Below are 72,089 nucleotides of genomic sequence, written 5' to 3' on the forward strand. Positions count from 1 at the left end.
ATTATGTGCATATACAGAAATGTTACAGTGAATATTTTTTACTTTTTATGCTAAATATTTACTAACAAAATCTTTATAAAGAAAAAAGAGACAAAGAAAATGAGTAGTTAGAAAAAAAATGGAAGATAGTTAACAAAGAAAATTTAAAATATGTAAAAACTAACTTCTAAAACCAGAAACATAAAATACAAGAAATAAAAGGAAAAATGAAAACCAATACCCCCAAAGCACAACCAGCAAAGTGAGAGGAAAAACTCACTCTGTCAAGTACAAGAAGTCACCAGCATCCGAGTCCAAAACTTCACCGATATCCAGGTCCAAAACTTTTACCAACATCCAAGTCCCACAGATCACCACCTAACAGCTCTCTGTACTAGAAGGACAAAACCCAGCCCTAGGCAGTGTGTTATATGCACAGGTGTCAGTCATTCCTCACAGTGGCTCCTTGTGAGGTCAGAGCAAGCCATGGACCAATGAGGGATGGGCACACTCCTGTCAAAGGCCTGTGTTAGCTACTCTGCAGTCACTGCTACCAAGTGCCCCACAGAAAGTAACATAAGGAAGGGTCCTTTCGGCTCACACTTTGTGAGAACAGGGAAAGCATGGTGGCAAGAGTAGCTGGTGTTAGCATGTGGCTGCTTACACTGTACTGGTGGTCACCCCACCTCCAACACAGGCTTACAAACTGCTTCCTGGAGCTAGACCCCTGCCCTAAAGCTAGGCTCCAACTTCCCAAGACAATCACCTGCTGGAGAGCACAAGTTCAAACACAAAAATGTCTACATGGGACATTTCACAAGCAAACCCTAGGAAGGACTGGCTCCACTTTAACAGTAGTAACAACAGAAATGGTAACAACAAAAACATAGGCCCCTAAAGCTCTGCTTTTATTGGGTATAGACTCTGATATCTATCAGTAAGAAAGTGAATCCAGAGGATGTTCCAGTGACCTTTGCAAGTAAGATCAAAAATGCTATGGTAACAGCTGGCTGTTGTAGACCTCAACATATCTACATTCAAAGTAGATAGGTTAAGATTCAGATATTTGGAGTGCATGAGGTGTGTTTTTGGATATATGAGGGCTGCTTTCTTGTTCTAACATGGAAGTTTGTTATATGTTCTCACATGATCCTGGGAAGGACTGTACTCTCTTTCAGGCTCTGTTCTATAGGCGACACATTCTGTCATGATGGTGAACCTTCCGGGTTGGTACCTCCAAAGGCCCCAACTCTCAATATTATCATTGCTTTAGAAATGAAGATCCAACATGGATTTGGAGGGACACATGTTCCAATATGATACCCCACAAACTAGAGCTGGTCACCATTAGACGTGACCTACCTGAGGTGAGTCATTACATTTCTCCTGACAGACGTCAAGCAGGATCTCAAAAACAAGGTAGAAATTCCTTATGTAAGGTCTGAGGACCTGCCCGTTATTAAAGTTGTCATGTTCAGATGAAGGAGCCCGAGGAGTAGGGTAAAATATTTGCCTGGCCAGATTGATATGAAAGTTTTAATGAATAATAGGCACTTTAGGCAGACACACAGCAGGTGAATTCTGAGAGAGTCCCTTGCATTACAGTGAATGGGGTCCATTTTTTATAGCCATTAAGAAATATTATCTGGCCTTGTCTCTTGGGCCATTTGTGTGGCCTCTTATTTGAATAGTTAAGAGAACAGATCACTATGTTTTATAACAGCATTGGCTTCCTTTTCTGAAACTGACCATTTTTGGTGAGGCACCAGGGGCTGTTGAGTTAGGTTCTAACTGCCTGTTAAGGTATCACAAACAGTATCAGATCCTGCCATTTATGTCAACGTGAGTAAAATGATGAGCAAAGGAAGCCACAAGAGGGGGAAAATATTACATAGAGGGACCTAAAGCAAGGCTGCTCACTCTCTCCATTCCTATTCAATACAGTACTTCAAGTTCTAGCTAGAGCAATAAGACAACAAAAGGAGATCGAGGGGATACAAATTGGAAAGAAGAAGTCAAACTCTCGCTGTTTGCAGATGATATGATAGTCTACATAAGTGACCCCAAATATTCCACCAGGCAGCTCCTACAGCTGATAAACACTTTTCAGTAACGTGGCAGGATATAAGATTAACTAAAAAAAAATCAATAGCCCTCCTATATACAAATGATAGATGGTCTGAGAAAGAAATCAGAGAAACATCACCCTTTACAATAGCCACAAATAGCATAAAATATCTTGGGGTAACTCTAACCAAACAAGTGAAAGACCTGTATGAAAAGAACTTTAAATCTTTGAAAAAAGAAATTGAAGAAGAGATCAAAAAATGGACAGCTCTCCCATGTTCATGGATATGTGGGATCAACATAGTAAAAAATGGCAATCTTACCAAAAGCAATCTACAGATTTAGTGCAATCCCCATCAAAATCCCAATGCAATTCTTCACAGACCTTGAAAAACCAATACTCAACTTTATGTGGAAAAACAAAAATCCCAGGATAGCCAAAACAATCTTATACCATAAAGGAACTTTTGGAGGCATCACCACTTTAAGCTCTACTATAGATCTATAATAATAAAAACAGCTTGGTATTGGCATAAAAACCAACACATTGATCAATGGAATCCAATTGGAGACATTGACATTAACCCACACACCTACAAACACCTGATTTTTGATAAAGAAGCCAAAGTTATACAATGGAAAAAAGAAAGCATCTTCAACAAATGGTGCTGGCATAACTGGATATCTACTTGTAGAAGAATGCAAATAGATCCATATCTATCACCATGTACAAAACTCAAGTCCAAATGGATCAAAGACCTCAACATAAATCTAGTTACACTTGAGTCTCATGGAAGAGAAAGTGGGAAATAGCCTTGAATGCATTGGCATAGGAGACCCCTTCCTAAATATAACACCAGTATAGCACAGACAACGAGAGCAATGATTAATAAATGGGACCTCTTGAAACTGAGAAGCTTCTGTAAGGTGAAGGACACTGTCAATAAGTCAAAAAGGCAGCCTACAGAATGGGAAAAGATCTTTATCAACCCCATGTCAAATAGGGGGCTGATTTCTAAAATAGATAAAGAACTCAAGAAACTAGACAGCAAAATGTCAAATAATCCAATTAAAAAATGGGCTACAGAGCTAAAGAGAATTCTCAACAGAAGAATCTCAAAAGGCCAAAAGACATTTAAGGAAATGTTCACCATCCTTAGCTATCAGGGAAATACAAATCAAAATGACTCTGAGATACCATCTTATGCCTGTCAGAATGGCTAAGATAAAAAGTACAGAGGACAGCCTATGTTGGAGAAGATGTGGAGAAAGGGGAACACTCCTCCACTGCTGGTGGGAATGCAATCTTGTACAGCCACTCTGGAAATCAGTATGACGGTATCTCAGAAAATTGGGAACCCACCTATCTCAAGACCCAACAATACCACTCCTGGGCACATACCCAAAAGTTGCTCAACCATGCCACAAGGACATTTGCTCAACTATGTTCATAGCAGCATTATTTGTAATAGCCAGAACCTGGAAACAACCTAGATGTCCTCCAACAGGATAATGGATAAAGAAAATGTGGTACACTCACTCAATGGAGTATTATGCAGTGGTAAAAAGCAATGTCATCATGAAATCTGTAGGCAAATAGATAGAACTAGAAAAGATTATCCTGAATGAGGTAACCCAGACCTAGAAAGATAAACACAATAAGTACTCACTCATAAGTGAATGTTAGAAGCAAAGGAAATGATTACGGGGCTACAATCCACAAACCCAGAGAAGCTAGGTAAAGAGGAGGACACTAAGAGGGACACATGTGAATCACCCCAGGAAGGGGTAAGGGTTAAGATCTCCTGGGCAAACTGAGAGGAGGGAAATAGAGGGGAAGGGATTAGAGGGCATGGGAGGTGGGAACATGGGGGAAAGACAGGGAGGGAGAGCAATGAAAGAGATATCTAGACAGAGTTTACCATTAAGGGGATAGGGAGGCATCTGCAGCTAGGGAAAACCCCAGGAACTCACCAGATTGTCCCCAGGTAAGACTCATAGCAGTGGTGGAGAGGGTTCTTGAACTACCCTTCCCCTCCACTCAGATTGGTGTCTACCCTAATTGTCATCATAGAACCTACATCCAATGACTGCTGGGAACAGATGCAGAGACCCACAGCCAAGCACTTGGCCAAGATCCTGGAGTTCAGTTGAAGAGAAGGTGGAAGGATCATAAGATCAGAATCATGATGGGAAAAAAAAACATAGAAATAGCTGAACCAAGCTAATGGGAGCTCATGGACTCTGGACTGGCAGCTGGGGAGCCTGCATGGGACCGAACTAGGCCCTCTGATTGTGGGTGAAAGTTGCATGGCTTGATGTGGATGTGTTTGTTTGTCCCCTGGCAATGGGATCAAGACTTACCCCAGGTACACAAACTGGCTTTTTAGAACTCATTTCCTGTAGTATACTGCTTTACTTAGCCTTGATGCAGGAGGGAGGGGCTAGGTCTAGCCTCAACATGATATAACAGCTTGTGTTGACTACCCAAGGGAGGCCTTATTCTCTATGAGGAGGGTATGGGGGTGGGATGGAGGTAGGTGGGGGGAGGGGGAGAATAGAAAGGAAGGGAATGGGTTGGTATGTAAAAGGAAAGGAAACCTTTTTTTTTAGATAAAAAAATTATAAAAATAAAAAATAAAAAAAAAATCTCCAAACAACCAAAGCTGTTGCCAAGACTACAGGTTGCTCTCCACAAACTTATGGCAAGACCACATTGCTGAAGATACCACCTACACAACTCACTGACCATGGAGGAGTCGACATACATAGAACCTCAACCCCTATGTGCAGGAGTCTTGGTACAGAAAGATACTCTCCACGATACTAAGGAGAAATGAAACAACCAACACAACCACAAAACCTTTGACTTACTAATGTCCTACCTCCAAGACATGCTAGGGCAATGGTGGGGCACAGCTTGTCAAGTAACCAACCAATATCTGATTTGACTTAAGGCCTCCTCCACTAGATGGAAACTGTACCCAACACTGCTTAGATGACCAAGAACCTAAGACAAGATTGCTCAAGAACCTAGGGTAAATCCAAATACTCCTTCTCTAAATAATAAAAATGTAACAATAGATTGATTCCTAATGACATTCTGCTATACTTACATATCAGCGCCTTGCTCAGTCATCATTTAGAGAAGCTTCCTTCTGTAGCTGATGAGAACAAATACAGAGACCCACACCCAAACATTAAGTAGAGAAAGGAGATCCTGAAACTCTCATCCCTAAAAGGGAAGCTTTCATCAGATCCCTCTCCTCAGATCTCAGGGAACTCCTCTGAAGAAGAGGCAGAAAAAGTGTAAAATGCATTGGGTACAGAGGGCATCCTAAAAACAAAATATTTAAAGTAAATATGAACTCATGGAGACTGAGACAGCATCCACAGTGCCCGCACAGATCTGTACCAGATGGGGTCCTAGAGTTGAAAGGAGAAATGGACACAAGTCCCCCATCCCTAACCCAGAGGGTATCTCCAATCGATAAACTCTTTCAAATGAAAATTTAGTTTTCTCCAAGGGAGTTTCACTGGAGAAACAAAGTACTCTTAAGGGTAGTCTGCATCCCCAGAAGTAGATGGCCAACAGAAAACAAACTCAATGGCATCTTTGGAAGTTCCTTGTGTCATTATGTCATGTCATGGATTTTCTTTGTTCTTTTTTTGTAATTATCTTATTATTTTTTATTTTTAATGAATTTATGTATTTTTTCTCTGTTTTTATGCTACAGGCCTTTTGTGTATATATTATGACTTCCTGCTTATTGTTTTTATGGGGTAAATAAAGCACTAAATTGTGCAAGACCACAGTCCAATCACAAACATTCCTCCACCAAAAAGGCATCAGAAACTTCATATAATAGGGTTAATTTACATGAAAGTTTAAAGCTCTTAATACTCAATTGTACTGTGTAAAAGCTAAGTTCTGTCCATAGGCAATTATCTAGAAAGTAATACATTATTTCTGTGAAATATCACTGTATCTTGATAGGAGAACACCCATATTTTAATATTATAGAACAGAGTTTAAGGTCTGTGAAATTTACTTATATAAATTCTCTTTAAGAAAGAAAGCACAACAAAACAGATATTGACTTCTCTTACAGGTTGTACAAATTTCATGGATGTTATTGGCTCACTGGGTCATGGGATCGACCTAATTATTTCAGGAGATTCTTAATAAAGTAATAAAACCAAATACTAAATAAAAAATTACTAGTATCTTTCTTTTTATAGCTTTTTCTTGTGTTGTTTGTTTATTTTGTGTTTATTTGAGATATTTTACTGACAATTTTTTTTAACTTTACTCAAAATGAATTCAATACTTTGAAACAAACATGATGTTTTTACACCATAACACTCTGTTCACCAGTGCTCATGTGTTATTTTCTGAGGTGAAACATTCATGTCTTTTATCTTCACTTTCTCTTCATCCCTTAGAAGAAGGATAATAAATGTAAGTATTAATGACAGGCATTGAGATGCATGAGAAATGCAATTAATGTTCAGTTTGAGTTACTGTAAAACTACTAAGTTGTCAATTACTGTCCCTCTCTTCAAAGTAAGACAATTTAAGGCATTTCTGTTTAAGAAATAAAATACAAGGCTGGGTCATATATCAGTAGCACAGCATTTGTCTTGTATGTACAAAGTCCTTGCTTTGATCTACATCAGAAAAAGAAAAAAAATAAAATTAGCAAAAATACATTTTTGGAGTTAGCATTTTCTAAAGAGCCATTGAAAGCAAGGCAGACATGTCTAGGAAAGCAATAGTATTAATGATCTCTGATTGAAGAAGCAAGAAGGCCAGGGAAGAGAAAGACAGCCCCAACAGAAACAATAACAGCAAAAAATGAGCACTTCATGAAAATGGGAAGTGCTCTTATATATAAGGAACCTTGAGATACAATTTAAATACTGCTTACATGTTTCTAAAATTAATTTTCTTAATAAATCATATTACTTCACTACCTAACAAGGATCTCTTTATTTATAGCAACTTAAAATAGAAACATTGTGTTCTTGTAGAATTTGATTAAATTTATTCACTTTGTATGAGTGTAAATTTTCCAAAAATTTACTGAAAAATTATCTAAAGTACAATTTAGCAGAAAAGGTTCTCTAATTTGAAGAGTTTTAAGAAATGTCTTTTGAGCCAGGCTTGACTTGCTGCCATGATGCAGTAGACACTCTGCAGAAGGATTATCCTCCTGGGCATCATTATGACCAATACAAAGGACTCTCTGCTGGGACTAAAGATACAAAAAACCCTGCTCTACATGTACTTTGAGTGAGGAGTGCTTTGTTGTGGCAACTTTTCTCCCACTTGCTGTTACTGTTTCTTTTTTCCTTCTTTTTTTTTAATTATGCCTCACTCTTTCTCCACTTTCTTTGGCTTAAACATCATATTTGATTCTATTTTCCATCTTCTTTTAGAATATGTATCATATTTTAAAATAGTTATCTGTGGCACTTTTCTGTTGTTTGAATATTGTCAGTTATATAAATGAACATCAATGAAAATATGTCATTTTACTTACTATATCCAAAACACTCTTTTCTTAAAAAATACAAATCCATTTTTACATATTTAATTTTATTTCTTTCAAAATACCTTATTTTACTATTTTTTGCAAGGCACTCACTGAGAAAAATTCTTCAATTTTGTTTATCTGGCTGTCTTATGGTTTCTATTGCTGCAATGAAACACCATGACCAAATGCAAATTATAAAGGAAAGGGTTTCTTTGTCTTACACCTCCATATTGTAGTCCATAATTGAAGAAAGTCAGGGCAGGAACTCAAACAGAGCAGGGACCTAGAGGCAGGATCGGATATAGACTCTGTGGAGGGGTGCTGCTTACTGGCTTGCTCATTATTGCTATACTCAACTGGCTTTCTTATAGAACCTAGCACCAACAGCCTAGGGATAGCACCTCCCAAGATGGACTGGGCCCTCTCCCATCAATCACTAATTAAGAAAGTATCCTCTATTATTAGGAGACCTCATGAGGCTTGTCTTCATATATTTATGAAGTTTTTATTTCACTGGGTTTCTATATCATTACCTCAGAGTAAAAGGTTGGGAAAAGATTTTCCAATCAAATGGACTTAAGAATTAAGCTGGTGTAGCTATCCTAATATCCAATGAAATAGGATTTCAACTAAAATTAATCAAGAGATGGAGAAAGACATTTCATATTCATCAAAGGAAAAATCCATCAAGATGAATTCTCAATTCTGAATATCTGTGCCCCAAATACAAGGACACCCACAATTGTAAAAGAAACATTACTAAAGCTTAAATCAGGTGTTAAACCCCACACATTAACAGTGGGAGACTTCAACACCCCACCCTCACCAATGGACAGGTCATCCAGACAGAAACTACACAGAAAAATAAGGGAACTAACAGATGTTGTGACTCAAATGGACTTAACAGACATCTACAGAACATTTCGCCCAAACACAAAAGAATGTATCTTCTGAGAACTTCATGGGATCTTGTCTAAAACTGACCACATACTCAGTCACAAAGCAAATCTCAGCAGATTAAAAAAAAGTTGGAATAACCACAGGTATCTTATCAGACCACCATGGGTGAAAGTTAGAGTTCAACAACACACAAACTTCAGAAAGACTACAAACTCATGGAAACTAAACATCTCTCAACTGAATAACCACTGGGTCAAGGAGGAAATAAAGAAAGAAATTAAAGACTTCTTAGAATTCAATGAAAGTTAATCCACATCATACCCAAACTTATGGGACACTATGAAAGCAGCGCTAAGAGGAAAGTTCATAGCACTAAGTGCCTACATAGAGAATTTGGAAAATCTTCACAGTAGCAACTTAATAGCACACTTGAAACACTAGAACAAAAAGAAGCAAACTCACCCAGGAGGAGTAGATGGCAGGAAATAATCAAACTCAAGGCTGAAATTAATAAAATAGAAACAAAGAGAACAATACAAAGAATCAATGAAACAAGGAGTTGGTTCTTTGAGAAAATCAACAAGATAGACAAACCCTTATTCATACTTCATTAGTTCATACTTCAAAGACCTGTACTTCACAAAATTGGAAAATCTCAAAGAAATGGACAATTTTTTTTGATAAGTACCACATACCAAAATTAAATCAAGACAAAATAGACAATTTAAGTAGACCTATAACCCCTAAGGATATAGAAGCAGTCATTTAAAATCTCCCAACCAAAAAAAAAAAAACAGGACCAGATGTTTTCAGTGTAGAATTCCACCAGACTTTCAAAGAAGAGCTAATACCAATACTTCTAAAATTGTTCCACACAATAGAAACATTGCCAAATTCTTTTTATGAGTTTATAGTTACCCTGATACCCAAGCCATACAAAGACTCAACAAATAAAGAGAATTATAGAATTATAGACCAATTTCCCTTATGAACATTCATGCAAAAATACTCAATAAAACACTGACAAACAGAATCCAAGAACACATAGAAAAGTTTATCCCCCAATGATCAGGTAGGCTTCATCCCAGAGATGCAAGGATAGTTCAACATACAAAATCTGTCAATGTAATCCACCATATAAACAAACTGAAGGGAAAAAAAAAACACCTCATGATCATCTCATTAGATGATGAAAAAGCCTTTGGCAAAATCTAACACCCCTCCATGATAAAGGTTTCAGAGAGATCAGTGATACAAGGAACATACCTAAACATAACAGAAGCAATATACAGCAACCTGACTTCCAATATCAAATTAAATAGAGAGAAACTCAAAGCAATTATACTAAAATCAAGACAAGGCTGACCATTGTCTCCATATCTATTCAATACAGTATTTGAAGTTCTAGCTAGGGCAGTAATACAAAAGTAGAACAAGGGATATGAATTGGAAAGGAAGACTTTTGCTATTTGCAGATGATATGATAGTATACAAAAGTGACCCCAAAAAATCCTACAAGGAGCTTCTACAGCTGTTACACACCTTCAGTGATGTGACTGGATACAATATTAACTAAAAAAAAAAAAAAAGTATCCCTCCTATATATAAATGATAAACAGGCTGAGAAAGAAATCCGGGAAACAACACCCTGTTCAATAGACACAAATAATATAAAATATCTTTGGGTAACTCTAACCAAACAAGTGACATACCTGTATGACAATAACTTAAGTCTTTGAAGAAAGAAATTGGAGAAGATATCAGAAGATGGAAAGATCTCTGATGCTCATGGATCTGTAGGTTTAACATAGTAAAAATGGCAATCTACAGATTCAATGCAATCCCCATCAAAATTCCAACACAATTCTTCACACACCTGGAAAAAAATAATGCTCAACTTCATATGGAAAAACAAAACCCAGCACAGCTAAAACAACCCTGCACAATAAAGAAACTTCCAGAGGTATCGCCATCCCTGATTTCAAGTTCTACTATAGAGCTATAGTAATAAAAACAGTATGGTATTGACATAAAAACAGACAGGTGGATCAATGTAATTGAATCAAAGACCGTGACATAAATCCACACACGTATAACTGATTTTTTGACAAAGAAACCAAAATTATATGATGGGTAAAAGAAAGCATCTTCAACAAATGGTGCTGGCATAACTGGATATCTACATGTAGAAGAATGTAAATAGATCCATATCTATCATCAAGTACAAAACTCAAGTTCAAGTGGATCAAAGACCTCAACATAAATCCAGTTACACTGAACCTGATAGAAGAGAAAGTGGAAAGTAGCCTTGGATACACTGGCACAGGAGACAGCTTCCTGAATAGGAGACTAGTAGCATAGACACTGAGATCAACAATTAATACATGGGACCCTATTAAACTGAAGCGCTTCTGTAAGGCAAAGGACACTGTCAAGAGAACAGCAGCCTACATAATGGGAAAAGATCTTTAGCAACCTAACATTTCACAGAGGGCTGATCTCCAAAATATATAAAGAACTCAAGAGACTAGATGTCAAAATACCTAATAACTCAATTTAAAAATAGGGTTCTCATCTAAACAGAGAATTCTCAACAAAAGAATCTCAAATGACCAAGATACACGTACAATATCCTTAACTATCAGGGAAATGCAAATTAAAATGACTCTGAGATACTGTCTTATACCAGTCAGAATGGTTAAGATCAAAAGCACTAATGATAGCTTATGTTGGAGAGGGTGTGGAATAAGGGGAACACTCCCCCACTGCTGGTGGGTGTGCAAACTTGTACAGCCAGCACTTTTGTAATCAATACGGGGATTTCTCAGAAAATTGTGAATCAATCTACCTCAAGACCCAGCTATACCAATCTTGGACATATACCCAAAAGATACTCAGTCATACCACAAGGACACTCACTCAGCTATGTTCATAGCAGTGTTAATCATAGTAGTCAGAACCTGGAAGCAACCTAGATGCCCCTCAACTGAAGAATGGATAAAGAAAATATGGTACATTTATACAATGGAGTATAACTCAGTTATAAAAAGGAATGATATCATGAAATCTGCAAGCAAATGAATGGAACTAGGAAAAAATCATCCTTAGTGAGGTAACCTAGACCCAGAAAGACAAACATGGTATATATTCACTCATAAATGGATATTGGTTATAAAATAAAGGATGACGATAAGCTCTCCACAGCCCCCAGAGAGTTTATGTAAGGAGAAATTCATGTAAGGGGAAATAGAAGATATCTCCTGGGTAATCTGGAAGCAGGAAAATGAGAGGATGGGAACATGATGGATTGTGTTGGATGGGTTGAGGGCAGGATGGAGGTGAGATGTAATGAAAGAGGTGTCTTGATGGGGGGTGCATTTCTGGGTTAGGGAGAAACCTGGTGCTAGAGAAACTCCCATAAATCTACAAGGATGACTCCAGCTAAGACTCCTAGCAATAGCAGAGAGGGTGTCTGAACTGGCCATCTCCTATAATCAGATTGGTGACTACCCTGATTGTCATCAGAGAGCATTCATTCAGTTACTGATGGAAACAAATGCAGAGATTCACAGCCAAGCACTGAGCTGAGATTGTATGAGTCAGGGCAGTCAAAGTCATCATAAGAGAACCTACAGAAACAACTAATCTGGGTTCGTAGGAGCTCACTGACTTTGGACCGGAAGCTAGGGAGCCAGCATGGGACCAACCTAGGCCCTCTACATATGTGTGACAGTTGTGTAGCCTGGTCTATTTAGGACTCTAGTAGTGGGATCAGGGTCTGTCCCTAATGCTTGAGATGGCTTTTTGGAACCTGTTCCCCATGCTGTGTTGCCTAGCCCAGCCTTAATACAAAAGGAGGAGCTTAGTCCTACTTCAACTTGATGTGCCATGCTTTGTTGACACCCATGGGAGACCGGCTCCTTTCTGAACAGAAACAGAGGAGGAGTGAATTGGGGCTGCAGAGGGTAGGTGGGGGTGAGGGATAGCAGAAGATGAGGGAGGGGAAATTGTTGTTGGAATGTAAAATAAATGAAAAAATAATTAATAAAAAAAGCAGTTAAATGTTTTAAGTGGTATTTACTAGGCCTTTCTACTAAGCATGGGCATGGTATTATCCTAACTACAGATGACAAGGCCCTTTTTAATGACATCAAGGTCCATGAAAAGGTGAGTTTTGTCATCTTTGACCCTGCAAAAGACCCACACCCCCAATTATCCCAATTATAAGGGCCATCGCCCCCATGAGATCCACCACGATTGAACCCCATAGACCCATTCCATAGGTATAGCTCTTGAATCAAGAAGTATGGGTGGAACAGTGGTCTGTAATTGAACCCAAGCTGTCAATCCTAAAGGAATTAGTTGCAGAATAGCTGAAGATGGGATGCATAGAACCATCCACAAGTAAACATAATACCCCCATATTTGTTATCCGCAAGAGATTGGGACACTATTGCCTCCTGCAGGATCTTCATGTAGTTAATGTCAAATGGAAAAAATGAGGTCTACACAGCCAGGCCTCCCCCACCGTAGCGCTATTCCTCCATCTTATATTTTAGTTTTAGATGTTAAGAATTGTTTTTTTTTCAAATTCCCGTGGTGCCACAGGATCGAGATTATTTTGCCTTTACTGTATGGGGGATCTAATATGCATAAACTAGCTAAGAGATATCAATGGACTGTTTTGTCCCAAGGAATGGAGAATAGTCCCACTATTTGCCAGTTATGTTTCTCAAGCTTTGGTCAGTGTCCCCAGGGTTGTTCTTTTGATCCATTATACGGATGATCTCCTCCTGCCACACCCAGATGCAACTACCTGAAAAAGACTGCCAAGGGAGTATTAGAAGATCTCAAATCATTACATCTGATGGTAGCTCCAGATAAGGACCAAGTGGTACCCCACTTTGCCTTTTTAGGCTTTTCCATTGCTAAGTAGGTTTGTGGAGTATTGCTACAACAGACTTGATTTTGTTACTTTCATAAGGATTGTGAGAGGAGTTTGGAATTTCGGACTAAACAAGCCAATGTGTTTTCAAAAGCTTAATGAACTATTGTAGGAGCTTAGAAGATAAGAATATTGAGGGCAATGCAGATCATGAAAGTCTGGCTTATGAAATTTCAGGGGGAGTCCCTAAGAGACTATCAGGGCTATTTGAGTGTGAACAAAACCTCCTGGAAAGAAGCTGTGTCTGCAGAGACTGATTGGTCGATTAGAATTTCAGTATTGTAGACAGACTGGATTGTACAAGTCCAAAAGGCTAGTTACCTTATTTTGGGCTAGTTCTAGCTCTCCATAACAGCAATTCTTTGCTCACCTCTGTGTCAGAACTAGCATCTTATGACTTATTAAACAAGAAGCTTTTTAGAATCTCTTACCTTAGCAGACCACTAGCTTCTACTAACCCAAAAACTAAGAATGGAATATCATCAGATAATATCTGGGACATTCAGAAATGTTTCTTGCATCTCACTGTACCCTCCTTTCAGATGTACCCACCAATGCATTTTAAACTTGCTTAGATTTGTGAATTTCTTTTTTTATTAAAGAATTTTTTTTATTCATTTTACGTACCAATCACAGATCTCCTTCTTCCCTCCTGCCCCTCTAGCCTCCCCTCCCTCAACCCACCTCCCATTCCCTCCTACAAGAAGGTAAAGCCTCCCATGGGGAGTCAGCAGAGCCTGGCACATTCAGTAGAGGCAGGTCCAAGCCCCTCCCCCTGCCTCAAGGCTGTGCAAGGTGTCCCACCATAGGTAGTGGGCTCCCAAAAGCCTGCTCATACACTAGGGATGGATCCTGATCCTATTGCCAGGGGCCCCTTAAGCAGATCAAGCTACACAACTGTCTCACTTATGCAGAGGGCCTAGTCCAGTCCCATGCAGACTCCACAGGTGTTGGTCTAAATTTCATGAGTTCCCACTAGTTTGGCTAGTCATCTCTGTAGGTTTCCCCATCATGATCTTGATGCCCCTTGCTCATGGAATCCTTCTTCTCTCTCTTTGACTGGACTCCTGGAGCTTGCCCTGGTGTTTGGCTGTGGATCTCTACATCTGCTTCCATCGCTGCTGAAGAAAGGCTCTATGATGAGAGTTAGAGTATTCACCAATCTGATTACTAGGGTAAGCCAGTTCATGGATCTTCTCCACTATTGCTAGTAGTCTAAGGTGGGGTCATCCTTGTGGATTCCTGGGAACTTCCCTAGCACCCAGATGTCTCCCTCTATCATAGTATCTCTTTCATTGCTCTCCCACTCTGTCTCTGCTCCAGTTTGACCATTCTGTTCCCTTATGTTCTCATGAAACTGCTTTCGTGTTGGAACATGGAATTTGAGGTAACTTAAAATTTGAGCCACTCGAAATGTCTCCAGAGTTAAATATCTCTTATTTCCTTTAATTTGAGAGCTATGGTTCTTGTGTTGACAGTGAGATATTTTGTATTAAGGATCAATGACTTCTGGTGAACTGCGGGCTGAAGAATCAGTTTTGATAAACTAGAGACAAGTACTACTGAAGTGAAATGTTTGCTTTGCTGGGATAATTGATGCTTCTTAGCTGGAGCTGAGACATCAGCTGTGATGAAGATGAGATATAGCATCCTTGAGGTATAGCTTACTGGAGGTGTTTTCTCAGGATTAGCACACAGAGGTGTGTTTCAGAGGAAGCCAAGGCTGCATCTCAAGTTGGCAATTGACTAGGTAATGTGTTAGAGTCCCCTACGTGGTACTGGTTTTAGTGCCAAAGACACTGCAGGATTAAAAGGGTCATGGAGAGCAGCTGAAGTTTAGCACTGTGAGAGACACAGAGCCCTTGCCCGAGGTGCAGCTTCAGCTGTAGTGGAAACTCCGGGAATAAAGGGGTCATTGAGAGAGTCTGAGCCTCAGCACCACATGACTCGCTTGGAGTAGCTGAAGAGATGCCAGGAGAGGTTATCAGAGAAGGTACAGTTTCCGTCGTGGTAGAGAACCTCCAATTCTGGGGATGCCAGCACAGTGGGATCACAGCCAAAGACAACAGGTGCTGCAGCATGGCTGGCTGGAGCCACACTCTGTATGTTTCAGATGGCTGAGTCCGAGAAGGGCAGCTGCCCAGACAGCTCTTGATGTCCAGAGGACCATGAGCTCCAGATGCTGGTGCTGAGCTAATGCATTCAATTAATATTTCTGGATGTAGGTTTGGGTTTATATTTGATTGTCATTGTGTCCTTTTTTTTTCCCTCTTGGAAGTAGTATTTTACTTTTTTTAGTCTTACAGGTGTGAGATTGTAGACTCCTAAAGAGATGTTAGATATTTTAAAGAGATTGAGCTTTCAAACTGTGTGAAAATTTAAAGGACTGGGACCTTTAAAGTCATACTCTGTTTTATATTGTGATAATAACATGATCTCTTAGACATGGATGAGAAAGGAGGAATGTGGTTTAGTAGTGATGTGTGTGCCAAGTTAATGTAAGGTGGACTGTGCTGATTAGTTTGTCAACTTGACAAAAGCTAGAGTCACCTAGAGGAGGAACCTCAGATGAGAAAATGCTGTTAGACCAGAAAGGGCCCAGCCCACCATGGGCAGTGTCATTCTTTGGGTTGGTGGTCTTGGGCTTTATATATATATATAATGTTCATTATTGGTGACTCAGAGTTAATCACTAATGCATTTAATCCCTGAAAATGAGGAACATTTCATCTAAAGAATGAACTAATCCTTGGTTCCAGCTATAACACATTGAATTTTTTTAAAGATAAGTTTTGCCTAAAGTGGGTGAGTTGACATTAATCAATGTGGGCAAATCCAATCACCTCCCAGGACATAGATTCAATCTCTGGCTCCCAGTACAAGAGCCATGAAGAAAGTTGTCTATGATGATCTATATGTCTGTATATACAGAGTTTGGTAATAAAGCTAGTGTTTACAACTGGCCAAAAAGTTGGGGCTATGCCTAAGTATTTACCTTTACAAGTTGGAGTAAAGGATAGGAAAGAAGGTTGCTCTTCCACTCTGACTCTTCCCTGCTCACATGTCGTTTTCTGTAAAAGGTCTTCCCAGAAGATGGATATGGAAAATGCCAGCCTATGAGCAGTAGGAGACTGGAAAAATAACCTCAGTACAAACTTGCCAAAACCCTTAATCTAAATACCTCCTTTCGTTTTCACCTAGCATAAGTCTGATGTCTAAATTAAACTCAATACAAAAATCACATTTTCATTAGGAAGAATTAAAACAATAATAAGAAAATCAATCAATCAATTAATCAATGCATTGTTCTTTTATTCTGATTAAGAAAATAGAAAAACAAAGTAGGCCGACCATGGACCCGCTCCAGTCTCTCTATTCCCCCAGACCCAATCCCTGAGGCTCAACTCTAGTGCTGCAACAGAACACCACCTGTAGCTTTTCTTCCCCCCCCCCTACCCACACCTGTGGATCCCACAGACTGTCCTCTCCTGATCTTCCTTCCCCTACCTCTCCTTGCATTCCAGCCTCTAATACTAGTAGATATTCCTGTTAACACACCAGCTGAGCAGGCCAGGAAAAAAGGTGACACACACCCATCACACCCTCTTAAAATTCAGAAATTAGCACCTAGAACTATAATCACCCCATATCCAGATGTCTAGATGCCAGTGTAAGAATATAATAATAGCCAGGGCAGTATGTCACCCCTAGAACCCAGCTATCCTACCACAGCAGGCCCTGAATATTCCAACAGAGTTGATCACAAGAGAAAGGCCTTAAAACCAACTATATGAAGATGATAAAGATTCTTAAAGAGGAAATGAATAAACAGTGTAAAGAAAGCCAGGAAAACACAAATAAACATTAGGAAGAAGTGAATAAAACTGTTCAAGCCTGAAAACAGAAATAGAAACAATAAAGAGAACAAAAAGTCCCAGAAAATAGAAAGACCAGACAAGAAAATTCCCCTGCCACATAGTAATCAAAACACTAAACACACAGAACAAAGAAAGAATTAAAAGCTGAAAGGAGAAATGACCAAGTAACATGTAAAAGCAGACCTATTAGAATAATACCTGACTTCTCAATGAAGACTCTAAAAGTCAGAAGGGCCTGGACAGATGTGCTGCCGACTCTAAGAGACCACAGACACCAGCCTAGACTATTATAGATAGCAAAATTTTCAATCACTGTAGATGGAGAAAGTAAGATATTCCATGATAAAGTCTAATTTAAACAATATCTATCTATAAATCCAGCCTTACAGAGGTACTAGAAGGAACATTTCAAAGAGGTTAACTACACCCATGAAAACACAGGAAATAAATAATCTCACACCAGCAAATCCAAAAGAAAGGAAACACACCACCACCACCACCACCACCACCACCACCACCACCACCACCACAAGAACAGGAATCAACAATTATTGGTCATTGGTAATTGATATCTCTCATTATCAGTGGTCTCAATTCCCTAGCAAAAAGACAGACTAACAGACGGATTTGAAAACAGGATCCATCCTTCTGCTTCATCCAAAAATACATCTTAACATCAAGGATAGACATTATCTTAGGGTGAAAGGTTGGAAAAAGATATTCCAAGTGAATTGATGTAAGAACCAAGCTGATGTAGCCGTTTTAATATTTAGCAAAATAGGGTTCAACCCAAAACTTACTAGAAGATAGAGGGAAGGAGACTTTATACTCATCAAAGAAAAAACCCACAAAGATAACATTGCAATGCTTAACATCTATGCCCCAATTACAAGGACACCTATCAAAGAAACACTACTACAACATAAATCACATATTGACTTTCACACACTGATTGAGGAAGACTTCAATAGCCCATTCTCATTAGTGGACAGGTCATCCAGACAAAAATCTAAACAGAGAAATACTGGAGCTAACATATGTTATAAACCAAATGGACCTAACAGATACTTATAAAGCATTCACTTAACACTAAAGAATATGCCTTATCAGCACCTCATGGAACTTTCTCCAAAATTGAATGCATACTTGGACACAAAACAAGTCTCAACAGATTCAATAAAATTGGAATACCTCCTTGCATCCTATCAGACTACCATGGATTAAAGCTGGATATCAACAACAACAACAACAACAACAAAACCAGAAAGCTTACAAACTCATGTAAACTGAACAACTCACTACTGAATGAAAAATGGGTCAAGACAGAAAAAAGAAATTAAAGATTTTCTAGAATTCAAAGGAAACGGATATATAGCATACCAAAAACACAATCAAAATGATGCTAAAAGTTCATATTACTAAGTGCCTACATTAAAAAAAATGGAACAATCTCATACTAACAACTTAACCTCACACCTGAAAGCTCTAGAACAAAAAGAAGTAAGCTCACCCAAGAAGAAACAATCAATCTGAGGACAGAAATTGATAAAATAGAAACAATGAAAGCAGTAAGAATAATCAATGATACAAAGAGTTGGTTCTTTGAGAAAATCCACAAGATAGACAATCCCTTATCCAAACCAACTAAAAAGACACAGAGAAAAATATTCAAATTAACAAAATAAGAAACCAAATGGGGGAAATAACAGACTCCAAGGAAATCTAGAGTCATTAGATCATGCTTCAAAAACCCATACTCCACAAAATTAGAAAGTCTAAAAGAAATGAACTAATTTCTTGATAGATACAACTTACCAAAGTTAAGTCAAGACTAGATAAACAATTTAAATGGACTAATAACCTCTTAGGAAATAGAAACAGGCATTATAAATCTCCCAATCAAAAAAAGCCCAGAGTCAGATGGTTTCAATGCAGAATTCTACCAGACTTTGAAAGAAGACCTAATACCAATACCCCTCAAATTATTTCACAAAATAGAAGCAGAAGGAAAAAAATGTCCATTGATTTTATGAGGACATAGATACCCTGATACCCAAACCACATAAAGATTCAGCAAAGAAAGAGAATTACAGACCAATTTCCTTTATGAGTATACATGCAAAAATACTCAATAAAATTCTTGCAAACCAAATCCAAGAACAGATCGAAAAGATCAGTCAACATGACCAAGTAGGCTTTATCTCAGAGATACAGGGATGGTTTAACATCAACCAATGTAATCCACCATATAAACAAACTGAAAGAAAAAATAACACATGATCATCCTTTTAGATGCAGAAAAGGCTTTTTGCAAAATTCAATACCTCTTCATGATAAAAGTCCTGGAGAGACTAGGGATACAAAGGACATACCTAAACATAATAAAGGCAATATACAGCAAGCCTATAACTTATGTCAAATTAAATTAAATTAAATTCCATTAAATTTAGGAATAAGACAAGGCTGTCCAATCTCTCCACAGCTATTCAACATAGTACTTGAAGTCTTATCTAGAGCAATAAGACAACTGAAGGAAATAAAGGTGATAAACACCAGAAAGGAAGAAGTCATAGTATCTTTACTTGCAGATGATATGATAGTATATATAATTGACTCCAAGAATTCTACTAGGATACTCCTATGGCTGATAAATACTTTCAGCAAAGTAGCTGAATACAAGATTAATTCAAGAAAATCAGTAGTCCTTCTAAATACAAATGACAAACAAACTGAGAAAGAAGTCAGGGAAGCAACACCTTTCCCACTAGCCTCAAATAATATAAAATTTCTTAGGGTAACTCTAACCTAGCAAGCAAAGACTTGTATGATAAAAGCTACAAGTCTTTGAAGAAACTGAAGAAGATGTCAGAAGACATCCCATGTTCATGGATCGATAGGATTAACATAGTAAAAATGGCCATCCTACCAAAAACAATCTACAGATTTAATGCAATCCTATCAAAATTCCAACACAGTTCTTTATAGACCTTGAAAAGTCAATTCTAAACTCCATATGGAAAAATGAAAGACCCAGGATAGTTTATTGTACAATACTGTACAATAAAAGATCTTCTGGAGGTATCACCATCACTGATTTCAAGCTGTACTACAGAGCTGTAGTAATAAAATTCTCATGGTATTGGCCATAAACACTGACCTGTTGAGCAATGGAATTGAATTGAAGACCCAGACACAAATCCGCACACTTATGGACATTTGAATTTGATAAAGAAGCTAGAAATGCATACTTAAAAAAAAGAGTATCTTCAACAAATGGTGCCAATAAAATTAGATGGCTGCATGTAGAAGAAAAAAATAGACCAATACTTATTATCTTGAACAAAACTCAAGTCCAAATAGATCAGAGACCTTGATATAATACCAGACACTCTGAAACTGATAGAAGAGAAAGTGGAAAAAAGCCTTGAATGCATTGGCACAGGAAATGACTTTTGGAACAGAACACTGATAGCACAGGCCCTAAGATAAATGGGACCTCAAGAAACTGAAAAGCTTCTGTAAATCAAAGGATGCCATCAATAAGACAAAGCAGCAGCCACAGAATGGGAAAAGATTTTTTTTTTACCAACTCCACATTCAATAAAGAACTAATATCCAAAATATATAAAGAACTCAAGAAAGTAGTTATCAAAAAACAAATAATCTAATTAAAATGGGGTACATGTCTAAACAGAGAATTCTCAACGGAGAAATCTCAAATGGCCAAGAAACACTAAAATAAATGTTTAATATCCTTAGCCATCAGGGAAATGCAAATCAAAACCTCTTTGAGGTTCTGTCTTATTCCTGTTAGAATGGCTAAGATCAAAAACACAAGTGACAGCTTATGCTGACAAGGATGTGGAGCAAGGGGAACGCTCCACTATTGCTGTTGGGAGTACAAACTTGTAATAAGCACTATGGAAATCAATATGGCAAGTCCTCAGAAAGTTGGGAGTCAATCTACCTCAAGATCCACCTATGCCAGTCTTGCACACATATACCCAAAGGATGCTCCAACCTACCACAAGCACACTTGCTCAATTATGTTCATAGCAGCTTTATTGATAATAGCTAGAAACTGGAAATAACCTAGATGTCCCTAAACAAAATATGGTACATTTACACTATGGAGTATTACTCAGTTGTTAAAAAACAATGACATCATGAAATTTATGGGCAAATGAATGGAACTAGGAAAAAAATTATCTTGAGTGAGGTAACTCAGACCCAGAAAGACAAATATAGTATGTATTTACTTACAAGTAGATTTTAACTGTTAAGTAAATAATAACCAAGCTACAATCCCTGGACCCAGAGAGACTAAGTAAAGAGCAGGTATTGAGGGATGATGTATGGATCTCCCTGGGAAGGGGAAATAGAATAGATTTTTTTGGGTAGACTGGGATGGGAGTGACAGGAACAGGAAAGATCAGGTAGAGGACAGATTGGACAAAGTGAGAGAATGTAGAGAATGATGTCTGGATTTGGGAGGTGTTTGGGGGTGTGTGTGGAAACCTAGTGCAGTGGAAACTTCCTGGAATCTACGAGGGTGATCTTAGTGAGGACTTTTAGTAATTGGGGATATGGAATTTCAGTTAACCATCTCTTACAGTCAGGCATGGCTTCCAGTTGCATTCAGTTGAGTTATAGGCCTACGGGGTCCCATGGAGACCCTCAAACAACCCAGGCTGATGTCAGGACAGAAGATTGCACTCTGCAAACTGACAGTAGAGTCCCGTTGCTGAGGACAACATCCACACAGATCACTGAATATGGAGAGATGGGGCTTGTGCTTGAATGGAGCCTTCACCCCTGTGTTCTAGTCTCTTTACCATGGGAAAATCCTTTGTAGGCTACCAAAAGAGAAATGTAGACACCAACACTGTCACCAAACTTTTGACCAACACTCTATGCTGCCTGCAAGATGTGCTAGGGCAATGGTGGTGCAGAACCTGTGGGAGTGGCCAACCAATGCTGGTTTAATTTGAGTCTCATGCCATGAGAGGGAGCCCATGCTCTGCACTGTCTAGATGGCCAGGTACTGGGGATTTGATTCCTCAGAGACCTACTGTAGACCTAAACATAACTGGCAGCGGGGAGGGGAGAATCGATGAAATCATTTCTAAGGACATTCTGCTCTACTTGTAAACTCATAGATGGGTGTCTTATTCAGTAGTTGTCAGAGAGACTTACTCTGGCAGCAGATGGGAGCAGATACAGGGACCCACACCCAGACATTATGAGTAGAGAAAGTATAAATTGGAGGTCTCCATTGGGTCCCTCCTCTCAGAGCTTTCAGAATCCTGTGGAAGAAGGGGAAGAAAAATTTTAAGAGTCAGAGGGGATAGAAGACACCTGGAGAATATTGCCCACTGAGTAAACTAAGAAGAGTGCATATGGGCAGCTCACAGAACTCACAGAGATTACAATGGTAAGTGGGGGACTACATGGGTCTGCATCAGATTTTCTGTATATGTGTTGTGGCTGTTAGCTTGGTGTTTTTGTGGGACTCTTAATTGTGGGAGTGAGGGGATCTCTGACTCTTTTGCCTACTCTTGGGACTTTTCCCTTCCTGTTGGGTTGCCTTGTCCAGCTTTATTGAGAGGGCTTTTGCCTTGTCTTACTGTATTTTGTTTTGTCATCTTTGGTTGTTGTCTCTTGAAGGACTGCTCTTTTCTAATGGGAGACAGAGAGGGAGTGGGTCTGGGGGAGACGGGAGGTTGGTGTGAGCTGGGAGGAGTGGAGGGAGGGGAAACTGGTCAGGATGTATTGTATGAGAGAAGAATCTATTTTCAATTAAAAATAAAAATTAAAAAATGAGATTCTTTGAACTATTTCATTAAAAATAATTTAATAGTGTTGGAATTATTTAGAAATTGGATATATAACTAAGGATAAGAAGCCATAGGAGTAAGAACACTGTTCCTCATATTAAAAGTCCAAGTTAATGTAGATAAAGTGAAGAACGTTGTTTACAACAAATGGATGTTCTAGATTTTCCTCTTGCTTTTTTTCTCAGACTGCTGGCAATGGTCGAGAGACAGCCCGAACTGACCTACTCTGATGATGGGATAGCCAAACACCCTAATTGTCGTGCTAGAAACCCCATCCAATGACTGAGGGATCTGGATGCAGAGATCCATGGCTAGGCCCCGGGTGGATCTCTGGGAGTCCAATTGGCGAGAAAGAGGAGGGTTTATATGAGCGAGAATTGTTGAGACCAAGGTTGGATAAAGCACAGGGACAAATAGCCAAACAAATGGAAACACATGAACTATGAACCAATGGCTGAGGGGTCCCCAACTGGATCAGGCCCTCTGAATGGGTGAGACAGTTGATTGGCTTGATCTGTTTGGGAGGCATCCAGGCAGTGGGACCGGGTCCTGTGCTCATTGCATGAGTTGGCTGTTTGAAACCTGGGGCCTATGCAGGGTTGCTTGGCTAGGCCTGGGAGGAGGGTACTGGACCTGCCTGGACTGAGTCTACCAGGTTGTTCTCAGTCCTCGGGGGAGGCTTTGTCCTGGAGGAGGTGGGAATGGGGGGTGGGCTGGAGGGAAGGTGAGGGGGGCGGGAGGGGGGAGAAAAAGGGAATTCGTGGCTGATATGTAGAACTGAATTGTATTGCAAAATTTAAAAAGAAATTGAAAAAAAAATATAATACTTATGGAATGAGTGATATTGTCCTAAGTCTTGATTTCAAGTTTTTTTAAGGTAAATGTTATATTAAGAAAACTGCTTGTTAAAATTAACATATTTAATTTATAAAGAGCACATACACATAAAGAAAAGCATCAGGATCCAATTGAAAAAGAGTGAAGGGAGTGACTAGAAACACTACAGAGCGGGAAGTACAAATAGCTAACAGAATGAACATTATTTATTCTCACTTACCATCAACGAAATGAAATGAAAATTAATATTCACAATTACCATGCAACAAATTAGCACACTCGTAGACAAGCATGATATTTTGTGTATTGAAGAGGCCCTGAACAAGCAGTTTCCTGCGTTGTCACTGGGAATGGACAAATAATTTGGGGATCAAATTAATGATTTGGATTGAGTCTTGACAATGTTTAAAACCAGCAATTCAATTTCTAAGCAGTAGAAGTTCTCCATGAGTTTTAGGTGTGAAAGTATTTCTCCTTATGTTTTTTTTTTTTTTTTTTTTTTTGTGTGTGTGTGTGTGTGTGTGTGTGTGTGTGTGTGAGAGAGAGAGAGAGAGAGAGAGAGAGAGAGAGAGAGAGAGAGAGAGATTGATTGAATTTAGCATTTTTTCATTTCTTTTTGAGATTATTTGTTTGAAGTTCGTTTAGTTTAGGCAAACTGAAATGGAGTGCTATCTAAGAAGTCCAAGGTGATAGGTTTGGATTGACTCTAAAGACTTTCAGGAAAGCATGGGTGCTATGGCTTAACACCCTTAACATAGTCCCTCCCAGCTCTTCCCCACTTTGCTGCCATGCTTTGAGGGAAGTACTCAACCTCTTAGAATCTCAGACTTGTCATCAGTCCTGGGAGGAAGTTCCTGGAGGCATAGCAAAAAGTAATCCTTAAAGTAAGTTTTCAAAAAGTTACACAATTTCTGACCTTAAGAACTCAGTGGAATTATGTCTGCTGTGAGTAACACTTGGATCCAGGTGATACTGAAAGAGACGGAGAACAAGTACAGAGCACCTCACTAGTGGACGGAACGAGCATTGTTAATGCTAGTGTAAATGCATAAGCACATTTTAAATCATTTAAGGAAACAGAAGCCTATGTGTAACTTGTTTGGGAGAGCAAGTGTGCCTCTGTACTTGTCTTTACTAGCTAACAACCACGTAGAGATGAAAGTGGGACTTAAGGAGAGCACTAAATAACCGTGGGTGAAAATTTCAGCTTCAAGAGGCTCAGAAATTAGGAGTATGTGTTCTAATCCTTTTATGGGAATGTGGAAAGCTTCATGCTACTTTAAATTTAGCTTAAAGCTCTCTTGCTCCTCCTTGGCTTAAGAAAATTACGGATTTGATTCCAACAAATCGGCAGCTGAGCTTGCGAGTCAAAAGTTAAGACACATGAAGCCAGTGAACTTCTGGACAACAAACACAGGGCCAGCTGTTGGTTGTCCTAGATTTTAGCACCTGCAGGTTTCTGAAAGTGCTGTGTGGTCTTGTTGCAATCCTGGTCAGTCTAGTGTTTTGCCTTAAAAACAAACACACAAAATAAAACAGCTCTCTTTCCTACTTGGAACTTACTTGTGACAGCTGCTGAAAAAACAGGAAGTGATTGGAATGCTTTTACAGCTTCACTGGACCGCGGGCTGCTTTACAGCCTCTCTCTCCTGAAAACAGCTGGGCAGGGGTAAAGCACCCACGGAAAGTCTCCTACCTCACTGAACTCTGCTCGCTAGTTTTGGGTGCATGTCAAATGCAAAGCAGGTTTAAGTGCTGTGATTTATTTCTTATTCATGTATATTTTTTTCCCCTTATTTGGCGGGGTTTGGGGGACCGCTGGGTTATAGAAACTGGTGGGGGAGGGGAGGGAAAGAGGGAAAAGAAGGAACTAGGGAGAGAGGAAGTTAAACGCAGCTCCCCTCTCTGCCTTTATTAGGGAACCCAATATGGCATCTTGCATGAGGAGCTTGTTTTCTGACCACAGCAGATACGTTGAATCTTTCCGGAGGTTTCTAAATAATTCCACGGAACACCAGTGCATGCAGGAATTCATGGACAAGAAGCTGCCAGGCATAATAGCAAGGTAACAAAAAGGCGTTTCTGCCAATGGTCTAACCTGTGGGCAAAAGACAGACAGGTGGAACCCAGCCCAAGGGGTAGGCAGAGGTGGAGGAAACCCTGGGATTAGAGTCAGAGCCGATCACAGCTGCCTGCCCGGCCTTGCCTAAACCAGCCGGCCTCGCTTATGCAGCTCTGTGTTTGCTTTAAATGCCCAGACCTGATTTAGGCTGAATAGCTGGCAGCGCAGGGGAAGTGTTAACCGTTTGAAGGCTTTAAAGGCACAAGCCCAACCTTATTTGAAAAAAGACAAGATTTTTTTCTAGCCTCCTTTCAAATTTTATGTTTTAAAAAAAAATTCCAAATGGATTCTGGTATTCATTCCTTAGAATCAAATATAAGTAAATTGTAGAATACTGTTTACTTCAGGGCATAGAATTAGTGCTTCTCAATTCTAATAATATTGATTTAAATTCATTTCCTTTATCTGTTGTTATAATCGTTCTCCCAAAAGCTGTCTTTTCCTTTCAATTTAATATTATCAATATGATCCTGGAAAAAAAAAAAAGGATCATTTTACCATTATCAGTGAAACAGGTTTCTGTCCTTCTCACAGACTCCCTTATTTATCATTTATTTTTGATTAATGTGTTCCATTTGTCCCAAAGCTGATAAGCATTATTGAGGTAACAGATTCCGGAGGCTAAAGATAATCAAGTCACCTATCTGGGGATAAATTGTTTCGACTTTTTCGGTTTCAAGAAGTAACTATGGAAAACTAGTAAGAAATGACTGACTGTGGACCTAATTTACGAACAACAAAGCAATCTGGTATTTTATCTTTTGCTGTCTAAATTTCTCTGTGGAGTTAGTTTCCTGTGGTGGTTCTTCTGCCTACCCAGAGCAGACTTGTTGGACAAGTGCAGAATCCTGTGCTTCTTTTTCTTCTTCTCCTTCTTCTCCTCTTCCTTCTCTTGTCAAGCACTTTACCAACCGAGTCATTTCCCCGGCCTTGTGTTTTCTGTCTTAACAAGGTTAATGAATTGATATGGAATAGGATAAAGGGTATAAAAACTAAATCATGGGCTCTACAGCCAAGCCTGTGCACACGTAGTTTCCACTAAGTGTAAGTGAATTTAGGATTTACAGTCAACAGCACGAGAAGTTGGGAGGGACACATGGTGGCAGGAGGGGAAGGTGAAGGAGATCACCCTCTGAGACCCCGGATTAAGCACAAAGCACACCCAAACACCTGTTTTCACAGAGAGATCCTTTATTAAGCTGGGAAGAAAAGTTACAGTGGCTGCTTTCTGACTCAGGCAGAAAAACAGCAGCAAATGACCTTGCAGGTACAATTTTTAAGGGGAGAAAAAGGGGAGGTCTGTGTTAGAATGGACTAGGATGCGGTGGTATGTTTTGATCGGGCATGTTAATTAGGTGAACCCAAGGGGGCTTTTGATTGCTGGACTTTAATACTTCAATAGCTGGACCTTGGTAGTCAGCCTCAGGAGGAGGAAGTGGCCAAGCAAAGGTATAGTCCTTGGTGGCTAGCTGCAGGAATGTAATCTCACAGTTTTTAGCAGGGCAGAGGGAATGGGGGAGGGAGGGCAGCAAGGCCTGGCAGAGCCCCATGCTGGAGTGGGCTAGTGTCCCTTCAGAGGGAACACTGGGTGAATTTGATCAAAACCTATTACGTACATGTATGACTTTTCCAACGAAAAAACATGAAAATATTAAAGCTTTTATCTGAAATTATAATTTACTTCTTTGGATCTTTCTACTTGTTTCTAAAGTTACAGGTGATGGGTTACTGCTTCAGTACTTTTTCAGTTTGGATGATACACACTCATCCCTTAGCTTAACCAGATCCTAGATTTTGCTCAGCCTCACAGCTTAGTCTGAAGATGGATGGTTTTAACACAACAGTGGCCCCTTCCCTGTCTGCCGAGTGTGTCCAGTCTAGACGCAATGTTGACGGTAGAATATGTGAAAGACTCATGAGATTTTGGTTATAACTAAATGCATGTTACAATAGTAATATATAAGGTTATGAATAATTGAATCCACATGTCATTATTAAGGAAGCAATTTTGCTAGACATGGGGGCCCATGCTGTAATCCCAGCATTTAGGAGGCAAAAGCAAGATTGCCATGAGTTCCAGGCCAGGATGGGTTACAATGTGAGACTCTGTTTCAAAAAAGAAAACAAAGAAAAAAGAAAAAGAAAGAAAGGAAGAAAGAGAAGAAAAAAAGAATGTATTTCCCTCTGAAATTAGATTCAGCTACAGGAGCTCTAAACATTTTTGCTTGAAGTAGTTTAAAAATTGCAACTTTAAAAGTTGTAGCTACAAAATGCTTCCAAACCCCCTGTGTCTCTAAAGGGAAGAGTTTGGGAGGTTGGGTATAGCACTTGCGTACTTAATGTAATATATTTTTTTAATAAAATGCATTTGTCTTTTAAAAATCCAAATGATTTTAAAAAGCAGATAACAACAGCTAACAGTGGTCCTTTGTCCCAAATACTTTGTCTATGAATTCCACGCTTCAAAGGCAACTATTTTTAACTAAAGTTTTTGTCCATAATGAAATCTTTAGTTTCTCATAATTTTTTTTCTGTAGTTTTGAATAACATGTTTTTTTCTATTTCTTCAGTTTTACTACATTCTTGAGATGCATTTTTTTTTTCTGTTTGGCTTTGTTTACTCAATTTTGACAGTTTTAGAATATTGAACTTACTATGATAACTCAGGAATCCATCATTGATTCTGATGTTTCTTCTTAGATTCTTTACTTACAAATATCTGCTGAATTAAAGTTTCTTAAAAGAACCTTGATAAATTAAATGAAAACTTTTGTCAGTCTGTCTTGCCGCCTGTCTTTAGAACCCTCTCTTTCTCTGTCGTCCAGGGCGGCCATTGTGCATTCAGACTTTTTTCTGATCCTTAAATCTACATCTGAAAGAAGTCCTGAGAATTTCCTCCCCTTGCCGTGGGGTTCCAGAATGCACTCTGATTTTTAAGTTGAAAGCACTGTCTTCATCCTTTTTAAAATTAATCCCTGGGATAGGCATACAATAAACACATGGTACACATTTTCTATTGAAAGGAAAACAGGAAGAAGGAAGAGGAAAGAGACATATCGAGGTAGCATGGACGACCAAGTCCTTTCCCAGGCCCAGGTTTATATCATCAGTGTAAAAGGCCCACAGAACTATGTGGCCTTGTGTTCTAGTCTGCAAAGAACATGTGAGATGTTCATAGTGGTGGTTCTGTCTCCAAGTTCAAGAAAGGAATGGAGCCTGTGTTCTCAGGTACTCTAGTAGAGCAATGGGAATGAAGAGCCACAGACGTGACGCTTTCATGTTGGCTTCTTGTCCATTCATTGGTAAGTCTTTGCTTTTCAATGGACTTGATAGGAAGACCTGGCAGAGCATCTTTCATGTTTTTCTTAAATTCTGTAATTTTGTTTGTTTGCTTGCTTTTCAGGATTGGAAAAACAAAAGCAGAAATTAAGATTCTGAGCATAGGCGGAGGAGCAGGTATGACTAATTCGTGTAAAATTTATATTCTCTTATAGGCATCATGGTATTTGATAGCCACATTGTTCACGTTCTAGAAAAGCCACTTTCTTTTGCTTTCATAAAAGATCAACTTATAAATACTAGCAGTATCATTCAACTCAAATTAATTGCCCTCAGTAGATTTATAGGCTTTAGACAGTAACCTTCATTATAATTTGTAGGATGGATAAGAGATGAGATTTTCTTATTATTTTTGTGAGTAGAAAACCAGGATGACTTTGAAGATGATTTATTATCCAAAATTATTTACATACTTAGAGAAAAGGGAAGTTTCTGAAGTTCTTGAAGCTTGAGCCTTTTAAGGAATAGTCCGTGGACTGGCTATTTGCTTACTACTGCTCCGTGTGAGGACTGGAAACTTTTACCAGAATGGAAATTGATGCACAGCTCTCTTTATTAAAAACATCTCAATATGGGCAAAAATATACTTAATATTGTAGTTGATTTACATTATTGTATCCTCATCTTTAAAATGAGTTGGCCTCACTACTCCCTTCTGAATTAATTCTGAGCATTTTTTAATCATTCAAGCACTTTTTTTTTAATCCAGTTTTATTAGCATCACTTGGTCTTTTTATTCTTAAGAGTTTTTAATTCTAGAAGAAAAATACTAACTCTGGAAAAGCAGATTGATGGATGTATCATTTGTAACTACCCCTAACACACTGTGTAACTTTGATACATAAGCTGAGATTTTTTTCTCATCAGTAAAATGGAAACACTGAGTCTTGGCTACAGGATTATAATAAGAAAGCGTTTATAAAGTGCTGAGCATAGGCTATTCATCCTGTAAGGCAAAGGCTGTGCCTCTCTGAAATGCTAAAACAACAAGTTTCTTCTCAAGGGTTAGTATTTGTTTCATTTTAAGGTATTAGTTATCTTTGACTTAATATATTAATATAAAATATGCTGACATAGTTCTGATCACTAATTGGGAACTACACTGCCACTTGTTACTTAGTCCTTGAGCCTGTTAAATGCAAGTGTACAGTGCCATATGAATTAGATGGATTGTGGCCCATATGGACACAAAGGGAATCAAGAGCCCTTCAGTGAAAAGAACAGCTAGTTTATGGGGCATTATTTGTTCAGTTTTCATAAAATCCAGTGTGCTAAAATGTAATTAGGGCTAATCGTAAAAATCCATTTGCTCTGTTATCTTTAACCACACAGGCAGAGAGCCCAGCAAAGACAAATCAAGAAGGTTACTGTTGTTAATCATGCTGTAGACAATGTTTAAGCTATGATACTGTGTTGTTACTTACTGATACTAAAAGCACAAGGATTGAAATGGTGATGAATTACCCGAAGGATGTCCTGTTAATGCACTTAATGAAGAGAATAATTTCCAGGGTGTTTGCTTATGAGTTTCAGATAGCCTCCAAGCAGCAGGACTCTAACTTCATAGTGTCACATATGTTCGGAGAGTATGAAAAGCCCTACAAGCAACAATAATTAAAAATAATCTCTATCATTGTTTAGTTAATTGTCTTTTAATATAAAGTTAATTGAACTTCTAATACAAATGTATTCACATACTTTCTTTTTTCGTTGTTATTTTATTTATTTATTTTTTTTTGAGACAGGGTTTCTCTGTGTAGCCCTGGCTGTCCTGGAACTCATTCTGTAGACCAGGCTAGCCTGAAACTCAGTTCTGTGTGCCTCTGCCTCCCAAGTGAGTGCTAGGGTTAAAGGCATGCACCACTATGCCCAGCTATGTATTCACATTTTTATGAGCTATCTTATAAAGAATATTCAGCCTGCACATTGATTCTTTACATCAACCTAGGTGCCAATAGGATTCATCAAAATAAAGGGAAGAATACTTTAAGTCCTTCTGTTTGAGGCTGAACATTGTATTGATACCAGGCTCTATCTTGGAGAGAATATGGAATCTCCTTAGGGTCCTTCTTCCTAAGAAACTGATCAGAAACATAAGAACTTGAAGAAAAATTCAGATTTTATATTTAGCTTTCATTATCCAAATGAAATAAATAAGCAGTACATTTAATAGTTGCTTGAACAAGGTGTCTTGTTATGAATGAATGGTATTTCATGTCATTTGAATCTTCATAGTACAGCTAGCGATGCTTATCTGATAACCTAAAGACAAGCACGGTCCACTGAGAAATCACATATCCTTGCTTTAGTGACTCAGTGCCTCTAGTATTTTACCATCTCCAGTTAAGAGGTTTATATCATCCTTGAACTTGATTGTACTTCTGAGTCAGTCTCTGCACTCTAATCTCTCACAAGTACAGCCACTGGGCTTGTTCTGTACTTTGTGCTCAGTTCCCAAGGTACACTTCGCAGGATCTTACCACAGTCTTAGCTCACCAGACTCTGGTTTCACTGTCTACATGTTCTATTCTCAGACGCATAGGCAACTTCAGCTCATTTTCTGCGTACCTCTGGTGAAAATGTTCTTTCCATTCATAGCCGTGATACCATTTCTCCTAGCACAATTGAGCAACACGTACCCAAAGCAAACAAACTAAAAACTCCATAAGTGAAATTGCTACCGATCATGGGTGATTGTCATCAGAGCTAAGTAACTGCCACCTGGGAGCATTCAGTTCTGCCCTCTTGCAAAAGGTCATCTTAACTGGGCTTGTTAACAGTTTATACCTGCCCCCAAGTATCCAGCTGCTTCTTACAGACTGGCAACTGTACATGGCCTGGAGGAGGGGTTTGAATATGTATATATTTTACATATTCACATGTATAATCTACATATTTGTATATATGCCAAGGGGAAGACTAGAGAGGGGACTCCATCTGGGTGGCTATGGAAAAGCCCCTCATTCCTATTGGCTGAGGCTTTCCAGGTGGTGGCCAGTGGAGAAGGAGTACCCATGTCCCTATAAGTAATCTCTTACCTGTGCTCTGTAAGGAAGCTTACTATCTTCATGGAGAGGGGATAGACCTTAGCTTCATCTCTCCCGGGAAGGCATTTTAGCAACTCTGCTTTATACCACTTAGTGCTCATGTTCTTTGGTTACTTTTTATTTTCAGAAATATGAGTAGGAGAGTATGCCTATGCACTCTTTTCATTTTATTTTATTTATTTTTATTTTATTTTATTTTATTTTTTTGGTTTTTCGAGACAGGGTTTCTCTGTGTAGCTTTGCGCCTCTCCTGGAACTCACTTGGTAGCCCAGGCTGGCCTCGAACTCACAGAGATTCGCCTGGCTCTGCCTCCCGAGTGCTGGGATTAAAGGCGTGCGCCACCACCGCCCGGCTTTCTTTTCATTTTAGAAACTGGTGTTTATGACAATAGACTTTCTGTACCTTAGGAAAAAATGTAAGATTTGAAAAAAATCTAATGACACTTTTATTCATAATCCAAGCAATTATTAGGGTTCTGTATAGTTCAAAGGAAAGGAAATTGATGGAAAACTTTAGGTACTCTTCAAGTAATTTCACATATCCCTACCACTATTCTCTACAAATTGTATGTTCTAGTGATGGAGAAATGTGTGAAACAAATATTGTATGAATAAGACAGAAAGGAAATCACAAGGAAGACAAATCATGGGCAAAACCCAGACCATGTAACCTTCACAGAGTCCAAACTGAGCAGTTGTTTACGTGTATGTGCTGGAGTTTATATGCTTTAATCAGAAGTAATAAGCAGCAGGAATTTTTGTTGTTGTTTTTTCAGGGTTTCTGTAGTCATATCACACTGACTTCAGCAAATTGCTTTGTTTTTTTGAGCAATAACATTATTTTTATTATAAGTCTGATAGAATTTGCTTTTTGCTTCATTTTCAACATTGACATTTCCTTAAATTAAAATTAAGCCTGGTAGGGCTTTACTATCATTTAATTTGTGTTATGTTTTATATTAGGTGGTACATGGAAAACAAGACATCCATAGTCTTTTTGGTAAGAGGAAATGCTACCAATTTAACACTTATGCCTGAAAAGTGTTCCAGAAAGGAGTTAATGGCAATATGTTTTCCTTGCTATGGACTTTGCATATGTGAGATTTATTTTTTTTCAGTTATTATATTCAAGTATCATAAAGTATTACAAGAGTTAGACAGTACTAAATTCAATAATCTAATTCTATTTTGCTTTTTATTTTTATTCCCACTAACCTATTACAGTACATACAGGTGGTATGAACCCTCTTATAAGCTTTTGGTAATAATTTTACTGTTATCAGTTGAGAGCATTTGGGTTAGGTATATTTTTGTTATGGAATACACAGACACCAGCATTTCTTTCTTTTTTGTTTTTTGGTTTTTCTTTTTGGTTTTTTGAGACAGGGTTTCTCTGTGTAGCTTTGCGCCTTTCATGGATCTCACTCTGTAGACCAGGCTGGCCTCGAACTCACAGAGATCCGCCTGCCTCTGCCTCCCGAATGCTGGGATTAAAAGCATGTGCCACCACTGCCCGGCCGACACCAGCATTTCTATAGAGGATAAAAAATAGGAAAAAATTAATTCACTCTCACTTTACAAATAAGTGACTTGAGCATTATTAGACAGAATAAAGCCCAGGGTCCAACAAATTGTACACAATGGGTGTGAAAAATTTTAACTTGATAAGGAGAGAGAATGAATGATTTAGATGTGACCAAATATTTGAAAATATAATCCTTGGGGCTGGAGAGATGGCTTAGTGGTTAAGAGCACTGGCTGCTCTTCCAAAGGACCTGGGTTCAATTCCCAGTACCCACATGGCCAATCATAGCTGTCTGTAACTCCAGTTCTAGGGGATCTGACACCTTCACACAGACATACATGAAGACAAAACGCCAATGCATGTGAAATAAAAATAAATACATTTCTTAAAAAGTTGAAAAAGAGAAAATATGATCCCAGCAGGTTCTTAATTTCAACTTCCTTCTCAAATAAAACGTTAAGAGAACACAGAAGTTTATTGGTTCCAGCTGTTAGGTAAGCAAGTGGGCAGGTGTGTCTGTTAAGTTAGGATAGCAGTAGAACAAATATAATTAGAGTGGGGGCTAAATGGACTGATGTGTCTGCTGTCTTAGAAATCAGTGTAATGGTGGGATTATGCCTGTGACCTGTTCTAATGCAACAAAAGGGGGCCAGCCCTGAACAGAAAAACCACTTAGTTTGTACAGGTTCACGGTGCTAAGTTACCCTTTGGGCAATTGGTTTACAGAGACAGAAGCTCCAAAGGTTGGTTGTTTGAATAAATGGGTAGATTTACAATGTAATAATACTGGTATTACATTATTATTTAGACAGACCATGGCTGCTTTTCCTGAGTGACTGTTACCCAGGGTCATCATGCCTGCCTGGTGTAATTACTCTTTTTCTGATAAGAGAGGCACAGGACCTAATTAGTGGCTCTCAGACAAGATTGTGACCTCTTAAACTGCCTGGTGGAGGCATGTTCTTTTTAGCTAAATTTTACTTTTGTCTAACTTAATTTTTTAAGCAAGTTTATTGATAAATCCTTTGTGATGTCAATTTATTACTTACATAACTTCCTTTGCTAGGAGACAGCAAGAAACAAAGGCTAATGTTTAATTATCAGGGTCAATAAATTGAGAGTGATGGAAAACAGAGAATTTGGGGATGAGAGAGCAAGAAAAATTAAGTTGAATGTGCTTATTGCTGTCTTCAGAGAGTTCCCATTGAAAAACCTGCAAAGTATTTGTTCTCAGAAATTGAAAGCCCAGAGATGGCTCAGGGGTTGAGAGATCCAAGTAGTGTCCTGTTCTTGCAAAGGACTGGCATTTGGTTCCATGTTACCATGTCAGGGGGCTTATAACATGGTGTAACTCCAGCTCCAAGGGGTCCAGTGCGCTCTTCTGGCCTCTGTGGGCACTTGCATACACATGGTACACACAGACACATATATAAATATGTGCCCACATAAATAAAAGTAAACAAACATATCTTGAAAATGTTAAATTATTGAATATATAATAGCCTCAATTTATTCAATAACTATTACATATCTTAAAAAATGAAAACTTATCTCCATATATTGTAATTTTATATTAAGTCTTTAGCATAGACTGTATTAGACTATAGTAGGCCTATATTAGGAGATTAAGAGATATGAAACGTAAGGACAGAAGATGAGCAAACAGGTGTGTGAACTTGTTACAGCCAGGCAGCTTTCCAAATCTGTCAATATATTCGTTGTCTTGGTTATTTTGTTTGTTTGTTTTTGTTTTAGATGAGGTGCCATTGTATACTTCAGTCAGGACTTGAACTCATGATCCTGCTGCCCCAGCATCCTTAGTGTAGCCAGAAGGTTTCTCTGGCCCCCGCTCGGCCCCGCGGTTCTATGCACCCCTGCAGTACCACAGCCGCATATAAAATAATCATTTGGAGGCTTAGTATTGTTTACAAACTGTATGGCCTATGGCAGGCTTCTTGCTAGCTAGCTCTTTCATCTTAAATTAACCCATTTCTATTAATCTATGTTTTGTCATGTGGCTGTGGCATTACTGGTCTGCTGGTATCTTGCTTCTCCTTCCAATCTGCGGCAGCAGCTGGTGCCTCTCTCTTGTCTCCTTTCCTCTCTCCATATATCTGCTTGGATTTCCCACCTGCCTCTAAGCTGCCTTGCCATAGGCCAATGCAGCTTTATGTATCAACGAATCAGAGCAACACATATTCACAGCATACAGAAAGACATCCCACAGCATCTGTAGTGCTCAGGTCACAATTTTACACCATTACACCTGACTAGTAACCAAGACATTTTTAAATGTTTCCTCATTCTTTATATGCTGTAGTAGTTATCTATGCACTTTACTTTTAGGAGAGCTATTATAGGTTTGTTACCTTGTGAGAACGTTACTTGACACTTTCCAGGTGTTACTATGTTTTATTTTCCTAGCATCTCTTGGGGGCTTCATTTAAAACTGAAGAAGCTCATGTTCAGATGCCTGTGATCTTAAAGGGTTTAAGATATTTATCATCTGGTAGAAGGTGGCAGAGTTGAGAGCTGAAATACAAACTCAGATCTAATTTTCATTACGGTCTTAATTGCCTTTAGTAATTCTATTTGTTAAAGGGAATCTCAGCCATAAACATCATGCAGACACCTACCAGTTATTCCAAATAATGTTAAAATTCTAGGGTAATGATTTAAAAACCAGCAGAGAGCTAACATTAAGCACATAGACTGTGCCAAGGGTTATCTCTTCCGTAGTGTTCCCTGCACACGCCTCTGCATGTACTCTTGCTTCCTTATTAGTTATGGTTTAACCTTTGTACTTTCATCATTTGCCCTGGAGAATTCCATAAGGTGTTGTAATAATGTATCACACTTATGTGTTAGAAGTGCCCCATTGGCAATCCTTACATTTTTCAAAACCCTGTTGTGTATTTTATCTGATAGTGCATTGTAAGGAATGTAAATATTGCCTTCCTTTACCTCCCTTGAGTTCTTAGCTGTATGGACCCTCGTACAGAAAGACAGATTAATAAGAGAAATACATGTTAATATTTATTGATGCAGTGTTCATCATGTAAGAGAAAACTCCATGAGAAGTAACTCAAAGCAGTGGCTCGATACTCCTATGTATAAAGAAATTTCTTTCTTTCTTTTTTTGTTTTGTTTTTATTTTTTTGAGACAGGGTTTCTCTGTGTAGCTTTGGTGCTGTCCTGGATCTCGCTCTGTAGACCAGGCTGGCCTCGAACTCACAGAGATCCACCTGCCTCTACCTCCGAGTGCTGGGATTAAAGGTGTGTGTCACCACCGCCCGGCCAGAACAATTGATTTGTAAAGAAATGAGAGAAACAAAGGAAGAAAGTAGTGTTGATAGGTAAGGGAGGGGTGTGGGACTGTAATGATAGCAACCTGAAGTTACCACTGGTTCTAATTAAATCTTTGTAAGCACAGTGATTTGAAAAGATGTTCTCTATAATACATTGGTTTATGCTGACCCATATTTAGATTTTCCTAACTGCTTAACTTCAACAAAATGAATAACAGAGAAACTCAGTTTAAAATCATCATAACATGCCCAGACTCCAGAATCATTCATTGGCTCTCCTAGTCACAAAGGAGAAAGGGAAGACTAGAAGTTTGATATATTCAAACACAGCCATTTATTATTTCTACATTTTTCACAGGAAAATGTGTATACTTTTTTTTGTAATGAAGATATTTAATACCATTTCTTGTTAAGGCTTTAGTAAATACAAACAACTTTAGGTGTTTATATGTCTGAAGTCTCCGGATGTCAAAAATAAGTTGCCTACGTGGCCCCTTCCCCAGGAAGGACTAGTAATATTTGCATGTGAGTGGAAACACTGACTGGGGCCTGCATTGCTTTCCTCCTAGAACAACTCCACAGCTCCCACGTGTCTTTTATTTACCCCTGAGTGTGCTGTGAATTTCTCAATTGTTTGATAATTCAAGTCTGTTTGATCTCCTGCTCTCTATGAGCCATCTCTCTAGCCCAAGAGTATAGGTTTGGAAAGTATCCCCTTATGACAAACCGATTGTCTTTCTTGCGTGTTCCTTTGTTCTTCTCAGAGTCTCAGTTGTTTTCTTTCTTTCTCTTGCTTGTTTCGGCCAAGGGTCTGCCAGTCTTCTTCACCTTCTCAAAGAAGCAGCTCTTGGTTGGATTCATGGCTTCTTTGTATTGCTGTTTTGTTTCTTTCTATTTCATTAATTTCTGCCCTGCTTTTTTATTACTTCTTCCCATCTACTGGGTTTGGATTTGGTTCTTGTCTTTCCAAACTCTTGATTTGCATCAATCAGCCATATATCTGTGTTCTTTCTGATTCTTTAGTGTAGGTTCTTTAGAATCATTCTGATTCTTTAGAGCTATAGGTTTTCCTCTTAAGGCTGCATTTACTATGTCCCTTAAGTTTTGTTGTGTTGTGCTTTCACTTCATTTATTATCAGGAATTTTTTGTTTCCTTGATTTTCACTTGACCCTTTTGGTAGTATATTATTTAATCTCCATGAATTTTGTAATTTCTAGAAATTCTTTTGCTGTTGATTTCAAGCCTTACTGTACTGAGGTCAGACAGGAGACACAGAATTACTTCCGTCTCACTGTATTTGTTGAGACTTGATTTGTGTTCTAGAATGTAGTCTATTTTAGTTCCAGAACTGCTGCATGAAGATATTCTCTGATGTTTGGATAGAATAGTCAGTCTACTAATATCTGTTAGATTGATTGGATGTATGATATCATTTAGTTCTGATGTTCCACTGTTTACTTTTTCTTCAGATGACCTGTCTATTATAACAAGTTATCTGTGTCTTCAAGTCAGTAGTAGCTTGTGCTATGGGATGAGCCAGAGTTTGATGCATATATGATTAGGATTGTAATGTCTCCTTATTTAATTGTTCCCTTGGTCAAAATAATTATTTTTTATCTCTTCTGATTAATTTTGTTTGAAGTCTATTTTTTGTCAGTTACTAGAATAGTGATACCTGCTTGTTTCCTGGTTCCATTTCCTTGGAGTACATTTTTTTTTCTATTCTTTCACTCGAAGGCAGTGCCTTGAGTTGTGTGAATTTCTTGTAGACAATAAATAGTTGAATTTTTCTTAATCTGTCCAACTAACTTGTATCTTGCAATTGGGGAGTTGAAGCCACTAGTAGTTAAAGTTATTATTGAAAGGTATGTATTGAATGTTGTCATTTCATTGTACTTTTTTGCTGTTTGTATTAATCCCATTTTGTGTTTCAGTAATTATAGCCTCATTCATGTTTTCTATGGTTTCTTGGCTTTGCTTATTTTCAGTCTAAAGCATCACTTACACTGGTCTCTGTTGGGCTGGTTTGGTGAACATGAATTCCTTTAGCCTATTTATAACGCAACATGGAGTGTTTTTCGTTTTCCTTCAAATATCATAGCTTTGCTTGATAAAATTCTCTGCTTGGCATCTGAGGCCTTTTAGAAGTTTAAGTACAATACTCCAGGCTCATCTGGCTTTTAGAGTTTCCATTGAAGAGTCAGCTGTTATTCTGATGGGTTTTCCTTTAATGTGAGTCCTGACTTTTCTCCAGCAGCTTTTGATATCATTTCTTTACATGTTTAGTGCTTTACTAAAATACAACATTGGGAGACTTCTTTCTATTTGTGCTGTTTACTTAGTGCGTTATGTGCATCCTGCCTCCCCATGGCTCTGTCTTTCCTTAATTTAAGAAAGTTTTCTTTTGTGCTGATGAAAATCTGGTCTATCCTACTGACCTGACTCTCTTTTCATAATCTGCCTATAGTGAATACATTTTAACTTTATATGATGTCCTAAATATTCCTTTCCTGTATTTTAAAAAATGTATCATTTTCTTTTATTAACTGATTCAATCTGTCTACTTTATCATCCAGTTCTATTATTTTGTGTTCTACTTGATCCATTCCACAGTAAAGGTTCACCCTTAATTTTTCTAATTGGATCTTTGAATTTTTCAATTCTGTCTTCATTTCAGCTTGGATTTTCTTCAATATTTCTGCCTTTTTATTGCACTCCACTTTCAAATCCTGTATTGTCTTTGTAATTTCATCCAGCAATTTGTATTTTCTAGAACTTCAATTAAAGTTTATTTCCATCCTCTTTACGTTCACCCACGTGTTTGCTTGTGTCTTCTCCTTGAATTCTTTAATGATGTTTACGATTGTTCTTTTAAATTTTGTGTTTGGAAACTCTTCTAGGTCATTCCCATTGGGGAATATTTCTACACAACCATTGGTCTTTAAGGGGGCAGTATTTTATTGATCTTTCCTGTTGTTTTTGTTTTTGTGTGGAACTGGGGCATGTGGATTTATTTCATTGGTTGCAGGTCTGATAGGAGATTTTGACCTGCTTGTTTTGGCTGGAGATACTTGGTTGATTTCAGTTCAGGTAGGAGGAATGATCAGGTCAGTCCTTCAGCTACTCAGCGTTGATTATTGATTGGAGATCCTGGGGGTGATTCCAATTAACTAGCAATTAATGTTATATAGGAGTCTTAAGGTAAGATTGCTTGGTTGAAGTCCAGCAAAGTCCCCTAGGGCAGTTCCTAGCTCACAGAAAGGGGCCAGGGCTCCCTGGAAAAGCATGGAAGAACATGGCTTCTGGCTGACATGGGGCTTGCAGGGCAGCACTCAGGGTTTAAAGAACAGCTGGACCTGGGTCAGAATCAACAGGGTATCATTTGGATATGGATCCTGCCTGGGCCTGGCCAAGAGACCTTACAGAAATAGATTCTACATTAGCCTTGAGAGGCAGAATAGAGGCGGCAGCAGTGCTATGAAATAAGGGTCCTGGGTTGGCCTCAGCAAGAGTACTCACAGATGCAGTTCCTGCATGAGCTTGAGCATTGGGGGAGGGGGAAGAAACTGAGTCATACCAACAGAGCCCACAGATTGGCTTCCATCTGAGCCTACAGTGGTGGCATGGAGTGAGAGTCCTTTCTTTTAGATGTTATTGCTCTGTTCTTGGAATCGGATGGTTTCAGTCAGAACAAGGGCAATGCTAGTTGAACCGAAAAGAGAAAGCAAAGATTTGTTTATTAAGAAAACATTTGATAAGCCAGGGAAGGTCAATAAGGAAGTTGTAAAGCATAGTGACTAGAGGCAATAAACAGCCTAGGTGAAGGCTCCATGATAATGCTCATGATGAAACACTAGTTTTTGTGTGTTTGAGTGTTTTGTATGAATGTATGTGCACACATGCATGCCTGGTGGCTGTGAAGGCCAGAAGAGGGAAAAGGTACATCTGGAAGTGGAGTTACAGATGGTCATGAGCCATCATGTGGATATCGACAACCAAATTCTGGTCCTCTGCAATTGCTGCAAAGGATCTTAATGGCTGCACCATCTCTCTTGCCCCACAAAACACTTCAGACTAAGCTACAGTACAAGGGAAGATTTGAACTTCTCTTTTCATTTTGCTGAAAAAGAAGCACATGAAGAGAAATTGCTGAGATATTTTTGTATTCTCTATGTACATCATTTAGCTTTTTATTGTAAATCTTTTTTAAGTGTTCTTCTGGACTAAATTAGTTATCAGTTCTAAGTTGTGTTTTCCTCATATTTTAATAACTTTGGCTTAAATATGTCTTCCAACTGACAGATAATTAAAATTATACTTGACTACTACAAAACTTATTGATTGCCTCCTATGGTCCATGACAACTTTGTAACTCAAAGAATATTAATAGATATATAAATGAAGATTATGTAAATGAAATAACTAATAAATGAATTTTATTTGTATCCCCTCCTATCAAATTACTATTTCTAATTTAAATATAGTGTTTGTACATCGTAGATATTTAGATAATGCAACAGTTGAGTGTTAATCTTTTTGCAAATCTTTTTAAATGTAAGTCAGAAAGTAAATCAGTCCAAGTTGTTCTTAATTACTACATTCAGTATAACCTGCTCTATTTATTTACCTTCTAGGTGAAATTGACCTTCAGATTCTCTCCAAAGTCCAGGCTCAATACCCAGGAATCTGTATCAACAATGAAGTTGTTGAGCCAAGTGCTGAGCAAATTGTCAAGTACAAAGGTATGTGCTAAATTCTATCTCCAGAGGCTTATCTTCTCATTTTGTTTGTTTCTTTTGTGTGCCTCAAATGGTTAGTAGCACACTGATGACTATGTATTTGGTAAGTTTATTTGGAGAAAAACCTAGTTAATTCTTGGCAGGCAGAAATGAACACCTGAAGCTACTAACAGTGAATACTTGAATTCCTTTATTGACTTCATTCATTAATCTGTTTTATATAAATTTCTATTCATAGAATTCTGCAGTTGATTTAATATTTATACTGAGAATATAACCTATATTTAACTATATTCTCAAATTTACTTCTTAGTTTTTTTCCTTTCTCCTCCATTTTTGTCAAGTACAAAAAAAAAAGTCTAGACAAACCTGATTTCCTGAGCCACATAGTAAAGAAAAATATATGCCTTTTATTTTTTTAAGTCCTTGTATTAGGGTTGTCTAGTAGAACAGAACTGGTAGGCCTATTCTCTATCTATTAAAATGGGGTGTAGAAGAGTGACTTAGAGGCTGTGGTCTTGCTAGTTCAACAATGGCTTCCTCTGGATGCAAAGAACAAGAATCCAGTAGTTGTTCAGTCCACAAGGCTGAATGACTCAGCTGGTCAAAAGTCTGTGTTGGAATCCCAAAGAAATACATTATAGTACTTACAAAGTTATAAAAGTAAAAGAATGCCTCAGCAGCAGGATAGATGTACTACTTGCCAGCGAGAGTGAAGGCAGGCAGGCAAAAAGCGAAAATCTTCCTTTTTCACATCCATTACTGCCACTAGAATGTATGGCCCAGACTTAGGGCGTGTCTTCTGACCTCAAATGTTTTGGATTTAGGGCTGATTTTCAAAACTCTCCACAGCTTATTGGCTGTTAGTTGATTCCAGATGTAGTCAAGTTGACAACCAAGATGAGCCATCATGGTCCTATAACATTTATTGCATTAAAATTCTATATGAAAATGGGTTCCATATATAATTAAATTAAAATTGATTATAAGCCACCTTTTCTGGGTATTTTAGAGCTTGTAGCCAAGACATCAAACCTGGAGAACATAAAGTTTGCTTGGCACAAGGAGACATCATCTGAATATCAGAAACGAGTGCTGGAAGAAGAACCTCAAAAGTGGGACTTTATTCACATGATTCAGGTAAGAATAGCCCTATAACATGCTGCCAAAGAGGTGTTTTCCACAAGTTTGTATGAAGAATGTATATTATTTTAATGTTTTAAAATTAAATCTTTTGGTTTCTAGTTTTATAAGTAAACACTTTCTGCCTTGAAAAGGTGTTGATTAATACAGAAACTCCCTTTGACATATAAAAGGACAGTTGTTTAGAACTGCAGAGTGATTATATATTCTAGTGAGTTTCCAATGGCTCTCTTGGTTTAGATGGCCAGAATATATGTAAATGTTCCAGACTTTGTCTGAATCCTCTTGGTTTTTCTGTTAGTAGGCATCTTCGATGGTATGTATATAATAGAAGGAATGTGTTTTATAATATTAAATCAACAGTATATTACTTATATTAGCCAGTCATTTAGGAGGACTTTATTTCTATGATTCAACAGCAATGGACCAATAAGCAAAGATTATTGAGTACATGGCATGAGGTATCAATCCTAGGCGTTACTGAACTTTCTGGATAGTAAAGAGTATATCAGTATTGGAAGCTGGTTAGTATGTGGCAATGGTTTTATTTTGTGTAGAGCACTTAATTAACAACAAAACTCTTTCTTCTTGTAGTCCATAATCACAGTTACTTCAAAGGAATACCATGATAAGAAGCCAAAGAAAAAGTTGAGTCTAAAGTCAACATATTTAAGCATCCTGAACCTCTACTTCCTTAGAAAACAAATCTTTTATCTGTCAGGAGACATTTAGCATGTTCAGAAATTGTATGCTTTTTCTCTTTAGATGTGTTTTTCATCTAACTGTTTCCTAGCTTTCCTCTCTTTACTTCTCCTACAACCTGCCTCTGACCAGTCACTCCTAATTGATCACTTTGCTTCATACTTTTTAAGGAAAAAGGCCACTGAAAATTAATCTTTTACCTTCTGCTTTAGTCAGTGTTTTATTGCTATGAAAAGACCATGACCACTGCAACTTTTATAAAGGGAAGTGTTCAAATATATGAGTCTATGGGAACCGTTCTTATTCAAACCAACACATTCCACTCCCTGGCCCTCATAGGCTGGTAGTCATATCATGATGCAGAATGTATTCACTTCAACTTCAATAATCCTCATAGTCTATAACAGTCCCAATACTGTGTAAGAGTTCAATGTTCAAAAACCTCTTCTGAGGCTCGAAATCTCTTAACTGTAACACCGTGTAAAATCAAAATATAAGAGCAGATCTCCCAACATACAATGGCATAGAATATACATTATGACCCCAAAAGGAAGGAAAGGGGCATAGTGAAGAAATAATGGACCAAAGCAAGATAAAAAAAACCACCAGGTAAAACTCCAAACTCTGCTTCTTCATGTCTGATGTCAAGGCACTCTTCAGATCTCCAACTCCTTTCAGCTTTGTTGACTACAACATACTTCTCTCTCTTGGGCTGATTCCATACCCATTTATCAGCTCTACTCAGCAGGAATAGAATGCCTCTGGCATCTCGATCATCGAGGGGTCTTCAAGGCAATCCAGGATTCTTAACCATCACAACTTCATGCAATGGCCTCTCTGAGCCTCCATGTAGAGACACCCCTGACATTTGCCTGCCCTCAGTGGCTTTCCTTAGTCATGGAGGGAGATTCTATAACCTCTTTCTTGTATCCTTGACTCTAAAGCCAGAACAATATGGCCAAAGCTGCCAAGTTCTGCTACTTGTGGAGGCTGGAACATGGCTCCCTTGTGTGTGTGTGTGTGTATATATATAAATATATACATATTTATATACATATAAATATATACATATATAATATATAAATATATACACACACACACACACACACATAAACACACACACTATTTCTGTTTTGATGGTTCCCTTCACTGCCTAAGCTGTTATCTAATTCCTTTTCACAAGTTGGAAGCCAAGCTGGGTGAGGTCATGCCCTGAGGTCATCATTCCCTTTATTTATTAGAATCAGGCTTTTCTTTAAACTTTTTAAACTCCTTGACCACTGGACTTACCTTCCTTATACTTTGAAGTACTCCTTTTCTCTTAAAACTCTACATTTTGTATCCTTCCTTGCTTAACTTGCTCCTTTTCATTATAGATCTGCCTAATAGTGGCCATTTATAACCAAGCAACACAATCAATACCAGGTTGTCTTGAAATTGCCTCTGCCAATGCTGCTAATCCAAAATTCTTCAATTTAGCCTTGGTCAGACTTTTTGGACATGTGCAGGAAATAGTCACATTCTTCATCAAAATATCACAAGAATAGTCTCTTGGCCACTTATTATTATTATTCTCCTCTGAAGCCTCTTGAGCTGAGCTGTCATAATCTACATTACTCTCAGTACCACTGTCTTCCATGCTTCTGCTAGTTTGGCCCATTAAGCCATGCCAAAGCATTCAATTGCATTCCTGATCCAAAGTCCCCAAATCCACATTCTTCTAACAAGCAACATGATTAGGCCTGTCACAATGGTAATGTCAGCAATACCCCATTCCCTGGTATCTTAGTCAGTGTTCTATTGCTGTGAACAGACACCATGACCATCACAACTATAAAGGGAAGCATTTAATTGGGGCTAGCTTACAATTTCAGAGGTTAAGTCCATTATCATCATGGATGGAAGCATGGTGGCATGCAAGCAGACATGGTGGTGGAGGAATAGCTTGACAGTTCTACATCCGAATCCTCAGGAAGCAGAAAAAGAGAAACACTTGGCCTGGCATGGGCTTTTGAAACCTCAAAGCCCACACCCCAGTGACACACTTCCACCAACAAGACCATATCTACTGGAACAAATAGTGTCACTCCCTAAGCATTCAAACACATCAGTCTGTGGGGGCCATTCTTATCTAAACCACTACACCCTCTAAATTTACAACCCCAGTACCTGTGTACCTTGTACCTGTGTCCCCTTCTTGGTGCTTCTCAAAAACCGTTTCCTCTTCTTCTGCCTTCTAACCTACTCTTCTCCCTAGTATACAGTGCCATGGCCTGAGAGATTTATATATTTCTCTTAGAACTTCTGCATTTGTTTTCTTTGTGTCTTTGATGCCCATCCTCTTTTCTGAAGTAATTCAGTGCTGTCAGGAGCAGACATGTCCCACTGTCCAGAAAGTCTAAATTTTTAAAAATATTTTAAATGTCATATTCTGTAGGTCTCTGAAGTGTTTGAAGATTACCTACTTAACTGAATTATATCTATGTATACCTAGAAAACTTAATGTGACTATAAGTTTGACTATCATAGAAGACTAAGGCAGGGACATTTTATTTCATTCATTCATGTGGGAAAAGTCATAGCTAAATTAGTTGACCTTTTTGCAGTGAATTCTGTAGCTAGAGTTTTCCTGCCTGGCCCACCATCAGGACAAATCTCTCTCACCCGCCAGTCCCGCAGCCGCTCAGACCCAACCAAGTAAACACACAGAGACATATTGCTTACAAACTGTATGGCCGTGGCAGGCTTCTTGCTAACTGTTCTTATATCTTAAATTAACCCATTTCTATTAATCTATAAGTTGCCACATAGCTCTTGGCTTACCGGTATCTCAACATGTTGCTTCTCATCATGGCAGCTGGCAGCATCTCTCTGATTCAGCCTTCCTGTTCCCAGAATTCTCTTCTCTGCTTGTCCCGCCTATACTTCCTGCCTGGCTACTGGCCAATCAGCATTTTATTTATACAGAGCAATATCCACAGCAGAATTCCATTGTGGAAAATTGAATTCTTGTCCAAGAGAGATAAGTGTGAGATATAAAAAGTATCTGTTGGGTAGAATCTGTAGTGGCTAAAGGATAATACATCATTGAACTTTGTATTAGCTAAAACAGCCTGCACTTTACTAGGAATTGGCTTAGAATTATTAAAACTGGGTTGACAAATCTCTGATACTCTGTGACAAAAAATATAACTTTATATTTCCACTGTCCTAGAGAATCTGTCCATTTAATAGCCTGCCACTTGTGTGTGTGTGTGTGTGTGTGTGTGTGTGTGTGTGATTTAAAAAAAAAAGAAAAGTGTATATGTGAGATTGTGGAGAATCTTGTCAAAAGGCTGCATTTTAAAGTAATATTCCAGGAAATGGGGTTTGCTTTTATTTTGCTAACACCATTTTCCCTTGTAAGTGCTGAAACTCACAAAATGGGAATAGGCCCGGTATTCTTTTCCACTTACAGAACAAAGTTTAAACATACAGATTTATATGGTCTATGTTATGGAAAGAGGAAAGTAACTTTAAAGGTATTTTGCTCTAGGACTGGGGGTGAAGCTCAGTGGTAAAGCACATGCCTAGCAGATGCAAGGCCCTGGGTTCCACCCTCAGGACTCGGGGAAGAAAGGCAACAAGAGCTGTTTACCTGTGGGTGGGCAGATGGCATATTTGCCCTTCCCCAAATGTCTTCTTCTTCTAACTCTCCAACATCTTTAACCTTTAAACATTTAAAGACTTTTCCTGATAATAATTCACTCAATGTGAAAAACCAAAACTTCCATACATGCAAACATGCAAACTATGTAGTCCAAAACAAAATAGAGAAGTATCTCATTTCTTTTTTCCCTCCCACCTAGATGCTGTATTACGTAAAGGATATTCCAGCTACCCTGAGATTCTTCCATGGTCTCTTAGCTGCCAATGCTAAGATTCTCATTATTCTTGTGTCAGGTAAGCAACTTCAGTCAGCTGGGGTTTAAAATAGCAACTGAGAACATATACATGGACTCATCTGTTTAGATAAAGTTATTATATTTTGTGTTTGTTATGAAGTTCATTTAAAATTAATTTTTAGACCAATAGAAATGTGATTCACAACACTGCTCAATTTAGAGAACCTGGTGGAACCAAAATCATTTTGCTTCCATCTGTTCAGAAAAATGTCCTTACAGGGGTTAGAGAGAAGGCTCGTGGTTAAGAGGACTGGAGTTTGGTTTCTAGCAACTACTTCAGGCAGCTCACAATTATCTGTAACTCTAGCTTAATGCATGTGCACATGCACACACGCACACACACACAATTGAAAATAAACTGTAATAGAGCTTTAAAAAAAGAAAGAAATTCTTTGCCTTGTATGTATGCATCTTCTCTGGTTACTTTTCTTTGACGGTGATACAACACTGAACCAAACCATCTGGGGGAGAAAAAGGGTTATTTGGTGCACAGTTTACAGTCCATCATGGATCCAGGGAAGTCAAAGCAAGAACTCAAAGCAGGAACCTGGAGGTGGGAATTGCAGCAGAGACATGGAGGAGTGTGCTGGCTGGCATGCTTCTAAGCCCGCCTGCCTACCGATGGCACCATCCACGCTGGGCCCTCCTACATCAATTCACAATTTAAAAAAATATGTCCTTCAGACATGCCCACAGGCTCATCTGATGGAGGAAATTCCTCAGTTGGAAATCCCTCTTCCAAGGTGTGTCTAGACTTGTGTCAAGTTATTAAAAACCAAGCAGCACCACATCTGTTTTACAGGACAGAAAGTTCAAAGGCTAGTCTATTTAACATGGGAACAAACAAGGACATTGATTGTGTTTACCCGTTTTATGTCACTTGAATGTCTTTCCCCCATCTTTGAGTTTACTAATAAGGAAATAAAATTTTAAATATTTTGGATGCTATTAATATGCATTTTTGTTTTTTTGTTTTTTGAAACAGGGTTTCTCTGTGTAGTTTTGGTGCCTGTCCTGGATCTTGCTCTGTAGACCAGGCTGGCTTCGAACTCACAGAGATGCACCTGCCTCTGCCTCCCAAGTGCTGGGATTAAAAGCGTGAGCCACCACCGCCTGGCTAAATTTGCATTTCTGAAGCCAGTAGCAACACAGTTCAATATAGTTTTTTTTAAATATAACTATAAAATGATCTATTTGTTTTACTTTTCAGAAAGGACATTTAATTAGTTTGTTGCTTCCAGGGTGTTGACACATAGTTTAAAGTTAGAAAATGAAACATTGACATTAAGGTCACTCATTAGATTTCACTGTGCAGTGTAGGTTGGATTCAAAGTTACCAGTCTCATGGGCACCTGCAGCCATGTCCTATCTCTGCAGTTGTTCTTTGATGGGTTTCATAGATTGTCCACTTGTTGCTTGATGGCTTGTTTCTAAATACACCACAGTCAGTATCACCATCACCAGATAACAGCTCCATGAAATGAAACTGTGTGCCACAGAACTTGTCTTCACATATAAAGAGTCATTTTTAAAATGGCAGATGAGTTTTTGCTTATAATTCTGGGTGTTACTTCATGTGAGGGTTTAGAGCCAGGAACTCTTGCATACAACGGACTCCCCAAAGTGGATATTCTGATGTACTATTTTTACCTCTAGTTAGTTGAAATTATTCATTTATGTGGGAAAGGTCTCATTTCCCATTTTGAAGGGATTACGTAACGTGAATCTTTTCTGCCAACCTGTGTCTAAATCAGGACACTTGGTATAAAGTACTTTGTATTATAACAGTAAACTTGGTTTTCAATGTTGTGGGAAACTACCTGTATGATCTGCATCAATAAAACAGAAACACTATTCTGAACAGAAACTTAGCCTGAATTGACATACTTTATATTAATAACAGTTTACTAGTGGATCTGACATTTTGAGCAGTTAAATATTTGAATTCTAGGTATTTGACAATAAGAATAAAGCATTATATGGTTTAAAATACGGTCTAATCATTCATGTGCATTTTAGAATTGACCAAGCACCTTGATAGGTACAGTGGTTTCCTGGCTGCAGCATAGAGTTATTGTAACCCATGGGTGATTGGCATCAAGAAATCTGAAAACAAAAGAGGCCCAGGAAAAGGTGTGAGGACACATGGGGTATGAATCCTAGTGTACTTCCTACATGTATGAACTTTGCTTCCAAGCCTTAGCTAACTTTAGGCTATTTGTCAACACCTGGACCCATGTTACTTGTATTTATCCATACATGGGATCGAGATGAGCACTGCATGCTTTTATACAGAACCAAAAAGACAGTAAAGACAGTGAACATTTTTTTTAAAAAGAATTTTGAGTAAGAAATTATTTAGTCAGAGTACTTCAGATGGTAGAAATAATTTCCACTTTTTTATAAGTAGCTCACAAGCTCTTACTACTGGCTGAAGAATAGAATATTGTTGTCTGAAAGAGGTAAGCATTTTTAATTGATATAGTTTTAGAAACGAGAATGAACACCTAAGAGTGTTTAGTTCATTAAACTTCGATTCAGATGTGGTCTTCCTATTATCATAATCACTATTTCTTGGAAGAGGGTTTTACCATGGAGAAGAAATGTCACATTAATTTCCTTTTAAAGGAACCACTGAATAAAAGAAGAAAAAACATCTTTCAGAAATTTGCTTATATTTGTCAGAAATAGTAAATAGATTAATTAAATATAAATTAAAATATTTTTGAAAAATTACCTTTCTAATAGTTTGCTTTCCAGTTAAAGAAGATATTCAATCTGAGGAAAGAAAAAGTACTGCCAAATATGTTGGTCATTTTTCATCAGTTCAGTTAGTCACCTAGGCTGTTTCTGGTTCCCCCAGCCATACTCTCTCACACCTAACAATTAAAAACACGGAGTAAATGGCTATAGTTTTATCCCAAGTATCTTGAGTAACCCCCTCCCCCATCACTGCCCTGGGGCTTTCCTGCTGCTTGTGGTGATACATTATGTACCCCAATAAAGCTTGTGTAGGGATCAGAGAAGCAGAACAGCCAGCAACTAGCTTACCTCTATGAAATCCTCAGCCTCAAGAGAGTGAGTTCCTATTTCCTCACACCTTATATACCTTTCTGTGTCCTGCCATATTACTTCCTGGGATTAAAGGCGTGTGTCACCACTGCCTGGCTCTGTTTCTCTCATGTGTCTCAGAGAGGCCTTGAACTCACAGAGATCTAGATGGATTTCTGCCTCCCGAGTGATAGGATTAAAAGTGTGTGTCACCACTGCCTGGCCTCTATGTCTAATTTAGTGGCTGGCTCCGTCCTCTGATCCCCAGGTAAGCTTTATTGGGGTACACAGTATATCACCACATTTCCCCTTTTTTGTCTAAAATAATAAACCCAGACAAGCTTTATTGTTGGGTACACAATATATCACCACAGCTGCTTTACATCAGAGGCTGTCATGAACTCAGGAGAGTAAAGGTCAGTGCCTTTGCCTCTCAGTCTATTATTATAGCATTGTGAAGCCATGGGTGCACAGAAAATGCTCAACACATGTTTGGATTCAACTGAATAGTTGTTTATTTGTGTTTTGTGATACCAGAACTACAAGGTTCTAAAAGTCCACCCAAAAGAGGGGACTATGATTCATCTAAGAATGACTACATACAGAACACAGAAACTGTGCATTTGCACGTGTTTACACTGAAATCAAAACCTCGGTGAAATAAGAACATACATTCTCACGGGCATATATACTGGATATGGGGATAGTTAGACAAAACCATGTGGGATAAACAAGTAGAACTATTAGGAAAGAAAGACAGGTTGAAATCAGAATAAAACTGGGTCACTTAGTGGTCAGTGTCCTATAATTGATCTCATATTTTCTTCTGTGTTGCTATGCTTCTGTTATAAGCAGTTCCAGCTCAGTAAATATTCACTTGGTGGTAACTAGCAAAATTTTTTGATTATCAGTATGAAAAATGAAATGAAAAAGAAAAGAAATAAGTACAAAATACTTGAATTTTGTTTTAAATGAAGAGTGTTGTAGACTAACATATTTCACTGATGTGTTTTCACTTCTCCGCCTTGCTCATTCAACTCCAATTTTCTTGGCTTCCTGGTCAGTTCTTAACTGTCCCAGCCTTGCTTTGCTTCAGACCCTTTGTAGCTGTTGTCTCCATCTGGAGTAACCTTCCCTGTGATGTCTACATGGTTGCTGTCTGATTTGTGCTCAAATGTCACCATATTAAACAGACTCTGTGATCACCATAGGTAAAACAGTGGTGCTTAAATGTCTTTGATTGTTTTTCATTTACACGTTACATCATGTGATATATATTTAGTTACTTATTTAACTAATTTTCTCCCTGCTTTTGTTATGCTACTTAAATTAAGCTCCACAAAGGATATGAATATTATTTTGTTGGCTGATCCATTCTAAATGTCTAGTGTAATGACTGTAAGAAGCTAAATGAAAGAAAAAAAATAAAGAAAACATGAACTTTGTTCTTTTGCATAGGAACTAGTGGCTGGGACAAGCTTTGGAAAAAGTATGGATCCCGCCTACCCAGAGATGACCTCTGCCAGTATGTCACATCCTCTGATCTCACTCAGATACTGGACGACCTGGGGATTAAGTATGAATGTTCTGACCTTTTGTCCACCATGGACATAACAGACTGTTTCATTGATGGTAATGAAAATGGAGAGCTGCTTTGGGATTTTTTGACAGAAACCTGCAACTTTAACAAAACAGCACCACCGGATCTCAAAGCAGAAATTATGAAAGATCTTCAAGAACCTGAATTTAGTGTTAAGAAAGAGGGGAAGGTACTTTTTAACAATAATCTGAGTTTTATAGTAGTTGAGGCATAAATGTAAATCATAAGAGTGTTCACAACAAACAATTGTGATTGTTCAGAACACCATTATTTTGATTTTTTGTTTATTTACATATTGAATTTACATATCAAACACATATTTACGTATTAAAGTTAAAATTAATCTTAGAATAAGGTTATAATCTTTTCTCTTATAAACGAAATCTACAAATTTTCAAGACATTCTTGAATTTCCACCAGAATCATGTGGGCTACTTCCAGTTATTGCTTGTCCTTGAAACATAGCATTCAGGCTAAGTACTACCTAACTGGAAACATATGGCTTGAATATCATTGGCTTACTGATAATAAACTTCTTTCCATTATCTTATTGTACTGGAAATTCTTAGACTAGTAATAAAATATGTGCCATCTGTATTTTGAATAATAGCAAAATAACATTTATTGATTCTTTCATTATAAAAGGTAAATATATCTCTACTTTTAAAGAAGTGTTTGTCTTCCTATTTTTTCCTATGGTAATTTCTATCATACCTTTTATTAATATCATCATAAAATTAGAGGCTGGTGGGATGGTTGTTCCAGAAGCCCTGGGTTCAGTTTTCAGCATGCATATCCTACACCTCACAACTGACTGTGACACCAGCCCTGGAGAATCTGATGCCATATTCTGGCCTTGCAGGCATCAACACTTATGTGCACATACCCCTCCCACACACATAATTAAGAATAAAATAAATCTTTAAAAAGATTACAAAATTGGCTCTTTGTCATGTGCTTTTTCTACGTTATTTAAGCTATAACCATCTTTTCTCTTTTTGATATACTGAAACTACATTTTGTATGAATCAATTTAGTTCACATTTTCCTTTTCTCAGTTTTAGTTTCTGAAACATTTTAAAGGGTCTTATAAAGTTTAAAATACAAATAGTTTTATAATAATTTCATAACTTCATTCCTAAGTTAACTTTGGACAGTAGGATTTGAGAGAATTTGGGAAGACTTATTTGATATTCTTGTTTTATTTTTTTATTTTAATAACCCTCTGTTATTCTTATAAGGATAATATATTTTAAGTCAGAAAATAAGTAATAATTTATAAATGTAGTGGTATTTGCTCTGTCCATGACCTTGGGCTATATGGCCCAAAGGAGGCGGTGCTTCATGACTTCTTATAAGGAGTTGGAGAAGGGTCATATGACCCTTCTCCCTGCTCCTGCCTGCAAGGTGGATTCACTCCAGGTCAGATCAGAGGATGACTTCTGCTGTCTACTCTGTTCTGTAATCGTGAGTGTATTTCCTCAATTAATATCTTAATAAATTACGTTATCCATTTAATAGACTCCCGTGGATTGATCATAATACATAAATAATTTCTATAATAAGAAAATGGCACTTCCTATCAAAACAGTAAAAGAAAGATCTTAATAGCTCATGGAACTGTGATTTTTACAGTGCAGAAGCCTTGATTCATGGATGGTGTTTTGTCATTCTCATGATAGCATTATCACTTTATGTTTTAGGATAGTCAACTTCGGAGAGTTTGTACCCCTTCTTAACCACAGCTCATCTCTGTGGCTTACAATCTGTTTATACTACCAAATAAGCTTTGTTTATAATCAGTAAAAACTGATTTACATTGACATATTTTCTTAGCTTTATTGTTTTTTAAAATTATGAAATAAAATAAATGATAGTTACTTAGAAGATTCCTGAATAAGACCAGTGAATGATTAGAGTCAATCTGTGATTCAAGAATGATTGATGGGGATGGGGCAACTTCAACACAAAGGTAGAATTCAAGACTCTAGAGCAATTATGGCCTTTTGTAAAAAAAAGAATGGACATGCTATTTAATGATGGAAATAGATATACTCAAAGATTGTTATTTATAAATCTGGCTTTTTTCTCATCCCTATAGGCCTTTTCTAGAAAATGCAAGGATAGATAAATCCTCATCTGCTTTAGTTTAATATAATGGGAATATACAATTTTCAATTAAGAAAGGTCAAATTGCCCTGACTGTACCTCCTCCCTTTGCAGCCCCATTTTCTTGTAAATAAATGGCTTTTCACTCATCTGGTAAGTGTTTTACAACACCAAAAAGGCCCTCCTTCCCTGCTGAGGAAAGGTTCTGATATATAAAAACATTTTGATTCCTCTGGAGGACTGGCCTTTTGATGTTTCACAAGTCAAATGTTATATTTGCAAAGACACCCTGGCCTGCACCAGGTGTGATGTTTTTCCACAGGCACAAGCCTGCTTTTGGTCAGCTGGCTAGAAGACTCAATATACTTTAAAAATATACATATATACTCTTAATTTGCTTAATAAAGCATGGTGAGGGGCAGGAGAGATGTCTCAGAGGTTAAGAACACTGGCTGCTCTTCCAGAGGACCTGGGTTCAATTCCTAGCACCCATATGGCAGCTCACAACTGTCTGTAAAATTCCAATTCCAGAGGATCAGACTGCCCTCACACAAACATACACACAAATCAAACACCAATGTACATAAAATAAAAATAAAAAAAATAAAGTATGGTGATTTGTAACTTTCTCACATAGATTATTTCATGCAAGCCTTCTTTGTTTTCTTTTTTAAAAAAAAAAATTTTTGTCTTGTTTTGTATTTGTAAGCCAGACTCTGATTTTGTAGACCAGACTGTCTTTAGCTGTGTAAACTAGGCTGGCCTCCACCTCGTGTCAAGCCTGCTGAGTGTTGAGATTTACAAGGGTAAGCCACTGTGCCCGGTTTATTAGATACTGTTTTAAACAGAAAATCATCTCTACACATGCCTAAAACTCAGTGATAGTGTTACAGTTAGCCCACCAGAGATGACCACTCAAGCTTTATGGCCAACTGAAAGTCTTGTTTTCTAACTGGCTGGGACCACACCCTGGTATTTGGGTAACCTAGATGTGGCTCTGAGTGTCTTGAGCACAAGGTTTTTAAAGGCAAAACCCACATCCTAACACCTCAGTCAGCAGCTACAATGGGTTAGAGGGTTGGACTTTGCAGAAGCAAGCAGTTTAACAGAAGCAGCTAACTTAAGTCATTAGCTGTAGGGGGTTCTGCACAAACAGGCTTAAGACAAATTAGCTAGGACATCCTGACCTTGGGTTCCTAGAATAGAGTTGAGAAATTTCCTATAGGATTCTCTATCAAGGAGATCAAATTCTAGTTAAACCTGAAATGGCCTCAGTAAGAATACAAAATGAAACAACCTTTACATTGTGGTGCCCAATCACAATAGAAGGCCATATAGTTTCAGAGGATGCAACTATTGACTTCTTCCTGTATTACCTGATATTACAAAAGATATGGGGTAGTCATATATTGACTTTCCAAGTTTGCTTTTATGATTAAGATTAAAAAACACATTAGAGTGGTATTTTCTATATCGTTATGAATCTCATTGTAGCATTGGTACCTTGCATATGGTAGGTGATAGACAGGATGGCTGATGAATCCTTTTCTTTGGAACCATCTACCTAATACTTTGTGTGTTTAGCTCAGTGTTGTAAATATGGCTCAAAAAATTAAACAGGTGCTAGAGCAATGGAAAGGCATACTTGAGGTCCTGAGTTTGATCCCTAGCACAAACAAAAAGCAAACCAAAAAAGAAATAAGAAAAATAGAAACATTTTAAAGAGAAATAATACCCTCTACCCAAATTGAATTGTTTCCCCTAGAATTAATATAGATTTGAACTTACCTAGGACTCTTTATGGCACTTGCCCTCAGAGGTTATGTCAAAATCCAAAGAGAAAATATACTGTGGTACACAGTATTTTTTTTTTTTTTTGGTTTTTTGAGACAGGGTTTCTCTGTGTAGCTTTGCGCCTTTCCTGGAGCTCACTTGGTAGCCCAGGCTGGCCTCAAACTCACAGAGATCCGCCTGACTCTGCCTCCCGAGTGCTGGGATTAAAGGCGTGTGCCACCACCGCCCAGCAGTACACAGTATTTTAAGGCCTGATATTTTCTTGAAAAATTTGCAGTCTATAATTGGCTCTTCTACCACGAGATAAGAAAAATTAAGTGATCTCTACATTCATAAAATGAAATGGAAAATTCATAAAGAATTAATGTTCATGGTCTATAAAATTATGTAAAACCTGTGAGAGCTAAAGTTATATTTTAAGTTTTAATTACTGTGCCTAAGAGTATGAAACATGAAACAAAAATGCCTCTAACCTGTAATCCCCTGTGCCCAAGGACAGATACTTCCTGAAATGCTGGAGGCTATTGTTTATGGGAGATAACAAGCCACATGTTTTCACTCCCCTAAACAAGTTTGTTTGACCCAACTATACCAGATGTTCTTGATCACATGTGGGCAGGAGGTTCACAGGCAGGAAATATACTTGCTCCTAATTGGATCTCATGGGAAATGCTGTGAATTGCGGGTTTGGCCTTTTTTAGTCCCTGCAAACTGAAATGACTCAGGGCCATTTCCCTGGGAACCCGGGTATGATCTGGCCAGAGTAAGTCAACCTGGTCAGTATTTAATAAAGACTTGATTCAAATTTGGTTTTAAATTATGGTAGTGGTCTTCTCCTTGACCAGTGGGATTAACAATCAAAATGTATATTTAGTGTTTTTTAAATATTTATTTAATAAGAATACTTACTATATTTTGTCATATAAACAATTTTTATATCTAGTCCTGTTAGTAGAGTGCTTGCCTTGTATAAGTATGAGCTTGATCTTCAGTATCACAAATAAACAAAAATGTAATAAAAATGAAATTATATATGTTTACCTCATCAGAATGGTTTCTAAGAAAAATAAAGACTACTTTTTTAAAACATAATTTTTATTGATTCTTTGGGAATTTCACATCATGCACCCCAATCCCACTTATTTCCCAGTCCTGCTGTATCTGTCCTTCACCTTTGTAATGCCCCCCAAAGGAAAACTTAAAAAGAAATAATAAAAAAATAAATTAAAAAAATACAAATAAGAATATTAATTAACAAACAAAATACCCAAAGAAATGAAAAGCAAACAATAAAATAATTCTCTACTTCATTTTTTTTTGCCTATCACCTCTTCATTCCTCCTAATGGTATCAGGAGCTGCTGTGTGTCATGCAGTAGACCCTTTGTCCAAACAGCTTTCTTTGCAAATGTTCATTGTGTAATGTGCTGTCGGTCAGGTTCAAGGCCCCTGGCTTCTGGTACATCATCAATACTGAACCTTCACCAAAACTCCTCTCAGATATCCTGCTGTTGCCCAGAGTCATGGAGATCCTGCAACTTGGTTCTGCTGGACCAGTCCCTTCACGCTCTTCAGCAGGTCACAGATGGTGTAGATGTTGGAGAGTGCCAATGCAAAGTCAAAAAAGGCCCTGAATGTGTGCCTGAGTGGTAGCTGAATTGGTTAGTCCAGGCTGCTGGGACCACCCCACTCAGGTGAGGGGCAGAGCTAGCTCTCCCATGCCCATGGTAAGGGTGGGGCCAGCTTTCCCTTGTGCAGGGGCCTGCTCTTCCTTGTTGGGGCCAGTAGGGTCTGTTAGTCCAGGGCTGGTGAGATTCAGGATCATCTCTCCAGTGAGAGGCAGGCCAGCTCAGCATAGTCTTGTACTTCAACACATAAAGGTTCAACACATGGACCGCATGGTCCCCTGTGTTAACATGGGCAACGGACATCAACACAGACACCATCTGCACTAGGACCACAGACTTAGACATGGCCAGCAGCAGCAGCTTGGGTCTTGAGGCAGGCACCATGACCCCGCGTGGCTACGCAGGCCTCTCAGACTGGCATGGGCCCAGCAGCAGCATGGTTCTCCGACTCTCACATGGCCCCAGGTGGCGGCCCAGACCCCAGTAGTCACATGGTTTTCGATGGTAACAGGATCCATGGACCTCAACACAGATCCTGGCTGTGGTAGCGACAGACTCAGACATGGCCCCTGACCACAGCTTGAGCCTGGGATGTCACCATGGCCCCCCGGGTGGCAGCACAGGCCACCCCAATCTGTATGGCTCTGGCAGCAGCATGACCCTTGGATACAAACATGTCCTCAGGGGTCAGGCCAGACCCCGGCATCTGCACAGATGGTAACCAGAGCCGAAGACTGCTTTTTGATGAACGGATAATGTAGCCCAGTAAGATGGAGCCATAGCAGTTGACTTCTTAGGTTCAAACCCTAGTTGTGTTGATTACCAACTACGTGGTTTGAGATCACATTTATTCTTTATCACCTCATATTTAGTTATATGAAAAATGAGGACACCCATTGTAATTGTCTCAGATAAAACTTCAGAAAGTAAAGAAATACTCCTTATAAAGTGGCAGGCTGACAAGGATTACTCAAAAATAATAACCACAAGTATAGTTAGTTGCTTATAGAAATATAAAATATAGAGAAAATTTAAAGAAATCAAAATTAAGGACAAAAGGTTATTATTTAGAGGAGCCAACTTATTTTCTAAAAATGGGATTCTCAGCCAGGGCTTTCTCTGTGAGCTCAGTTTGTACTTCAGGAAGTCCAACCTGCCACCAGAGAAAAGCCATTAAAGTTCATGGTCCCTGGTGTCCTAAGTGTCTATGCTTTGTGCCAGGTGGAGTGGTTCCATCTCATCCCTGCTTAAATGACTGAGGGTTGGTCAGCCATCTTAGGGTTTCTGTTGCTTTGATGAAAGACCATGATCCCAAACCACTTGAGTAGGAAGGGTTTATTTCTCCTAACACCTTGTAGTCCATCATCCAGGGAGGCAGGAATCTGAAGGCAGAAACTGACGCAGAAGCCTTTGATGAACTCTGCTTCCTGTCTTGCTCCTGGTGGCTGGTTCGGCCTAGTTTTCTTGCAGCACCCATAACCACCAGCCCAGGGCTTGTACCACCTATAGTGAGCTAAGTCCTCCCACATCAATCATAAATCAAAAAAATATAATGCAGGCTTGTGTACAGGCTAATCTGGTGAGGACATTGTTTTTTAATTGAAGTTCCTTCTTACAAAATGACTCTAGTCTGTGTCCACTTTACATAAATTAGTCTGCATATTAGCAGACAGATGGATGACAATTCACAGGTCATCAGGAAATCGATTAGAGCAGTTCCTCTGAGAAACTATGAAATCGATTTGTTAAATTCTTTGATAAGTAATTTTGTATAATTAATCTGAAACAGTTGGTCATTTATTTATTCATTCATAAAACAGTAACACATTCCCCAATATTTGCTAAGGGGTTTCATGTGTAATTTATTCTAAGCAAGGCAAATATTGTAGTTAAAAACACTTATAGGCTTGTGAGATGGTCTTGCACTTAAAGATGCTTGCTACTAAATCTGATGATCTAAGCTTATTCTCCAGGATGAAATAGAGGGAAGAGAGACCCAGTCGATACCCACAAGCTGTACTCTGTCCTTGACATGTGTGTGCACCCTTCACACACGCATATAGACATTTTAAAAATGATTAAAAGAAAAATTCCTGCCCTCATGCAATAATTAGCTTCAGCAGTCAACTTGATACAAACCCAAAGTCCTTTGGGAAGCAGAAGCCTCAAGTGATGGAGGGCTTGATCAGATCAGCCAGTGGGCCCGACTCTAGGACATTTTAAAAAATTGCTAAGTGATTTGAGAAGGTCCCACTCACTCTAGTCTTGGGTTGGATAAGAAAGCTGACAGATTCCGGAGGTAGAAGCAAGCAGATCTTGGTGAGTTCCAGGCCAGCTTGGTTTAAAAGCAAGTTCCAGGACAGCCAAAGCTGTTGCTGTTACACAGAGAAATCCTGTCTCAAAGAACCAAAATAATAATAATAATAATAATAATAATAATAATAATAATAATAATAAATAAAAACAATAAAAAGGAAGAAAGACAGAAAGCCGACAGAACACGGGAGGAGGACAGGGTAAGCCACTAAGCAATGTTGTTGCTCTTTGCTTTCTGCTTCAAGTTCCTGCTTTGAGTTCCCTCACTGATGGATTTTAACCTAGAAGATGAAATAAAGCCTTTCCTCCTCAAGCTGCTTTTGTTCAAGGTGTTTCTCACAGCAAAGAAAGCAAACTAGGACACCTCACAAACCTGATTGTTAGTAAAGAAAACAGACTTATGTAAATAAAATTAATAAGAAAAGGAGTACTAAGAATATCAAACTATGTGGAGTGGTCAGGGAAAAGATGACTTCAAAAAGATCAAATGAGAACTGGAGAGATGGCTCAGCCATTAACAGCTCTGTCTGTCCTTCCAGAGGACCTGGGTTCAGCCGTTAACAGCTCTGTCTGTCTTTCCAGAGGACCTGGGTTCGATCCCTAACACCCACACGGCAGCACACAACCATCTATAGCTACAGTTCCAGGGCTGCAACACTCTCTTCAGGGCTCTGAGGGCATCAGGCATAAATGTCATACACAGATATACATGCAGGCAAAATACTTAATATACATAAGAAAATTAAAAAAATTAAAGGTCAATGTGAATAGAGATTTATTTAAGTGCAGTATAAAGATTTGAGAGAAAAGCATGTGGAGAAAGAAATCCAAGTACAAAATCCTTGATGCAGAAAAGGGCCTCATTTATCTGAAGAACTGTAATTGTGGTTTGGTGGCTTCCTATGGTAGATAAACAGAAAGATTATCATATAAATCAGACCAGAAGTGGCTACCGAGGACTTCCTAGGGTATAACAGTTCAAAAGAAATGAATGGACTAGACGTGTAGCAAGTGGAAGACACCGGGAATGTAAGATACCTGTAGCACGAATCTTAAAAGGTCTTATTAATAAACACAAACCCGGAGCCAGGTACTGAGGTAAACACTGAAAGATCAGAGAAACAGAACAAGCCACATCCAACCTTGCCAGTTCCTCAGCTGATGTTTCCTCAAACTGGAAGCCTCTGAGTCCTCATGTGAATGGATCTCAGCTGAGCTGCTGCTAATAGCCTAAAAGCTTAACAGACTTTAGTTGCTGGTCCTCACACCTTATATACCTTTCTCCTTCCTGCCATCACTTCCTGGGATTAAAGGCATGTGTCTCCGTGCTTGGCTGTTTCCAGTGTGGCTTTGAACTCACAGAGATCCAGATGGAATGCTAGTGTCTATCTAGTGCCTGTTCTGTTCTCTGACCTCAGATAAGTTTATTAGGGTGCACAATATAGTGGGGGACACAATATCACCACAGATTCTAAGAACTTGGAATGGGAAACGAGCTTAAGCTTTCTTAAGGAATATTCCAAACTATTTCTAATCATCCTTGTCTACATCTCTCTTGAACACAAATACCCTTTTGCTGGCAGCACCTTTGTTCACACCTACCACTAACTCACAAAGCATCCATGATCCCCTGCATTTGTTCTTAAAAGTGAATTTGACAGTCTAGACTTCCACATGCCTTTGGGGCTTGGAAGGACAATCCCAAATGAATTGATCTATTATTTTGACCTCGTGAAAATATATAGTTAGTTTTTGAATATCTATAATAAGAAAATTTTGGTTCTTCGTGTCTTTTTGACAGATTCTTACTAGTGTAGTTCATACTAATGTTGAATTTACTATTCTTATGCCTCAACCTCTCAAGTACTGAAATTACTGTCATGTGCCACCGTGCCTGGTAATGAGACCTTTTCATAATAAATAAGGTGTGTCTATTATTATGCCTGTCAACTGATGTGAGGCACAATGGCAGACACCACTACAGTTCCTTTTAGAGACTCTCCTATGGCAATGGAATGCTTGCTTGTTTAAGCAGTGTATTATTTACTTTTCAATTGTTGTGATGAAGCACCATGACCAAGACAACTTATAGAAGGAAGGGTTTATGTGGGATTTAGATTTCAGAGGTAGGAGAGTCCGTGGTGGCAGAGTGGAGGCATGGCAGCAACCTGCCAGGAACTGAGGGCTCAAGTTCACATCATCAACCACAAGTATGAAGCAGAGAAGGCAAACTGGCCGAATCATGTTGCCTTAAACTCTGCCTTCAGTAGCCTATTTCCTCCAACAGGGATACACTTTCTAAGTCCCCCCAAAGAGCACCACCAACTGAGGACCAGGTATCCAAAACCGTGAGCCTATGGGGGACATTCTCATTCAACCCATCTTATTCTACTCCCTGACCCTATAGGATCATGACCATATTACAATGTAAAATGCATTTAGTCCAAATGTAGAAGTCTTCATAGTCTCCTACAGTGTCAATTCTGTTTAAAAGTCCAAGTCCAAAGTCTCTTGGCAATCTCTTAATTATACCTTTTTTTAAAATAAAAAAAGCAAATTACATATTTCCAATGTATAATTCCATAAAGGAGGTATGGGAACACAGGAAATACTAGAACAAGGCAAGACCAAACCTGAAGGACAAACAACAAATCGTGTATCTCTGTGTACAATGTCAAAGGGTTAGATGGCTCTTCCTTTCCAGCTATGCTGCCAGAAACAAGTATCTTTTTCTCAGGCTCATTTCATTCCTTGTGTGCAGCTCTCCTTGAAACATGTTTCATGTCTCTGGTACCTCTGTGAAAGCCAAAGTTACCTTTTAAGTTTTAATTACTGTGCTTAAGAGATCCATGCAACAAAAAATGCCTCTAACCTGTAAGCCATTTGCCCAAGGGCAGATACTTCCTGAAATGCCAGAGGCTATTGTTTATGGGAAATAACAAGCCACATGTTTTCACTTCCCTAAACAAGTTCGTCTGACCCAACTACATGAGATGTGCTTGATCACATGTGGATGGTAAGTACGAAGTATGTGGGCAGGAAGCATGTCAGGATGTATGCTCGCCCCTGATTGGACCTGATGGTATGAAAGATGGTGGCCTTGTGGGGTTGTCTTTTTAAGCCTCTGCAAGGTGTAACTCATGGCCATTTTCTGGGAACCCAAAGATGGACCTGGCCAGAGAGTACACCAACTTGGGCAGTATTTAAAACTTGCTTCAAATTTGGCTTTAAACTGTGGTAGTATTCTTATCCTTGACTGGTAAAATTAACACCTAACATCTTGGGTTGTCCAATGCAGCCTAGGCTTCACTTTCATAGTTTTACACAATGGCTTCTTTGGTTCTTCATACAGGGATTCCCTTGTCACATTTTATCTGGTTTGTCCTCAGCAGCCCTCTAAAACTACAAAGCAAGATTCCATATTCCCTTTACTCATGCTTGCTTTATGATTCTACAGCCAGCACCACATGGATGACACTTCCAAGTTTAGCTTCCAACTTAGGATGGACCATGGTCTCCTTGAACCATACTTAGCAGCATCTTTTGATTGCAGTTGACTTCCAGGAGCAGAAAATACCACCTTATGCACTCTCACAAGCTGGCAGTTTAGCTGGGTATAGCCTTGGCCAGAACACACCCTTCTGTTTATTCTAATGTAGATCAGGCTTTTCCTTAATTTCATTATGTCTTGCAGCACAAGTCTTGGCTATAAGGCTGTTTTCTGATGCTCCTTTTCTTTTGTATTTTTTCTTTCCTACTTTCTTTTTTATTGTAGATCTGAATAATAGTCATTAATAATAACCATACTACAGATTCTGCTTATAGTATTCAACTGTATATTGTTTTGTTTTGTTCCAAAACTTCAGTTTCCCATATCCCTAAACAAACAAACAAACAAAAACAACAACAACAAATTCCCCCCAAAAACAAAACAAAAAAAACCCACAGGCCTGTAACAGTGATAACTTACTCTCTGGTACCAACTGCTTTATTAATTACGATTTTTTTCTGTGATAAAATATTATGAGTCAGACTACTTACGACTACTTAGAGTGATAAGAAAGAGTCCATGGTGGCTGAGCAAAAGGATGGGAACAGGTAGCAAACATGGAGGCTGGAACAGGATGTTGAGAGCTCACGTGTAGGAAGTAGGAAGCCGAGTGGGCTAACTGGTAGTTGGTGAGCCCTTAGGCTCTCAAAGCCCACCCCCAGTGACAACTTCCTCCAGCAAAGCCACACCTCCTAATGCTCCCCAAACCGTACCAACAGCTGGGATCAAAGGTTCAATATACCAGCTTCTGGACGACATTCTTCCTCAAACTACCACAAATATATAAATGAAAGCCCCACAAGCCCAAATAAAGATCTGCATTGCTTATCCAGTTCTGAGTTAGATATGACTAAGTTCTAGTAACTAAGGTATGAGAAGATTTCCAATATATGAGACATGCTGACAATAGAATAGATAACAATCTTCTCTTCCATGTTTTCCTTCTGGATTACTGAACTCACACAGATACATACAAGGGAGGCAATACCCAGAAAATGAAGATCAACAAGGCAAAGCCAGCTAGGTCTCTTTTTCCCAATGGAGAGATATATACATTAAGGATAGAATGTTTCTCTTCTGACTCTTAAATAACAGATAATAGTGTTCTACCCTGAATGTATAATGCCAGATCTTATGAAGAAAAAACAACTGAATTCATTTCCTATTATAGTTGGTTAATCAAATTCTAGTCTTTCTCATCTTTTTCAGTTTTTTACAACTAATCTATCAAGGAGACAAAGAAGCATATGGTGAAATGCTGCAATAAAAATCAGATACTTTCTGACTGGATTCAGAGCCTGCTCTGCGTGACAGAATTCATGCCTGATACTATTAATGTGGCCTAAAACTCATGACTGACTAGGTCATATGTCCTAGGGAAGAAACTAAACTAATTATTATTTGCTAAGTTGACTTAGCACTAAACTTCTCTTAAATTCTTATTATACCCACAGATTAGTACATTTTTACCTCATCAGAGAAATTCCTTTTGTAATACTTGGCAATTAATATAGAGACCACCATTGATTAATGTGCAAATAATAAGAGACTATGAACTGTTCAGCCCTACACAGGACATCTATATTATAACCCCTCCTAGAAACATTCAGGGATTATCATGGAAGTGGGGTGTAAGGTTTGTAAGAGCCAGAGTAGTGGATGTTTGTAGCAAAACCTTTTTAGGCTGCACATGACAGGGCCTTGGCATAATGTGAACTCACAGAGGCTGGGACTGCATGCATTAGACCTCCACATGATCAAGCCAGCCAAAATTCCATCATGGATAAGTGAGGAACTCATCTAGCTAAGAAGCTATTGGCAGTTCATGGCTGCTAGGGGAAGAAAAAGTTTTCTTCAGGCCTGTAGCCTGAAAACTCTAGTAGATAGTTCTACATCCACACAAATATAGGTGGTACTAAGTAGACTCAGTGTTTTATTTTATTTTACTTTTAAAGGCAGTACATGAAGTTTGGAGGGAAACATTACTTGAAAAGATGTAGCACGAATCTTAAAGGTCTTATTACTAAAAACAAACCCAGAGCCAGGTATTGGGTAATGCTGAAAGATCAGAGAAACAGAACCAGCCACAGGTAACCTCACCTTGTCAGCTTCTCAGCTGATCCTGACTGAAAGCCTCTGAGTCCTCACCTGAATGGATCTCAGTTGAACTGCTGCTAAAAGCCTAAAAGCTTAACAGACTCTAGTTCCTGGTCCTCACACCTTTCTGTTTCCTGTCATCACTTCCTGGAATTAAAGGCGTGTGTCACCATGCCTGTTTCCAGTGTGGCTTTGAACTCACAGAGATCCAGATGGATCTCTGCCTCCTGAATGTTAGGATTAAAGGTGTGTGTGCCACCATTTTCTGGCCTCTATCTCTGTCTGGTGGCTATTCTGTTTGCTAAGCCCAGATAAGTTTATTAGGATGCATAATATATCGGGGAATACAATATTACCACAATTGTTTCTTGAGTAGAAGTTTTTTTTTTTTTAATTGAGCCACAAGTTTTTGGTAAGAAGTACAATCATTTTATCACTCACCTGAAGTCTATATGCTTAATTTGCACAATGGTGAATAGTCACTGAGCAGAAGATATAGCTATTCATTATGGTCTTTAGTTCCATTTTAAAGTAGAGAGACATTACCATTGAGAGATTCTGTAAACATTACCCATATAGTGCTTTTGAAGTATTGAGTAACTACTCTTAAAATAAACCATATGGAAGACATACAGATTTTATAGTTCCATCTGAAATTTAAAGCATGTATACACTTCAGGAACTTATTTTTAACAAATAGATCAGAAGATTTTTTTTTCTGGATCAAACCCAAAAGATGTTGAGTATTGTAAGTAAATTTTTAATAATAATAAATATTAAGTCAAGTTCAGTAGCTTGGACCTGTAATCTGAGTACTTAGGAGACTGAGGCTGGAGAATTCCCATGAGTTTGTAGCCTGGGCTACATAGTGAGTTCCAGATACACTTGAACTACAGAGTGAGAGTCTGCCTTTGAAAAATTCAGAAAACAAATAAACAAAATAAATACTAACGATTATAAAAAATAATAAATAATTTTCTGACTATCCTGGGCAGGGTTCCTTAAAGGAACCAGAATAATAGAATGTATACTATTAGAAAAATGATTTATTAAATTGGCTTGAACTAGAGGGCCTGGCCATTCAAACAGTGGCCACCTATGCCCTGTTCTATGTACAAAACTGAATGCCTCAAAAGTGCTGAGGTGGAGCTGTGAGCTTTCAAGCAGCACAGGAACTCAGAAAGCTAGAGTCTGCTGACAGTAGAGTATGGCAGCAGCAACAGTAGATGCACACACTCAAGAAAGCAAGAGCAAGTGACTGCTTTATCCTCAGACACCCATTTGGAAGCACTGACTACTTTAAAGTCTTGTCTTAATTCATTCAGTTGATTTAAGCTGGAAATGTCCTTACCAAAAACACACAAAATAATGTCTCCCATGTTGACTCTAAATTCCGTCAGGTTGACAAAGCATCATGGTGACGTATATAGACTAGTATCTCTAAGTTATTGAAAATGAATTGATTGTCTATTATGTGTCAGACTGTATAAAATTATTTTGCTATTTCATTTAATTTTCACAATAAAAAATCAGTCATTATTATTTTCACTTTACTGACAAAACCCTGGGATTTGATAGATTGAGACTGATTTGGACAAAGTATAAGCTAAGAAGTAGAAGAACCTGGCATTTCTAGAATTGCCTCCCTTCAAAGACCAAGTCTAGTGCTTACCAGGGCTTTTATGATTCTTAAAGGCATTATTATTCAGAGAAAATGGGTTCCCTGACTATTCAAATAAGAATAGCAGTGAGTGCATAGATGTTTATGTCTGCACCAAAATTTTCTCTTTCAGGATATCATATGGCACCTACAAAAAATGTATCCAGGCACTAGAAAGGGAAAAGGCAAAAATATGTTTTATCAGTTTAGAATTCAAACTTTGTAAGCGTGAATAATGTATGTATGTGTTGCTGTATATGTATTCATGTAGGTACAGGTTCATATGCAAATGCATGCATGTGGGGACAAGAGGATGACATCAAGTGTCTTCCTCTCTTATTTTTGAGACAAGGTCTCTAACTGATCCTGGAACTAATCAATTTAGTTATGCTGGTTGCCCAGGGAGTTCCAAAGTCCCACTGTCTCTTTTTCTGGCACTGATATTACATATATGCAGTGATGTACCAGTTTCCAGGTATATTCTGGGGCTATAAACTCAGGTACCCATGCTTGTATACATCACACTTTACCAAATGATCCATGTTTGCAGCCTTAAAGACCAGATATTTTATAAGTCATCCTATAGATACCCTAGAGATGAACACTGTGATTAAAACGTGGAAATGCATACCTAAATGATTTTTGTGTATGTGTGTTGTACAGCAGTTTAATCAAAGACTGAAACATTTTATCCTTCAGTCAAACTCATTAGGACAAAAAGAGAAATAGTCAAAATAGTTTTAGGAAGTTCCTGAAACTGATCAGATTCACTAGGCCCTCCCTCCCTAAGAATAAACAGTAAAGACTGCTGAGAGTCACTTTCCAACAAGCTAAGCTGCAAAGAAGAGTCTCAGAGACAAGACCAGCCACCTAAAATAAGCAAAATCCAGCCTAGCTGCCTGGAGGAGGTCTAAATCAACTGAATCACCTTGAAAGGTCTCGCTTCAAGCTGTTGAGCTGCCTGAAGTCTGTCCAGTGTGCTCTAGGTTTCCAGCTTTTGTTGGTGTGGGCTTTGGTGATGCAGCTGTTTTTTAATCATTTCTGCACCTGTAAGTAACTTTTCACCCGTATTCCTATAAGTAATAACCTTGTTTTTAGCTTCTGTAGTTCTGCTTCTGGTTAACTGTTCTTGCCAACTGAAAAATGTCAACCCAGAACATGGTTTTTGTGCCTAAAAGCTCACCCTGAGAAAGACTCAGAGTTACACTGGGATCCCAAACACCCAGTGTAGGCGCTGGCTGGCTATTAAAGACTTTCTATTGGCTTAAACCCACGTCTGAGCACTCTTCTCTAGTGAATACCCCAGAACAGTACTGAAGCAGAGACCACAGATGAAATCTTACTGATTTGCTACCTTTCTTATACAGCTCTGGCTCACCTTCCCAGGGATAGTATCATCAACAGTGGGATATGCCCTTCCACATCAATCAGCAATCAAGAAACCTCCCTATAGACACTCTGAGGCAAGCAATTCTTCAACAAAGGTTCCTTTCCCCCAGGTTATTCTAGTTTCTATCAAATTAATAAAAAATAACCACCACAATATGACTAAATCTACATGTTTGAGTGTATGACACACGCACACAGGTCACTCAGGTATTTATAATACAGCCTCTGGTCTTAATAGCACAAGGTTGTGGATTACAAATTCATGTTAATGTAGCATATATGCCTATGTATTTTCTTAACTTATAATAACACTTGAAAGCAAACAAGACATCAATATATAGCAAATGTTAATGGGGTTCTTAATTACAGAATGGAGTTAAACAAACAAATGAACACAAAAGATTTTAGATTCAATTTAAAGACGTTATCTCTTATGCTACTGTTTTATGGTAAAAATTTTTAACGAAGAGTACTATTATGTTCAATAAAAATAAAACGCTATAAATAAATGGATTAATATCTAATGCTGTATATTTATTTATATTGTATACAAAGTTTTCTTAAATACATATTATAAATGAAGTGGGTTTCTACCGAACTATGCCGTTTTCATGCTGAAAAATGTTAATATAAATCATTGACTCATAGAATACCAGAAGGCACATATAAAAACCCATATCTTTACTGCACATATTTCCCATTAACTATAATGTATTAGTAATTGAGGTTCACTGTGAATTCTTGTAGACTTTATTGCTATAATGCTGTATGGCATGCTAAACCTGACTTGCATAACAAGAAGTCCTCTCCAGGAAATATTCTATTAACCATGACAGTGCATTTGTCATCATGATAATGAACTCCAGGGCTGCTTGTAGACTATAAATTACCAGGGCACCCTTTATGCTGTTCTGGCTTGATTTGTTGGAGCTTCCATCTTAAATTCCTGGTTTTTTTTTTTAAGTTATAAGTCAACAATTTTGAGCTGCATCTTTGTTCCCAAGGACTGGGCTTTAGACAAAAAACAAACAAACAAACAAACCTTCTAAGTATGGTTTACATTTAAAAAACCAGGAAGAACAAAAGTTTGGTAGCTTATGTCACATTGGAGGGATCTGTGAGATCTAATTAGTCCCCACTAAGAAAAAAGTATGTTTAGATACAGACCAGAGCAACCATGTAAAACCAGGGTTTGCAGCTTTCTTATTTTTATGCCTTAAGATTTAATGTTCAGAAAGAGAACTAAATATAAATGTCAGGCATTTAAGGTAAAGTGTTCCCCCCACCTCATTTTATGTAAGGGACATCATGACAGTCCCCTTTAGGCTAATAATATTACAGTGAAAGTAAAAGAACATTTGAGAAGCCATGTAAATTAGAAATAGAAATAGCCTCAACAGGGTACATAGATGTGCCTTTGGCTTGGAGGAAAATTCAGCAATCTGTGACTTTTTTTTTTTTTGTTGGCTAAAAAATTAAAATGTTCTTTGAGCCTTTTGTGACAAACTGATTCCATATTCTTTAGTTTTACTTACATACCCCTAAGTAGAGTTGTAAACAATAAGTTACAAATAGTGTCCCCAGTTGTCACATTGAGGATGCACATTTATATACCGATATTAAAAGTGATGAGAACTCTCAGGTTTCTGTCAAGGGAATTCGATGTTAAGAGGCTAACTTTCTTTGGACACAGGTTAGAAAGAACACCAGATATCAAGTTCAGGGAGCTTAAGAGTAAGAACAAGAATGGTTCTAATGCTCAGAGTGGTCACACCCTAAGTTTAGTAGTTAGGATTCTTCTGAGAAACAGAGCTCTCAAGTCCATGTGTAGCCTCCATCTCTGTCGCCATAGTCATTTTGTTTATGAGCTCACTAGAGGAGTGTTAGAGATGGCTGGGGAAAGAAGCTGGCTGTCTACAAAATAGGTCACCTTATCTCCTTGATAAATGAACTCCTCCTCTGCTGAAGTTATCTTTGGTTGAACATTTACATAGAACACAAGTATCTTCCTATCATTTGCCCATTTGGAGAGATCTATCCACACATTTCTTCCCCAAATGTCTTTCAAACTAATTTCCAATCACGTCCTTTCCAAGTCTCTGATAATCCAGCCAGTCCATTAGCTATAGCCTATTAGTCAGTAAACAATCTCATATCTGGCCATTTCTCCTTCTGAGCTATATATATATATATATATATATATATATATATATATATATATATATATATATACCAAGTACTACCGTATGGGAAGAATTGCTGTCACCCCTGTCTTTCTGGATTATCCCTGTTATGCTGTAACTGTCCACTTCTGGGTAGTACCTGTACAGCACATCAGTAAACCACGTCCAAGTTGTCTCTTCCTAAGTCAGCAAGTCACAGGACACTCACTGTGCTGGATAGTTTTATGTCAACTGAATACAAGCTAGAGTCATCAGAGATGTGGGAGCCTCAACTGATACAAAGCCTCCATGATATCAGACTGTAGGTAAGCCTGTAGAGCATTTTCTTAATTAGCAATTTGTGTGGGAGGTCCCAGTCCATTGTGTGTGGAGCCACCCCTGGGCTGGTTGTGTTGGGTGCTATCACAAAGCCGTCTTTGCAAGCCAGTAAGCATTACTCCTCCATGACCTCTGCATCAGCTCCCGCCTCCAGGTTTCTTCCCCGTTTGACTTCTTTCAAAGATGAATAATAATTTGAAAGCATAAGTCAAACAAACCCATTCTCCAGCTCTCTTTGGCCACAGTGTTTCATCACAGCTATGACAGCTCTAACTATGACACTCACCAAGAGGCTACAGGTGCATGCTTGGGATAATAGGAGTTGTTGAGGAGCAGAAACCATAGACATTTGGGTAATTTACTTCCTTAAGTAACTTGTTGGTGCACTCAGAACCACCACCCCTGCATCTTTCAAGTCTTTGATGGTGAAACTAATTTCTGCAATCATCTAGGAATATGATATTGGCTTTAGTTCACTACTTTCCATGGTAGAGATAATTCTAAAAGCTTCCAATATTCCTCACTCCACAGGTTAGAGAAAC

The 72,089-nt window shown here is 38.4% G+C and overlaps 2 protein-coding genes across 8 annotated transcripts in view; one reads left to right on the forward strand and one right to left on the reverse strand.

The window, feature by feature from the left end:
* Nucleotides 1–417, reverse strand: part of LOC131909099 (sperm motility kinase X-like) — a 7,493-nt gene extending 7,076 nt beyond the window's left edge. For all 4 annotated transcript variants that reach the window (XM_059260400.1, XM_059260397.1, XM_059260399.1 and 1 more), the window contains exon 1: nt 260–417. The gene's annotated coding sequence lies outside the window, so the exon portion shown is untranslated. The remainder of the gene's footprint in view (nt 1–259) is intronic.
* A 25,118-nt stretch (nt 418–25,535) lies between these two features.
* Nucleotides 25,536–53,446, forward strand: Hnmt (histamine N-methyltransferase). 4 transcript variants are annotated; one of them, XM_059259130.1, is made up of 7 exons: nt 25,536–25,652; nt 25,902–26,048; nt 29,509–29,561; nt 41,960–42,067; nt 43,077–43,204; nt 47,758–47,851; nt 52,363–53,446. In XM_059259130.1, exons 2-7 carry the CDS (start codon nt 25,912–25,914, stop codon nt 52,716–52,718), a joined length of 876 nt encoding a protein of 291 aa, XP_059115113.1. In that variant the 5' UTR covers nt 25,536–25,652; nt 25,902–25,911; the 3' UTR covers nt 52,719–53,446. The 4 variants fall into 4 exon arrangements, with proteins under 4 accessions (XP_059115113.1, XP_059115112.1, XP_059115110.1 ...); XM_059259129.1 differs by having other exon boundaries at nt 25,605–25,707; XM_059259127.1 differs by having other exon boundaries at nt 25,607–25,729.
* Nucleotides 53,447–72,089: the final 18,643 nt, after the last annotated feature.

Source organism: Peromyscus eremicus, chromosome 4 (genome assembly GCF_949786415.1).
Source record: "Peromyscus eremicus chromosome 4, PerEre_H2_v1, whole genome shotgun sequence".
Taxonomy (NCBI): Eukaryota; Metazoa; Chordata; class Mammalia; order Rodentia; family Cricetidae; genus Peromyscus; species Peromyscus eremicus.

What these genes read in the sequence shown, in the direction of transcription:
- Hnmt (XM_059259127.1), top strand. An exon ending in GAGCATAGGCGGAGGAGCAG is followed by an intron (nt 29,562 to 41,959) that starts GTATGACTAATT and finishes TTTACCTTCTAG; the next exon opens with GTGAAATTGACCTTCAGATT. An exon ending in ACTTTATTCACATGATTCAG is followed by an intron (nt 43,205 to 47,757) that starts GTAAGAATAGCC and finishes CCTCCCACCTAG; the next exon opens with ATGCTGTATTACGTAAAGGA.